The 60,948-nt window shown below is 42.3% G+C and overlaps 1 long non-coding RNA gene across 1 annotated transcript; it reads right to left on the minus strand.

Annotated features, from left to right (window-relative positions):
• Window positions 1-10,947: 10,947 nt before the first annotated feature.
• On the minus strand, window positions 10,948-58,057 carry LOC142861854 (uncharacterized). Its single transcript, XR_012912962.1, has 4 exons — window positions 57,914-58,057; window positions 32,464-32,686; window positions 23,601-23,772; window positions 10,948-11,242 (listed from the first exon to the last, which is right to left on the minus strand). It is a non-coding gene; the product is annotated as an uncharacterized LOC142861854 (long non-coding RNA).
• Window positions 58,058-60,948: the final 2,891 nt, after the last annotated feature.

Below are 60,948 nucleotides of genomic sequence, written 5' to 3' on the forward strand. Positions count from 1 at the left end.
GTCCAATGGCTGACTGTGATGTCTCAACCTACTGCAGAGTTCTTTCTTCCTCTTGGTCCAATCAAAACTGATGATCCTCTAAGTAACCTGACAAGTGGATCTGGGCAGTGGTCCCAAGTGTGGTGTATGTTGTCTCCAGCAGAAAAAGGTCCCATCAAGTGCTGTGATGCTTAGTGGTAGGAAGTGATAGGTGCAATGAATTTTTTTTTCTTTGGAGGAAACTATTGCACCGTGGTCCTATAGTAATGCTTCACAAACTTTAGTGGACAAAGGAATCATTTAAGTGTTTGTTAATTTCAGATTTCTGGGTCTCTCCCCCAGAGATTTTAGCTCAGTAGGTCTAGAGCGAAGCCTGTGAATTTGTATACCTAATGGGCTGCAACGTGATGCTGAAGCTTCCAGTTCACAGACCAGTATTGAGTAGCACAGTTGAGACCACCAGATTCTTGTAGCGATTACCAATGTGGCAGGTCCTTTGGTCTTTGTAGGTTTTATCTTCCACTCACTGGTATGTATGTATGTGACTAGTGTATCCAGAGTATTGGATATCACTAATACAGTTGATCATTGCAATGTTTCATGCATTGATAATCTCAAGAAAAACCAAAGTCCCTTGTAAAACATTGTGTCAGAGAAAATAAAAGTTAACATAGCCTTGGAATGAGACTATGAATGTATATTGCCATCCACCCCAGGTGAAGGAAAACTGCTGTTTATTCTTCTTTTTCAAGAGTATTGAAAATAACACATCTGCCACGTCAATAGCTACATACCAAGAGTTTGAGTCTATATGAATCTGTTACAGCAAATACAGTGTGTCACAAGAGTCTACATACAAAGAAAAAAAAATATAATATTTTGTAATGACTATTTTATAAATAAAGTTGCATTTAGCTACAATTTCCATTTTCCCTATGTATGGCAACTTTTGGGACACCCTATATATTGGAAAACTAACAAAGCAGCTGCAGCTGGGCCTACTGTTTGATTAGCTTTACACTTTGGTTAGATTTACCACTGCTATGGTGGCATGCCATGAATATTTGTCCCCTCCAAAATTCATGTTGAAATTTAATCCCCAATATGGCAGTATTGAGATAGGGCCTTTATGAGATGATTAGAATATGAGGGCATAACTCTTATTCATGAATTAATGGATAATAGTTTATCATGGAAAGGGAACTAATGGCTTTATAATAAAAGGAAGAGAGATCTGAGCTAACATATTAGCATGTTCAGCAGTTTCATTATGTGACACGCTGTGCCACCTTGGGACTCTGTAGAGAGTCCCCACGAGCAAGAAGGCTCTCACCAGATACAGCACCTCAACCTTGGACTTCTCATCCTCCAGAATCATAAGAAATAAATTATTTTTTCTTTATAAGGAACCCAGTTTCAGGTATTCTGTTATGAGCAACAGAAAACAGACTATGTCAGAAAATTGGTACTGTGAGTTGAGTATTGCTGATAATGAATACTTGAAAGTGTGGAAGCAGCTTTGGAACTGGGTAATGGGCACAGGCTGGAAGAATTTGGAAAAGCAGGCTAGAAAGAGCCTAGGTTCTGGTGAGGGCTTAGAAGATAAGAAGATTAAGGAAAGTTTGGAACTCCTTAGGCATTGGTCACATGGTTGTAACCAGAATGCTGATAGAAACATGGACAGTAATGGCCATTCTGACAATGTTTCAGATGGAAATGAGGACCCAGGTATTGGAAACTGAAGTAAAGACCATCCTTGAGAGTGATGCACTAGGGTATCTGGCAGAAGAAATTTCTAAGCGAAATATAGAAGGAGCTGCATGGCTACTTTTGGCTGCTTACACTGAGATTCAGGAGCAAAGAAATACTTTAAAGACAGAATTTATAATTAAAAGGGAAGCAGAGCAAAACACTCTCATCCTGGCCATGTAAAAAGTAAAAGGGCATGCTTGGGAGAGGGAACTAAGGTGTGGCCCAGCAACCTCTGCTAAAGAGATTATTACAAAGAGAAGGGGTTATCAAGAGAGTGGAAAAGAGACCCCAAGGCATTTCAGATAACTTCAGGGCTGCACTTCCATCACAAACCCAGAGGCCTAGGAGGACAGATGGTTTCAGGGAACAGACCAAGGTTGCCCTCCATGGTCTTGCTGCCCAGCCCCTCAGTTCTCTGCTCCCTGCATTCCAGCCCAGGGCTCCTCGGCCACTCCAGCTGCAGCTCAAGTAGGCCCAGGTGAGCCTTGACCTATGGTTCTAAAATGTACAAGTCATAAACCTTGGTGGCATCCACATGATGCTAATTCTGCAGACTTGTAGGAAGCAAAAGCTGTGGAGGCTCAACAGCCTGCACACAGGATTGAAACAATGTCACTGAAAGCCTGGGGGCCCAGAGAGAGACTTGTTGCTAGGGTGGAGCCATCACAGAGAGCCCCCACTAGAACAAGCCAAGCAGAAATGGGAGGTTGGAGCTGCTGCAGGGAGTTCCCACTAAGTCAATGCTTCACGTAGCTATGGGAGCAGTACTGCCACCAAGATCCCAGAACTGTAGAGCTACCAGTGTACAATGCCATCATGGTAGATCTGGGTAGACTGTGCCCAGCCAAGCCACAGGGGCAGGGATGCCCAGGGCCTTGGAGGTCTTACCTCCCACACCAGTATGCAAAGGATGCTGTATGTGGAGTCAAAAGAGATTGTGTCAGAGTTTTAATAACCAATGTCTGCTCTCTTGAGTTTTGGACTTGTTGGAAACCTATTATCCCTTTCTTCTTGCCTATTTCTTCCTTTTGGAATGGGGCTGTGTACCCTATTATGTAAGCAGATAACTTGTTTTGACTTCATAGGCTCACAGATGAGACTTTGGAGTTTGAACCTTTGCGTTGGTGTTGAAAGAGTCAATACTTTGGAGCTCTGGGGATGGAATTAATGCGTTTGTGTGTGAGAAGGACATGAGTTTTGGGGGCCCGGGGTCAAAATGCTATGACTACAACATCCCTTTGACAACTCACTTTAAATTTTAATCCCCAATGTGGTAGTATTGAGAGGTGAGGTCTTCAAGAGGTGACTGGTTCATGATAGTTTTGCCTTTATGAATAGATCAATCCATCATGAATGAATGGATTAATGGGTTGATGGATTAATGAGTTATCATGGGGGGAGAACTGATGGCTTTAGGAAAAGAGAAAGAGATAATGATCTAACACATTAGCATGCTTAGTTCCCTTGCCGTGTGATATCCTGTGCCACTTCTCTATAGAGTCTTCACTAGCAAGAAGGCTCTACCAGATGTGGCCCTGCAACCTTGGACTTCTCAGCCTCCAGAACTATAAGAAATAAATTTATATATTGAAATAAATATATAATGATATATTATGTTAATTTATAAAGATAATATATTGTTAATATAATATAAATTATACTAATTTATAAAAGTTATAAATTATAAGCTTATAATTTATAATATAAATTTCATGTATACCATTATAAGCAACATAAAACAGACTAAGACAACCGCCATCCTCTATGATCCATTGGGTTTTTGCAAGTGCCATATCAATTAATGAAATGAGTTACGGGATCCACTACCTCTGCCACCTTTAAGTCTTTGAGAATGTATCTAGTTTCTGCCATTTAACTGGGATGAGTTATTGCTTCTAATTTACTGTCTTGGCTGGGATGGTGATCAGTTTCAGAGGCTTCCTCTTGGCCTTCTGTGCTACAATAGCTCTCACTCTGCCTGTCAGGATCCAGTGTAAGGGGTCTTCCAGCTGCTAAGTGTATCCAACCCAATTAAGCACTCAGAGACCATGAAAATTATCACAGTGTGGGTTGGCAGACTCACTGGACATTTACGATATGAACTTGGGCCAAGACTCCATTAATCACCTGGCTTTCACACACCCACTCTAACTAGGGCATTATGGTGTTTTGGTTTCTCTGATATTCATGTCATGTCAAACTCTGGATCCACCAGCCCTTGAAATATTTGGGTACTTCCATCTCTGCAGTGCGCAGAGCAGTGTACACTTTACAGATATTTTCTTTTCCACAGTGTAAGATCCCTTTGGGGAAGGATTGAGGAAATTAGTAATGTGTATTCGTGCTGAGGCTTTGTAGATTTTTCTGTAAAAAGATCTACTATCTCTCTAAGTCATAGGATTTTGGATCTGAGAACTGGCTCATATCTGGAAATCAGATAAAGGATTACTATATTTCATTGGGCAGCCAACACCAGCATTCTAGTCATCTGTTCTTGGTCTACTTTGGTTACATAAGCCAAGTAATACCCTTGTTGGTTCCACAATGAGCTGCCCCTAGCAATGCCATGATCTAGTAGTCTTTGACACAAAGCCCTATTGTGCTAGACCTCTCATTTGCTACTCCAACATTGCTGTCCATTAAATAATTAATGGATAATGGAGAATTAAATCTACCTTGCCTGTAATGATTAAGAGCCACTATCTTGCATCTGCTTATTCTGGAATTCTATCATACTAGGGATCCTACTTTCATGGCAGCATCTCTAACGATCATCCCTGGACTATAGAGGGAGCTGCCACTGAGCTCCTCAAGGTCAGAGTCCCTGCCAACAGCACATTCTTTGTTTCTTTAGTTAAGGCATTCTCCTTTGGACCCTCCCAAGGAACACAGTCAGCTGGTGAGTTGTCTGGTCTTACCTAAAAATCCATTCTAACGTGTATTCTGAGCCCATTGACAGATTCCTCAAAATTTCACCAAGGCAATTCTAACATGTCTGTTCTACATTTTATAAGACTCTGTTTCCAATATTCAATAAAAAGCCATTCCAGCAGTAGATTTTTGTCTAGTTTTTAGTATCCTTGCCAGGATGTTAAATCTATAGTCGTTGGAGAGCATGCCTGTATCAATACACTTTCCAACTCTCACTCAGCCTTATGTTTCAGCTTCTTTGATCCAATACCCACTAGAGCCCTACTATATTCTCTCAAATCTTTCCAGTACCTATTAGCCAAGACGTGCAGTTCTTTTGTAAAACAATCACTTTCTTCTCATGGCAGGGATAACACTGTTATTCACCTTGTAACAGTGAGAGAAAGCAGAGGCACACCTTGAGAAGGACAAACTTACTCTTTTAAGGCGTGATCCTTGGGAGTCCCCTTTGCATGATACCCAGGCAATAAGGCTGATCTCCTCTAGCAAGGGAAGGACGGCCACAGCGTTGGATCACAGAGTTCAGAGGAATATGCTGATTTACAGTTCTCAATAACCAGCATAGGAGACCTACTGGGTTGTTCATTCAGTCTCCTTTATAATTCTGCCATTCTACAATGACGCCTTGGGTCTGATCTTCAGCACAGGCTGACGGTATGAGTGAGGGTCTCTTTAAATGCCACAATAGGTACTTTCTGGCATTCACACCATGCCCTGAGTTGATACGTGGTTGACCTGTGTCTGTTATTTTCTTGCAGCAGAGCTTCTATGGCAGTAAACACCATACAGCTCCATAATCCTTAAAATTACTATTGTACTAATATCTTTTCAGGTATTGGATCTATTGTATAACCATGAACACCCCTTTCCATCTGTTATTCAATCCAAATCAACCAGAAGGGAGAATCTTAGTAAATGTGATTCTATAGCATGATAACACCTCTACTTAACATCTGAAATGGAAACAGGGTCGTTGTCATCTGGGTACGGAGGAATCCAATTTCAGAAACCCACCCTAAGGGTCTATGTCATAGTATCATTTCTTTTGCCAACTGTCATGGGCTGGGTTGCCCCCAGATCATGAGACAAAAGTTTGAATTCAAATGGTTTATTAAAGGGAGGAGAACCCAGGAAGCTTGCTAGGGGAGTGAGGAAGGAAACAAGGAGGAGAAAAAAGCCAACAGAGTTTCTGTCAATGAGCAAGGTACCGTTGCCAACAAGTCAGACTCAGGCCTGATAGGAATCTCAAAGTTTCATTCCCCTGCATCATTGGATGATGGTTGTCCTGGTAGTGATAACTGCCTGGCACTTTTGGCCTGCCCTATATGTGGCCTGAAATAAAGTTTCATTGAACTCTGCAGCAGAGTTCAATGAACTTTAGCCTATAGGTTAAATCCAGCCCACCATTTGTTTTTGTAAATAAAGTTTTATTGAGACGCAGCTGTGCCCATTCGTTTTCTTTCTGTCTATGGTTTATTTCATACTACAAGGGCAGAGTAGAGTAACTGAGAGAGAGAGTATCTGTCCAAAAAAAGCCTAAAATATCCACTATTTGGCCCTGTACAGAAAATTTTTTGCTGATCCCTACTTTAGAGGGTCACAAATATTTGCAAGTAGATGGCACTAGTGTACACCCAAAGAGTGTGGCTGAGGTAGCATGTGTGGGCAACAGTATGCATATACTGCCATTTCCTTAACTATCCATTATTGATAGTCACTTTGATTATTTCCTGTTTTTCACTTTTGTAGAAAATCCTGCAAAAAACAATCATATATGCATATCTTTGCACATTTTTGTGCATATTTCTTTGGTGCTTTTTGTTAGTTTTTTAAAGGTATAATTGCTAAACAAAAATGTAATGAACCCAATGTGATAAATTTGGGCATATGCATACACCTGTGATACCATTTGCACAATTGTGGTAATAAAAATATCCATGACTTCCAAAAATTTTCTTTGCCCTTTTGTTTTGTTTTGTTTTTGTGATAAGAGCACTCAACATGGGATCTACCTTCTTAACAAAATTTGAAGTGTACAATGCCACATTGTTACCTATAGACACTATGTTGTACAGCAGATCTCTAGGACTTATTTACCTTGTATAACTGAAACTTTATACCCACTGAAAAACTCTCTATTTCCCCCTCCCTCCAGCCCCTGGCAACCACTATTCTATTTTCTGATTCTATACATTTTATTATTTTAGATACCTACTATAAATGGAATATTTTATCGGATAGAGTCTTAAAAGTAGAAGGTTAGCTTCAAGGACTACACATAATTTTAGATTTGGTAGTGTGGTAAAATTAACCTCCAAAATTATGCATTTTCACACTCTCTGTGTACGAGAATTCCTGTGTCATCACTAATGCTGGGCATAAGTTTGGCTCGCAGGGAAGAAATTTGGATATATGAGTCTTTGGTTCAGAAGAGAAGGCTGAACTAGAGACAGAGATTTGAAAGAGGTCAGCTTACAGATGACAATTAAAGTCACAGGAGTATCTGAGAGGGCTCAGAAAACAAATATGTAAATTGAGAAGTGAACCATGCAGAGAACATAAGAAAAGAACCCATTAGGGACACTCTCTTTTTAGGCATGGATGCTGAAAAGGAAAGACAATGAGGAGTGCCAAAGAAGTGCTCAAGGAGAGCACCAAAAAGCCAAGGGAAGAAAGTGTTTTGAAAAGGAAAATGCTGTGAATTTCTGGCAAAGGGTAAAGAAAATAGAGTGCCCATGGATTTAGCCACAGTGAGGGAGAGCAATGGCAACCTCGGTGAGAACAGTGCTCATGGAGCAGTGGAAAAGGAAGTGACACCATTGTGGAGTGAATATACATGAAGGAAGGAAAGGTGGTGAGAACCTGGTGAGGACCACAGCTTTTCCAAGACCTCTGTGACCGAGTGGAGGAGAAAGTTAAGGTGGTGGCTGAGGAGGATGTCAAGTCAATGACAGGACAGAGTAGTCCTTTCCATCCTAGACCACTGACTTATTTCAGTAACTTTGAACATCCATGAGAAGGGTTTGGGGTTGAGGATCTATCACTTCCCTCCCAGAAAAGACCTTTTATTTTAAGAGCAAAATGGACCCAACCTAAAGCCAGACTCCAGGTCCTAATTCAGTCAAAGTGCACATGCACACTGTCCCCCGCCACCTGCCCCTGCAGGATAGGTGGATGCAGGCTTGACTTTTGTGCGGCTAAACCTCATTCTGATAGTTTTAGAAAAGCAAGGAAGTCATCTGAGTAAGAAGGTGTCTTCCTGCGCCTACTGGAAGACCTATTCCGACTTCAGCTCTGTTCTTACGATGGGTCCACCATGTTTATCAGAGAAGGTGAGTGCTGACTCCCTGTAAACAGCAGGGCAAGCAGGGCCCGGCCTGAGCAGCACTCATGCGTCTACATCCCTCCTCTGATGGTTGTCCTGGAGGCCCCACTGCCCCCCTCCTGGATGTTTGGTCTGCAAGGCAAGGAAGCATCTGGCCTAATGTCTCCAGGTGACTCTTCTTGCAGCCAACTTCCCCCCTGCCTGATTTTCTAGCATTCCCTACCCTATCCAAGCAAGCTTTGCCTTCCCCATCACCAAAGTCTGATTTTAGACTTCAAGGAAACAAGAAGCATCATCCTAATAGCAACTAAGGAGTGTGTGGTAGTTCATTTTCCAGTTTTCTTTAGCAGTTTCCCCCAAAGCAGTTATATTTGGAAATTGAGTTGTGCTTCTTTTAATCACAGGAGCCTTTGAGGTGCCCACAGGGGCAAAGTTGTAAGTAAGTTGTAAGTAGTGCAGTCATTGACTAGCCCACGCTGAACTCCCCTTCCTCCAGGAAGCCTTCCTCAGCACCCTCCCTCCTCTGGGCTTTTGGGATCCCTTGTGTATACCTGAATGGGTAGTGTTATGAAATTATGTTATAATTACTCATGAACTTTTCTGTGTTTATTACATTTTTAATTCCTTGGAAATAGAAGCCTTATTTATAAGAATGATTCACAACCTTGGGGCCTAGAATTTGCCTGCATAGATAAACAGATGGGGGAGGTGAATGGATGGAAATTTTGCACAGAAATGAAAAGTCTCAGTGCCCTGTGAGTATTTCCACCTATCATGCCTACACTTTCTCAGCCATGGAGCTAAGTCAGGGTAATACACATTACATAATACTTTTCAACATTAATTTTACCGTGCATCCATTGCTTTATGGTTTGAAATTGTACAGAAGTGTATACAATAAATAGTATACCCCCCCCTTCTGGCCTTGTCTCCAAGTTCCCTAATTCTCTTTTTGAGATGAAACCACCACTAACCCCTTTCTTACAGATCTTTTCTGAGCTGCTCGATGCATGTAGCAGCAGGTGTTAATTCCATAGCCCTTTGTTCCTCTGCAGGACCCGTCTCTCGGATCCCTGGGACTCCCGGCATGCCTTTGGCTAGCTGAAGTCTCCTGAAAGCGAGGAGAATTGGGGTGGCACACTCTCAGTTGCAGGTCTGGAAATGGGGGGTCTGGAGAGGCACTGACCAGGAGATGGAAGAAAAACTCACCTGCTGCCTTGATCAGGTGAGACTGAAGTCTGTGTGAACTGCTCTGGAAGATGGAGCTTGAAACAGATACTCTAAACTCCCCACCTGCACCCCACCTTTCGACTCACTCATCTTTTATTCACACTCCCCTTCTACCACCAACCTTTGCTTTTCCTATAGTGACTACAGCAGGGACCCAGTTCTGTGCTGAAGCAGCCAGTCTCTGTGGCTTCCCCCTGTACATCACCACCCCTCTGTTCACCCCAGAAGCCCTCCTGGGCAGCCCCAAGGAGACCCTCACCCACACCAATCTCCTTCCCAATTCTGGCACCAGACGGAAGCCTTGATTTGTCTGAGCTCCAGTGCGAGTCCCAAAAGGCTGTGATTTTATAGGAGTCGAGGCTGAGAGGCGGCCATTGTTTAGCGGATTAGAGCCTTGGCATTCCTAATCACGCCCAGCCTCGGGCTTCAGGAGCATGAAGAAACCCTATTTACTAGCATTCAGTGGGCCTCTGGCTGTTATTTCAGATGCAGAATAATTAGCAGTATGCCCAAGAAGCAACAAAGCCTTGAATGGTATTTAGTGACAATTATTCAGCCAAACCATTGCTTACTATTATAGGGGCTTATTAGCACCAAATTGTTTCGATAGGAAGTGGCATCAGCAATAAAAATAATGGCTGCAGCTTGCTGTGCAATCCCAGAGTCAGCAGAAAGGGGCTGGAATGCGTGCACGTCTCTTTTACATACCCCAGGAATTCGGGGGACCCGCTGAGATGTGTTGGCAGCAGCAGGAACTGACTCAGGTGGCTGAGGGTAGAGAGCAGGCAGGGCTGCTCCTGCCAAATCTCTCTCTCCTTCCTCTTAGCGTTTATTTATGCAGGAGAAGAGGGTGTGTGGAGCAGGCTCCCATACACACCTTTGCTCAGCTCCCCTTTGGGGTGAGCTACAGGACACCAAGGGACATGCCCACATCCTCTGCCCTATCTATCTTTACAGCTATACTCCTGAAATCTAGAATGCAAGGGTTGAAAGAGATTTCAGAGGAAAAGCCTACATTTTTTACAGACCAAAATAATCTATGCTCAGAGATGTCATTTAATTTACATACGATCACACAGCAGGACTGAAATGAGAATCTGGGTAGAATTAGGTACATCCTTTTTCTATAGTTTTCATGCAGCCTGAATCACATGTTTACAATCTCCTTTACCATAGTAGAGAATGTATAGTCAGGTCCACAAGTCAGCTCTTCAGGCTGAAAAGGACAAACCATGTGAAAGATTTGTGACGGAATTTCAGTGGGGAAGCACACGTAGAACCAGGGACTTAGCAGGATGCACACCATTCAGTGGACTTGGCTCAGATCCAACTACTTCTGTCTTCCCCAATCTGCATTTCATCCCCTGTATGTGAACTGCTAGACGAACTTGAATTTCCATGTCCCATCTAAGGATGTGTGCTTCTTTTTAGGATTACTGGGAAACCTGGATCCCTCCCTCAGCTCTGTAACTTACAGGACTCATCTTGGAGGCAATGAAAAAATATTGCAAAATTTACAATAAAATTTTTAAGATTGTATAAAAAGACTTACTAAGCAGATGAAATGTAATGGGGGTAAATGTAAATTTTCACATTTTGGTCTAAAAAGAATCAGTGCAAACATGAGAAGGGAAGCTATGTGCTGATATCTGGGAGTTTGGGCAATGAGCGCTATGCGAGTCAGTGTCTTAGTCTGCTCGGGCTGCTATAACAAGGTACCATAGGCTGGGTGGCTTAAACAGAAAGAGTTTATTTCTCACAGTTCTGGAGACTGGATGTTACAGATTAGGGTGCCAGTATGGTGGGGCCCTGGTGAGGGCTTCTCTTCCCAGTTTACGGACTGCCACCTTCTCACCATGTGGTCTTTCCTTGGTTCATGCATACAGACATCTCTCTGTCTTCCTCTTTTTATAACGGTACTGATCCCGCCGTGAGATCAGGGCCTCATGGCCTCATCTAAACGTAGTTACCTCCCCAAAGCCTCTTCTCCAAATACCATCATATGAGCAGAAAGGGCTCCAACATCTGAATTTTAAGGAGATACAACATTCAGTCCATAACAGTCAGCCTTGCTAAACAAAGTGACATTTTAAAAGGCCAGATATCAACTTTTGTTAAATATTTAAAATATGGTACAAGAAAGAAAGGAGGCAATAGGCCACTTTAACGTTTATGATTCAGTTTATACCTGGAGTAAATGGCTCCTTCACTTTACCAGCCTTTGCTAAAATAATATTTGTGGGGAAGATCAGGCCCCAAAATCTTAGTTACCTGGGCAAACTTATGCAGACTATAAAGAGTTTTAGGGAAAAAAATCATTTTTTAGAAGAGGAAAAAATGTGAATTAGAAAGTGAATACTAAAGGAGATTTAAAATTTTATCCCAAACTAGCAATTTATCTACTGCTAATTAAACTACTACAGAGAAGGAGTAGTTTACCTCTGGAAGCTGTACCACACTGAAAGTCAGTTAGCACAGGCACCCTAAGAAGTCCTGCTGTGCCTTTCCACAGAAGGGTACGTGGCTGACCTTGGGATTCAGACGTCATGGGCAAGCTGAGCCCCAATCCTGGAGACAGCTCAGGGAAGACTGAGATCGTCTCCCTGGAACTGATGGCCGTGTTTCAATCAAGCAATGGCTTTAAACTACTGAACATCCTGAGACAATTGCCATCTTGAACCAGTTCAAGTTCTTTTTCTGCTAACTTTGCCTTAGTCTTCAGTTTTCTTACTTTTTTAATTTGTCGAAAGAGGAAGCATTTTGATGTTTCAACAAATTAATTTGGTAAAGAGTAACTTTATAGGCAAAAAGTGTTTTTCTTGCACAGGAGGAATACAACTGACTGATACACAAGCTAAACAGGCAACATAAACCCCAGGTGTCAGCTACCATCACCACAGGCCCAGTGCAAGGAGGACACAATAGACCTGGAGCACTATCCATCAAATTGACTCCACTATTTCTTTCAAAGGACATTTATTCTCTTCCAGTATAAAAGAGGAAATTTATGGGGAATCATAAATTTACCCCCACCAAGCTTATTATAATGGATGAAAAATTAAAATTAAAAAATACTTCTACCAATAATAAAAGGAAACATGACAATTTCGAGCCATAACCTTTGAAAAGTATCAGACAGAGAAAGAGAGAGACAAAAGAGCCCTAGAATCTGCACAGCTTATTGCATTATGATTGGACTGGAGTCCCCTCCACTCACTTCCCTTTCACCAGAAATACTACCTGAGTTGGAGAGTGGGTGAAAGGGAACCGTAGTGAAAGAAATACTGTTAAGTGCCCTGCTATGGTTTAAATGTTTGTGTCCCTTCCACAATTCATGTTGAGACTTAATCCCTAATGCAATGGCATTGGGAGGTGTGGCCTTTGGGGGGTGCGATTGAGTCATGAAGTTTCACCCACATAAATTAGGTATAAAAGGGATTAGTGAAGGGAGTTGGCTCCTCTTGCCTTTCCACTTTCCTCCAGGTCAGGACACAGCATTCCTGTTCTCCAGAGGATGCTGCAACAATGTGTCATCTTGGAAAGAGACAGCAGCCCTCCTCAGACAGCCAGACCTGCCAAGCCGACCTTGGACTTCCCAGCCTCTAGAACTGTGAGAAATAAGTTTCGGTTCTTAATAAATTACCCAATCTATGGTATTTTTTATAGGCACACAAAATGTACTAAGCTCTCAACTTGGGGGGGATGGAAATTGAGAACTGTGCAGTCACCCCATCGGTGCATAAATCTGGAGGGAAGAACTCCTGCCATCACCTTGGTTCCACCAGAGACAGGATAGAACAGACAGGAAACGTGGGATGACTGTAACCAGTGGGAGCTAATTATCCCCAGGAATAAAAAGGATTTAGAAAAACAGAAGACAAAAAGAAAATACATAACACAAGGTCCTCTGATAAAACTGGAGGATGAAAGGGAAGGACAGGCACACGCAGAGACTATAGAAGTACTAACAGCAGACCATATGCCCCCTAAAACCAGGACAACACACACACGGTAACACAGAGACACCCCAAAATCAAGAACACAGAGATTATATAGAAAAACAGAAAAAGGGAAAGACACTAAAGAATGACAATGTAACAAGATAGAATCAAGATGAAATACATCTTTTATGTAAATAAAAGCTAATGGTATGCATTTATCTATTAAAATAATGGTTGGGTTGGGGGAATCCAAGACCCCCAACATCATGCAAGAAACTCAACTAGAAGGAAGTGAATGTTGAATGAAGACCCAGTAGTAGCGAGGGAGTGAGTGCATGGGGGAAAGAGCAAGTGTGGGGACCTTGTGGCTGGAGGTGCTGGGGTGTTCCAGCCCAGAGGCTGGTGTCACTGGAGTGGAGTAAATAAAGGGGAGCAGGTGGGAAATGAGCTCACAGAGGTGAGGAAAAGTCAAATCATCATAGATCACAGTGAAAGTTTTGACCTTTGTATGACATGACAAGTGTCCAGAGGGTTTTTTAGCAGTGATGTGCCATTGCTATAACTCAATTTTAACAGCACAACTTTTGCTGCTGCATTGAACATAGGCTCTAGGAAGTAAGGGAGGAACCATAAAATAAACCATTGTGATGTCTTGGGCCAGGAAGGTGGCAATAATGCAGGTGGTGCCAAGTAGTCATTCTAAATACATATTGAAGTTAGGGCCAACAGCATGTTCACATGTGGCAGAGTTGGCCTTAGACTCCTCTATGATAAGCAGAGACAAGGGGTAAGTTGTGGGCACAGAGGCCCAGAGGCATATAAAGAGTACGTAGGTAGGACTATGTGGAAGTTCCACTCTGAGTTCTGGGGTGTCCTCAGTGAAATAGGAAACAAGAATGAGGAAGGAAGTGTTAGATGCTCAATAAAAGGGCAGAATGTTTGAAATAGCCATTAAGACAATGAGGAGATTGGCCTACCAAAAGATCATGTGGTGGCTGGTCAGAAATAGAGGCCCAATGGGTCTAGTGATAATTAATTTAAAATGAGAATCATCGATATTGTTGCGTGCCTTATCCTAACCACATTCAGCTCAATAGATTCAGGCATGGACTGGGTGGGGAGTTGAAGGCAACTAAGTCCACAGATTAGCCGAGACAGCATGAAGTACAGAGGAGTAAGGGAGCTGGAGTGATTATCATGACCAGCCTTGAACTGAAGCTGCATGAGGATTATAGTGGGAACCTAAGAGGGTGGGAGATAATGAAAATAAAAGGAGTAGATGGACAGATTGGCAGTCTCAGTGGAGAAAGTATTTTTGAGTGGGGTGATAGAAGAATCTAGAAAGATAAGAAGCAGTGGTTGTTGAGTGGAATTATGAAAACTTAGTTAATGGACATCTTACTTTATACCCATCAGATTGACAAAATCTAGAATCTCCGTGTGATATTGTGATTTCTAATAAGTAGATATATTAGTCTTTGTCTCTGGTTCCTGGCCAGAACTCCTAAAATCCTTGCAGTTTCTCTTAAATGATAAGAGATATAAAGGTAATAACTCCCTTTCAACCACACCCGAGTTTATGTTAATGAAGTGACTTTTGGAAAGCACCTAAAGATGGGGACAGGTTGACTGTAGAACTGACCATGTGATTAGAGGGCTGGACCTTTCAGCCCCACCCCTGACCTCTGGGGATGAGAGTGGGGCTGGAGATCTATTTAATCACCAGTGGCCAATGATTAATCAATCATGGCTATATAATGAAGCCTTCATAAAACCCCAAAAGAATGGGGTTCAGAGAGCTTCTGGGCTGATGCACACATAAAGGTGCTGGCAGGGTGGAGTTCCCAGAAAGGGAATGGGAGCCCTGCATCCCTGTCCCATGGCTTTCCCTGTGCATCTCTTCCATCTGGCTGTTGGTGAGTTATATCCTTTGTGACAAACTTGTCCTGGGAACCTCTGATTTATAGCCAATCAGAAGCATGGTAACAACCTGGATTTGCAATTAGCATCTGAAGTAGAGGGGACAGTTTGTGAAACTGAGCCCTTAACCTGTGAGGCCTATGCTAACTCCAGTTAGTGTCAGAATTGAGCTGAATTGTAGGACACCCAGCTGGTGTCAGAGAATTTCTTGACGTGGAGAAAAACAACGCATATACATTTCAGTAACCAGCCATGAAACATTGGAGTATTTGTGTGAGTATAGAAGGAAAAACTATTTTTTTCCTATTTTTATACTCAGATAATGCTAAATGTTAGTAAGGATACGGATAAATAGGAATCTTCATGCTCTACTGGTGGAAGTGTATCAATTCTTCAAAGCAAACTGGTAGTACTTAGTGAACTTAAAGAAGCTTATATCCCAGGATCCAGTATCCTGGCCTTTCCCACGAGAAACTTCCACGGAGTTCCCTAGAGGGACCCGTACGGCAGGATTCACTGCAGCACTGCGTGCAGGAGAACAGCGTTGGAGGCAAGCCAGGTGCCCATTAAGTGAATAAAACGAAATGTGCAACTTGTATAAAAAGTGACATATTGCAATTGTAAAAAATAATAAGTGAGATTTACAAACAGCAACAATGATAGCTCTTAAAAAATACAGAGCTTAACAAAAACAAAGGCAAGAAAAGAAGACAAATATTTTTAAAGCTACTTGGGTATGTAAGGACACATGTTAGAAACACCGGAGTCCTTGTCTGAGAGTGGATTGGTGGGTATTAAGGGAAGAAAAGAAGGAATCACAAAAGGATGAAAGAGAGAGGTCATGCCCACACTGATCATGAGTATGAGTTTGTTGTTGTTGTTTTTAGGAGTAAGATGAATTCTGCTTTATGAAACGTGGTCCATAAAAGAGGATAAAAAGCTTAAAAAGCAAATCCGTGCTCAGAGGAAAATCTAAAGATACAAATTCTCCCATTACTAAATAAAAATAAGTAAATTAAAGTGTTCAACAAGTTTAAAATTCAAATTAATCTATAGAAGGAAGGAATTAGTAAAGATAAAAGCAAAAACAGATGATTTTTTAAAGTAGAAAAAAGAGTAGACTTGTTAAAAAAAAATCAAGAGCTATGGGATCTTTTTAAAGTACTTTAAGAAATATATATCTCACTGACTAGCCTGGTTAAGAAAAAAAAGTAACAAAGTACCTATGTGCAATGTTAGCAATGAATAAGGTGAAATAGACTCATACTTTTCAAAACTCACTGTAAAGAACCTTACATTTATGCCAATAAATAAGAAAAAACTGTAAAAACTGGATTAAATGAATAATTATTTAGAAAAATATAAATGGCTCAAACTATTTCTGGAAGACATATAAATTCTAAGTAATAGAAGAAACTGAAGAAAATAGCAGCAACAAGCTACAAGGCTAACATTTTCACAGGCATCATTCCAACCTTTAAGAAGCATATAATTTCAATACGATTTGTTCCTATCTAAGTATTCGGATTAAAGAGAAATTTGCAAATTAGTTAAATAGAATCATGGTAACACTAATACTAATATCATAATCAAAATTTTATTCTGAGATTTAAATAGAAGGAGCATACCAAAAATAATAAAGGCCATATATGTCAAACCCACAGCTCACATCATACTGAATGGGGTAAAGCTGAGAGTCTTTCCTCTGAGATCTGTAACAAGACAAAGATGCCCATTTTCACCATTCCTATTCAACACAGTACTAGAAATCCTAGGCAGAATCATCAGGCAAGAGAAATAAACAAAGAGCATCCAAATTGGAAAAAAGGAAGTCAAATTGTCTCTCCTTGCTGATGACAGGATCTTATATGTAGCAAAACCTAAAGACTCCACCAAAAAAACTCCTAGAAATGATAAACAAACTCAGTAAAGTTGCAGGATACAAAATCAACACACAAAAATCAGTAGCGTTTCTATACACCAGTAATGAACTACAAAACAATGATGAAAGAAATTGAAGAGGACCCAAGCAAATAGAAATATATCCCATGTTCATGGATCAGAAGAATTAACATCATTAAAATGACCACACTGCTCAAAGCAATCTATCAATGAAAGCAATCCTTGTCAAGACACCAATGTCATTCTTCACAGATTAGAAAAACACAATCCTAAAAAGAGTCTGAATAGCCAAAGTAATCCTGAGCAAAAATAAATTAATAAATGAAGTAAAAAGCAAAGCTGGAGACATCATACTGCCTGACTTCAATATATTACAATATATTATAATTATTACAATATGTAAATATTGTAATATATTACAATATATTACAAGGCTATAGTAAACCAAATAAACCAAATGGTATCAGTATGAAAACAGACAAATAGACCAATGGAACAAAACAGAGAGTCCAGAAATAATCTTAGTATTTACAGACAACTGATTTTCTATAAAGATGCCTAAGAAAGTACATTGGGGAAAGGACACCCTCTTCCATAAATGATGCTGGGGAAATTGGATCTCTGCATACAGACGAATGAAATGGACCTCTATGTCTTCCGCATACAAAAATCAACTCAAGATGAATGAAAGAGTTAAATGTAAGAGGCAAGACTGTAAAAAATACTAGGAAAAAAATAGGGGAAATACTTCAAGATATCTATCTAGGCAAAGATTTCATGGTCAAGACCTCAAAAGCACATACAACTGTAACAAAAGCTGACAAACGGAACTATATTAAACCAAAAGGGTTCTGTGTCAAAGGAAACGATCAACAGAGTGAAAACAACAATCTGTTGAATGGGAGAAAATACTTACAATCTATTCATCCAACAAGGGACTAAAATCCAGGATATATAAGAAACTCAAACAACTCAACAATTAATAAAACCCAAATAATTCCATTAAGAAGTGGGCTAAGGACATGAATAGGCATTTCTCAAATGAAGACATGCAAATGGCTAAGAGCTGTATGAAAAAAATGTTCAACATCACTAATCATCAGGGAAGTGCAAATCAAAACCACAAGGAGATATCACCTTACTCTAGTTACAATGGCTATTATTAAAAAGACAAAAAATAACAGACGCTGGTGAAGGTGAAGAGAAAACTCACATATACTGTTACAGAGAATATAAATTGCTACAACCACTATGGAAAACAGTATGCAGATTCCTCAAAAAACTAAAAATAGAACTACAGTGTGATCCATCAATCCCACTGCAAGATATTTGTCTAAAGGAAAAGAAATCAGTGTATGAAAGGAATATCTGCATCCCCATGTTCATTGTGGCACTATTCACAATAGCAAAGATATGGAATCAACCTAAGTGCCCACAAACAGACAAAGATAAAGAGAACATGGTGTATACACACAGCGGAATTCTATTTGGCCATTAAAAAATAATGAAATCACATCATTTGCAGCAACACGGATGGAGGTGAGGTCATTATGTTGAGTGAAACAAGCCAGGCATAGGAAGACAAATATTGCACGTTCTCGCTCATAGGTGCAAGCTAAAAAGTTGGTTTCATGGAAATAGAGAACAGAATGCTAGATACCAGGGGCTCGGAAGGGCATGTGGGTGGGAGGGGCAATAAAGAGAGGTTGGTTAGTGGGCACAAACATAGTTAGAGAGAAGAAATAAGCTCCAATATTTGATAGCAGAGTAGGGTGACTATAATTAGCAACAACGTATTGTATATTTCCAAGTAGCCAGAAGAGAGGGCTTGAAATGTTACCAACGTATAGAATTGGTAGATACTCAAGATGATGGATACGCCAAATACCCTGACTTGATACCACACATTCTACCTGTGTAACAAATGCTCACATGTACCTCATAAATATGTAAAATATTTTGTATCAATAAAAAATATCCTAAGATCTAATAAAAACAGCACAAATAAATGGTTTACTTATGATTATCAATGGAGAAAATATTCCCTAAAATATTATCAAAAATAAATTAGCAAAATACCAAATGTGTGGAATACCATTACCCATTTTTTCTCCCAGTGAGTGCAATGATGATGTTATTGGTTGAATTTTGTCCCCAAAAAGGTGTTCCAGTGTCTGTGAATGTGACCTTATTTGGAAGCAATGTCTTTGCAGACGACTGAGTTAAGGTGAGGTCATTAGGGTGGGCCCTAATCCAATGGGACTGGTGCCCTTACGAAGAGGGACATTTGGACAGAGACAGACGTGCACATGGGAAGAGCCCCACGTGAAGATGAAGGCAGAGATGGCCAAAGATTGCAACAAACCACCAGAAGTTAGGCTAGAGGCATAGAACTGATTCTCTCTCAGAGCTCTCAGAAGGAGCTAACAGTGCCAACACCTTGGTCCAAAATTTCTAGGCTCTAGAACTGTGAGATAGTAAATTTCTGCTGTTTAAGGCATTCAGATTGTGGTGCTTTGTTTTGGGAATCCTGGGAAACTAGTACAGATGGTTAAAAGAGACAAACAATGTGATATTCCTAGCAGATGCTGAAAGTCATTTGGAAACACTAAGTCTTACTTCTTAATAAAATGAAAAACAAACCCTTAAGAAAATTACATAATAAAAATATGTAGCTCAAACCAAAATCCAGCACCTTGCTTGCTGGGCAAATACTAAAATTCTCATTAAATTCAGGAACAAAAGACAATTATCCTAGCACCAATATTACTAACACTCTTCAGGAATTACTAAACAATGCAATTAGACATGAGAATTAAATTAGAGGAGGCAAAATTATCACTCTCAGCAGATACAATTGTATACCTTGTAAAATCAAAAGATTTAAAAGACAAATTATAATTATAAAATTGGAAAGTTCAGTACGCTAGCTGGTTAATTTATAAGCAGTAGAGGACTCGTCTTTAAAGAAATGGAATAAGATGCCTGAGAATGAGGACAGGTAACATGGAGGGCTGTGTATCAGAGTTGAGTCATCTCAAATTTGGGCAGGTGGGCCCCCACCAAGACCTTCTTGTCACTGCTCACCCTACAGCCCACCAGCCCACCTGGGAACATCTCCATTACATATTCCTAGCCAGCTTCCCTTTCATAGCACAGACCCAGCGGAAAATCTACCAACAATCAACACCACTAGACAAGGTCTATGAAAAAATCGACTGCATTCCTCCCTTATCAAACATATGATAAAACTAGCGGCATTAAAGAGAAAGACCAAGATGAACAAATAGAATAACTGGTTCCAGAAACCAGAGAATTTAAAAACTAAAATACTTTTTTCAAATAAGAAGCTCTAACTAGTAACCACATAGTGATTTGGGAAGATATTGTATCCATGAAACAGCAAAAGGATGTTATATAAAAAGGTAGCAATTAAAAAAATAAGAATACTCTAGGAAAGTAAGCATATGATGGCTAAAATTAAAAACTCAGTAAAGGGCTGGAAGAAACCATTAAGGTTATCTCTTAGATCACGGAACAATAAATGAAAAATGTAGAAAATCTGAGTGAAAGATAAGGAGCATGGGAGATAAATTTAAAAGTCACATCTGGCTGAGTACGGTGGCTCATTCCTATAATCCCAGCACTTTGGGAGGCTGAAGCAGGAAGATTGGTTGAGGCCAGGAGTTTGAGACCAGCCTGGGTAACGTAGGAGACTCCCATCTCTACAAAAAATTAGCTGGTCCTGGTGGTCCAAGCCTGCAGTGTCAGCCTCTCAGGAGGCTGAGGCAGGAAGATCTCTTGAGCCCAGGAGTTTGAGGCTGCAGTGAGCTACGATCGGGCCACTGCACTCCCTGGCCACAGAGCAGGACCTTGTTTCTAAAAAATAAGAGAGAAAAAAGTTTCACTTCTAAAGTAGAGTCCCAGAGAGAGATTATAAACAAATGGAGGGGAGCAATAAGACGATTAACAAATAGAAGAATTTCTATTTGAAGAAGAATTTCCAAGAAGAATTTCCAAGCCTGAAAGAGAGGTGTTTGGGGATTTAAAGAGCATTCCTAGCACGGACTGGCTTTCAAGAAGAAAGATCCATACCAACACAGCTCACACAAAATCCCAGACACATAACGCACCAACACGCATCATGTGAAATTCCAGTAGACTAAGGGTGAAGAGATAATCCTCAAAGACTTCAGAGAAAAAAAAACTGAACAATACACAAAGAAGCCAAAATTATCTAGGAAGCAAACTTTTCATTAGCAACACTAACTTCTAGAAAGCACAGTTCTGAGAAAAATTTATTCCGAACCTAAATTCTATGATCAATTATATTATCAGTTAAGCAGAGACAGGGAACAATAAGGCTTTCTGATTCACAAGAACTTAAGATTTACCTCCTATGATCTCTTTCGGAGGAGGCTGAGCACAGCCCTCCCTTGGTATCCTTGGGGGATTGGTTTCAGGAGCCCCCTTGGATACCAAAATCCATGGATGCTTCCGCCCCTGAGATAAGCTGTGCAGTATTTGCATATGACCTATGCACAAATCATCTCTGTACGCTTCAAATCATCTCTGGCTTCCTCACAATACCTCATACGGTGTAAATGCCACGTAAATAGCTCTTATACTGTATTGTCTAGGGAATATTGACAGGAAAAGGCATATTCTGTACAGATGCAGTATTTTTTTCCCCAAATATTTTTGATTGATGGTTGGTTGAATCATGGGTGGGAACCCACGAATATGGAGGGCCTATTGGACTTACTCCAGAGAAACATGGGTGGAAACCAAGAAAGAGGAAGAGGTAACGAGAACAAGAACATGGGCGGAAACCAAGAAAGAGAAAAAGGTAACAAGCAACAAGAAATGGAGAAAGCTAAAGGAATATATAATATGTATATTATAGGCTCCTATCTACCCCTACCCGCCCCCATGGACACTCTAAAAGCCCTTATTTGACAGCAACACAATCTATGCATGTAACAAAATGGTACTCATACCCCATACATTTACATAAATTTTTTATAAAGATGTGGATATAGACACAAAAGAACATTAAGCTACTTAGAGAAGGATAGTTATTGTAGAAGTAGCTAAGGGGTTAAAACTGCAAACAACCTCAATAATCAATAGTTGGAGACTGGTTAAATAAATTATGGAATATTTATATAATGGAATACTACGCTATGCATAGGTTAAAAATATGATGTAACTCTCTACTCTGATATGAGAATTTCAAATTTTACTATTAATTGAAAAAGTAAAATGCAGATCAGTGTGTTTAGTGTGAAATCTATGTGTATATAAAAATTGTTTCTAGAATATACATATAATAAGAATACACATATACATATATATGTAGGTATGTATGAATGTATAAAAATGTATATGTATATATAAGTTTTTAAGAAACATACCAAGGAAAGGAACTTTTTTTTTAGTTGAACACTTTTATAGAAAGGAATTTTGGATAGAGGGAGGAAGAGAAATTTGTATTTTTCATTTTTTGTACCATTTGGATTTCTTTTAACAATGTATATATAATACATTTAATATTATTTAAGGTTAACAGTGTTATCTGGGTGGTGGGATGAAAAGCCACTGAATTTTCTTTATATTTTCCAGGGTAAAACCTAGCCAAACATCTAACCTAACAAATGTTAATTAAAGATGTTTACTGACATCTAAGATACACTAGGCAGTATGCCAGACTTGGTCACGCAAAGGTACCTAAGACAGCTTCTGCCTGAAGGAGTTCCAACTCACGTGGGAGATACGTGTGTTCGAACAGAATGTGAGAAAAGATTGTGGTGCAATAATAGAAACGAGCACAGGGAGGTAAGAGGGCACCACAGCACCAGCCTGTGCAAAGCCCCAGGTACGCCCCTCAAAACCAGGAAAGTGGTCAGGTGAGAGGTGGTAGCGCATGGCCGGGAGAACGAAGGACGGGTCAGGTGATAAGACTCTGAACTTGGCTTTCTCTTTTATCAAAAAGTGACTAAACTTTTAAACTTATCTCACAGGGTACATACAGATTAAATAAAATCATGTCTATAAAAAGCCTGGCACACAATGGCATTTAAATTTGGGTGCTTTTCACCTTCTTCCGATGCATACCCAAAGTCTGGAAATTGTGTCAAGTAGATGTTTCTATTTTTTTCTAGGTTAAGAAACAACCACCACAAACAAAACAAAACAAAACAAAAAAAAACACACAGGTAAATGACTGGCTAAGTAGAGACAGAGCTGAGAGAACGCACAGGTGTTCTGACGCATTGGTTGATGTTCCTTGCATGGTGCCTGGAAGGACAGTGCCATTTAATCATGTCTGTTTTCTACGTGTTGTGACAAGAGGCAGCAAGAGGTGGCATGGAGGCAGGTGGGTCATGGGGCCCCAGAACATGGGCTGTGTGATGGATGCTTCTTAAAGAAATGCCAGGTCCAGGTCTCAAGGAGCAGGCCACCACCGGGACCCTTGTTCCATCTCTTCCACCCTGCCACCTCCTCCCTAGCATCAGCCGGTCAATGGCGAGCGGAGGCCTCTGACCTTCTGCTCTGGAGGAGCTATCAATGCACGTGTATTATCATTACGATACCAAACCAAACCGGGGTCTGCTCACCTGGTGCAGCAAAGCCAGACACTGACGCTGAGAGTGACAGTGGGAGGGAGAGGCGTCCTTATCACAGGGCACCACGCAAGGACAACGAGCAGCTCAGGCTGGAGCCCCAGACTCCCTGATGGTTTCCAAGCCAGGGTTCCTAGAGGCAGGGGTCCATCATGGACAGGTGAAGCTGTAAATCAACACAGGGAGGTTATACATTGGCCAGGCCCCAAAAGGTGGGCTATCCTGAAGTGGGGGATGGGGTACAGGTGGATGCAGAGATTCATGGATTCCCAGAAAGGGATGTTAAGATGGGTGTGACAGGCCCCTCAGGGGAAATTCAGAACAAAAATGGCAGTCAGAGTCCAATTCCTCAGTTCCCCCATATCTTCGTTTTCATCCCCTGGGGATTTCTGGAAAACAACTCATGAACACATGTTAAGATGCCATCTTCTAGTTTGCACAGGGAGCCACGTTACCTCCAGACCCTGGCTCACCTGGAGGCCCCTGTTCTCACCAGGTGGCCCACCCACTTTTCAAGGCTAGCCAGGTGCCTGGAACCTCCCCTGAGAAGCTAAGATTTTCTTTTATTTCCTTTCTGGGAGATGGGGGGTGGGCAGCAGGCCCCAAAGAGGGGGCCCTGTCCCTATCAATTATAGATAGCAACATGTTCATAACAACAAGTGTGTTCAAATTGTGTGTGGGTTTTAAGAAGTTAAAGTTTTATGGGGGGAATGCATTTGAGAAATGAGGAGGGATCCTCAGTTTGTAATACAGATGAGTGTGACAAGTCCATCTCTCCATTTTGTGGCACTTGTCCACACCAAGTGGGAGAGGTGGGAGTTTCAACAGCTAGAGATATCGTAAGAGCTCTTAAATCCTCAAGGAATTCTAAGGATCGGAGCCAATGAAATAATTAGCACTGCACTTCTGAAGGGCAGACGCAGACAAACTGCACCTAGGAGCCAGCTGGGTGTCTGCACAAGCTAAGTTGACAGAAAGGGCTCTTCAAACACTTCTTGCTAATCAGCTCAATTACAGATTACCCTGTAGAGAGGTTCCAAATCAATACAACTAAATGTTTTTGTGCTTTGCTATTGCTCTGCATAAAATGCTAGGGCTAAATTTTTACTTGTGCTCATTATTAAACAAAAAGACTGTCTTTTTTATTAAAAAACTAAGTGAAAACTATGGTCTATTTCTGCTCTCTACAGTTCTTTAAGCCTGAAGAGGATTTAGCACCAAGGTGATGCTGTCCCAGGTTTTCAGCTGGCAGACTGCTGGGGACTAATCCACCACCACAGGGCTTTGATTTAAGGAATTGTAGAGAGCAGAAATACCCTACAGTCTTCACTCATTTTTTTTTTTTTAATAAAAAGGACAGGCTTTATGTTTGATAATGGGCACAGCTAAAATTTAACCCTAGCTTTTCATAGAAAGCAATAAGCAGGGTACCAACAATACTGGTACTTTAACAAGTCAAAAAAATTGAGCATTTTGCCTCTTAAACCACATCTTCCTAGAGTTCCTTGGTCCGAGAGGCCTCTGGTCCTTAGAGACCAGATTATTCCTGAACCAGGCAGTGGCACATCCTTTGTGATTCACGCTCCTTTTTTAATAGAAATAATTTGTTGTAAACAGGAGGTCAGCTTCTTAATGTCCTTCAGGAGACCATGCTATATGCACAATAGAATCAGGAAATCTCAATCCCCAATAACAGTATTACTACATGCTGAGCATTTCCCATGAGCAAGGAACTTCTACAATTGCTAGACATGCATTAGCTCATTGCCTCCTCTTTACAACACCTTGGAGTAAGCGCCATTATTACTTTCATTTTGCATATAAGGAAATTAAGGCTTATAAGTAGCTCCCCTATACTACCCACATAGTGAGGACTAAACTCAGATATTTTTCTTTTGCCCAAATTCCTTTTAAAGGGGGCCTGGTGAGTCACTCCTACAAATGATAATATCTCAGTAAGTAGCTTTTTATGATGTGGTTTACTTTCCAACCTGATTCTGGTTTAGCATCACACAAAAGATACAAGACCCTTTTCTTAACTCAGGCATTCCTTTCCGCTGACTCCTGGACAAAGCCTAACTCTTTCAGCCAATTGTCAACTAAAGGATCCCTAAATCCACAAAGCTTAAGCTTTGGTGTGTCCCCTTAACACTGGTGCTCTGGAGGTAGGGGAGGCCACCAGCTGTGGGACCCCCAGACACTGGGACGTACAGTGATGGGGCAACACCCCTCCTCCAGCCCAGAGACTTTCATGCTGGCAGGGTGGGCTCCACCCTTGGAGACAGGAGAAAAGAGAAAAGCCGTTTTCTCTGTGTGACTGGCGTGAATCTGCAGGATTTTGGTATAAAAAGTAGTCCACAAACTGTTGATTTGGCTAGAGTCAGGCCAGAGTCAGTGGGCAAAGCTTGAGTGTGTCCCCCCAACACTGGTGCTCTTGGTGGGGGAGGCCACCATGGTGGGATCCCTAGACACTGGGGAGCACTGTGGTCTTGGGCAACAGCCCTCCCCCAGCCTGGCAACTTTTGCATGGGCACAATAGGCTCTGTCCTTGGAGGTGGGGAGAAATGAGAAAAGCCACTTTCTCTGTGTGACTGGCATGAAACTGCAGGGCCTTGCTACTAAGCAATAAGGGGTACCCTGTTGATTCGGTCCAGTGGACCAGCTTTGATCATCTGATAAGAACATAAATCTAGGGCTCACTCTCCGAGTCCAGGAGGCTGCCAGCTTCAAGGTTTGTAGAATGGGAAGGAAAATCCTGGCCAGAGTCCTCAGCAATTGCACCAACTGATGCTCCCATAAAGAGCTGCCTCACAAGTGTAGTGAAAGAGCCCTAAATAAAATATTAGTGGCTCACCCCTAGCAGCAGAGCAAGCAACCATGAAAGTATATACACTCAGGCTTGCAGACACCAGTTTCCCTTACCCTACCTAAAGGGGGCACAGGGTTTAAATAACCCTTGGGAGTGACAAGGCATTTCCCAAAGATCAGGGCATTTGTATTCCCCATTAGGGGGATCAGAGCCAATGCAGATTGGCTTACTTTTATTATCGGATTACTTTGATAATTGGCTTTTCCATGCAAACTACAATCAACAACAAAGAGGGCAGCTCTATAGCTCAACACAGTGTTTTTCATCTTAAACTATTAGAGGGCAGTGGAGGCATACACACAAGTGTGACTCATCACCTGGGAGCTTAAGCTGGGGGACCAAACTCACTAATCTCCATTGGCAAGGGATGAATATAACAGGTCAGAGGTAATCTAACTTGCTAAATCACTTCTAAGGCAATACAAGATCAGTGCGCCTCTTCCCACAACTGTCAAAGAATGTCCCTTTGAGGACTTGGAGATAAGGCCATAAACCAGTCCTAGAATCCCCCGTTCTCAACAAAGTAGCCTGATGAGAAAGAATCAGCAAAAGAATGCAGGAAACATCAGAGAGAAAAGTCACCAACAAAATAAATCATTCAGTCTTCAATAATGGATATCAACTTATGATATGATTAAAATGACAGAGGAAGAATTCTGAATATGGATTGTAAGAAAACTCAATGGAATTGAAGAGAAAATAGAAACCCAATGCAAAGAAACCACAAGAACAATACAAGAAATGAATGGAAAATTCTCTAAAGAAACTGAAATATTACAAAAAAATAAAAATAAACAAACAGAAATTCTGGAAATGAAAGAGACACTTAAGGAACTACAAGACACAGTGGAAAGCCTTAAGAATCGTGTGGATCACACAGGGGAAAGAATCTCAGAGCTTGAAGATAATGCCTATGTGCTAAACACATCAGATGAAAAAAAAAAAGAACACAGAAGCCAGAGACAAGAACAAAATATACAAGAAATGTGGGATCATGTAAAGAAACCAAATATAAGAATCATAGGCATCCCAAAAATACACAAGGGCTGGAAAATTTTTTCATGGAATACTGGAGGAAAATATGCCTAGCCTTACCAGAAAATAGATATCCAGATACAAGAAGCACACAGAACTCCTGGGAGACTCAATATGAAGAGGCAATCACCACATCATGTAGTTATTAGGCTGACCAAAGTAAACACGAAAGAAGCAATCCTTCAAGCAGTAAGACAAAAACAACAGATAACCTACAAATGAAAACCTATAGACTAACTGAAGATTTCTCAACTGAAATGTTACAAACCAGAAGGGACTGGGCACCTATCCTTAATCTCTAAAACAGAATAATGGCCAACCTAGAATTCTCTACACAGCAAAACTAAGTTTCATCTATGAGGGAGAAATAAAGACCTTCTCAGACAAGCAATCACTGATGGAATTTGTGAAGACCAGACCTGCCCTACAGGAAGTACTCAGGCCTGCATTATGCACTGAACAGCATAATAGACACTCTCCAAAGTAAAGTCACTCAAGAGTTAAAGTCTAGAACCTGGATTTCACAATAGCTCCAGAGGTAAAACAAAACAATAAGAATTTACTCAACAATATGAACAGAAATCTATCCAAAGTATCAATCCTCTCAATAAATGTGAATGGCTTGAATTGTCCTCTAAAGAGACAGAAACTGAAAGAGTGTATAAAATTTCATAAGCCAAGTATCTGCTGTCTACAGGAAATGCATATAACCCACAAAGATGATTTCAGACTCAAGGTCGAGAGATGGAAAACAAACTTCCAGGTAAATGGAAGCCAGAAGAAAGTGGGAGTAGCTATACTTATTTCAGATAACATAAGCTTTAAAATACCAAAAGTAAGGAAGGATAAAGATGGTCACTATATAATGGTAAAAGGAAAAATACAACAAGAAGACTTAAAAATTCTTAATATTTATGCACACAACTTAGGAGCACCCAGATACATAAAGTAAACCCTGCTTGATCTAAATAGCATGATAAACAGTACTGTCATAATAGCTGGGAATTTTAACACTCCACTGACTGAACAGAACAGATCTTTCAAGCAGAAAATAAACAAATAAATAATGAACTTCAACAAAGTTCCAGAACAAAAGGATCTAACAGACATCTACAGAACATGCCACCCAAATAAAGCTGAATATACATTATTCTCATCAGCCCATGGAATTTTCTCCAAAATGGATCACATCCTAGCCCACAAGTCAGACCTTAACAAATTTTTAAAAATAGAAATCATACCATGTATCTTCTTAGACCACAGTGGCACAAAATTAGAGTTCAATTCCAACAGAAACACACACCACTACACAAAGTCATGGAAATTAAACAATCTATTGCTGAATGACTATTGGGTCAAAGAGTAGATAGAGATGAAAATCAAAAGATTCTTTGAACTAAATTATAATGGGGACACAAGTTATCAAAACCTGTGGGGTACAGCAAAAGCATTCCTGAGAGGAAAACTAATGGCATTAAATGCTCATATCCAAAAACCAGAAAGCTCAAAAATCAACAAACTAATAAACTATCTCAAGGAACTGAAAAAGGAAGAGCAAATTAATTCTAACCCTAGCAGAAGAAAGGAAATAACTAAGATCAGAGCAGAACTAAATGAAATTGAGAACAAAAGAACTAAACAGAAGATCAATAAAACCAAAAGCTGTTTTTTCAAAAAGATAAGCAAAATTGACTGCCCCCTTGCTGGATTGACAAGAACTAGAAAGGAAAGGACTCTAATAAACTCAATTAGAAATGGAAACGGGGAGGTCACCACAGACATCATGGAAATACAAAATGTTATCTTTAAATACTATAAAAACCTAAATGCTCCAAAACTACATAATGTGGAGGAAATAGACAAATTCCTAGAAACATACAACCTCCCTAAATTCAACCAGGAGGAACTAGAATTTCTGAAGAGACCAATATCAAGCACAGAAATTGGAGCAGCAATTAAAAACTTTCCCACAAGGAAAAGTCCCAGACTAGATGGGTTCACACCCGAATTTTACCAAACCTGCAAAGAAGAACTCATACCTATACTGCAGAAATTACTCCACAACATTGAAAAAGATGGTATCCTCCCCAACTCATTGTACAAAGCCAATATCACCTTGATATCAAAGCCAGGAAAAGAGACAACGAGAAAGAAAACTACAGACCAATATCCTTCATGAATATAGATGCAAAAGTCCTCAACAAAATCTTAGCAAATCGAATCTAACAGCACATCAAAAAATAATTCATCATGACCCAGGTGGGCTTTATCCCAGAGATCCAAGGCTGGTCCAACATACACAAATCTATAAATGAAATTCACCACATAAATAAAAGCAATAACAAAGACCATATGACTTTCTCAATGGATGCAGAAAAAGCATTTGACAAAATCCAGCACACCTTTATAATAAAAACTCTTTAAAAAATAGGCATAGATGGTACATATCTTAAATTTATTAAGGCCATATAGATAAACCCACAGCCAATATCATATTGAATGGGGATAAATTGAAACCATTCCCACTTAGAATTGGAACCAGACAAGGTTGCCCACTATCTCCACTTCTATTCAACATAGTGCTAGAAGTCTTTGCCATAGCAATTAGATAAGAGAGGGGAATTAAGGGCATCCAAATGGGGGCAGAAGAGATCAAACTCTCACTCTTTGCTGATGATATGATATTATATCTAGGAAACCCCAAGGATTCAACCAAGAGACTCCTGGACTTGATAAATGAATTTAGTAAAGTCTTAGGATACAAAATCAGTGCCCACAAATCAGTGGCATTCATATATGCCAATAACAGTCAAGCTGAAAAATCAAATAAAAAACACAGACCTTTCACAATAGTTTCAAAGAAAATTAATATCTAGCAATATATTTAATGAAAGAGGTGAGAGACATATATAGGGAGAACTATGAAACACTGAGAAAAGAAAATTTAGAAAATGTAAACAGATAGAAAAATCTACCATTCTCATGGATTGGCAGAATCAATATCGTTAAAATGTCCATACTACCCAAAGTGATCTACAGAATTAATGCAATCCCTACCAAAGTCCTATCACCATTCTTTACAGATCTAGAAAAAATAATTCCGTGCTTTGTAAAGACCTCGTACAGCCAAAGCAATCTTAAGCAAAAAGGACAAACTGGAAGATATCAGTCTATCAGACTTCAAGCTTTACTACAAGACCAAAATAGCATGGTACTGGCACAAGAATAGAGACATAGACCTTTGGAACAGGACTTAGAACACAGATATGAAACCATCCACATGTTGTCATCTAATCTATGACAAAGCAAACAAAAATACACACTGGGGAAAAGAATTTCTATTCAATAAGTGCTGGTGGAAAAACTGGATGACCACATGCAGAAGATTGAAACTGGATCCCCACCTCTCACCTCTCACAAAAATTAACTCCCAATGGATAACAGACTTATACCTAAGGTGTGAAACCATGAGAATTCTAGAATAAAATGCTAGGGAGACTCTTGTACACATCAGCCTAGGCAAAGAATTTATGAAGAAGAGCCCCAAAGTAATCACAGCAGTGACAAAAATAAATAAATAGGACCTGATCAAATTAAAAAGCTTCTACACAGCCAAGGAAACTATAATTAGAGTGAATAGACAACCTACAGAATGGGAGACAATATTTGCATGTTACACATCCAATAAAAGGCTGATAACAAGAATCTATATAGAACTTAAGAAATCAACAAGAAAAAAAATCAAACAACCCCATCAGTAAATGGACAAAGGACATTAAAAGGAAACTTTTCAAAAGAAGATGGAATAATCGCCAGCAAACATATTAAAAATGCTCAACATCTCTAATCATTAGGGAAATGCAAATGAAAATCACAATGAGATATCGCCTAACTCCAGTGAGAATGGGCTTTATCAAAAAATCCCCAAACAACAAATGCTGGCAAGGATGTGAAGAGATAGGAACACTCTTACACTGCTGGTGGGACTGCAAATTAGTACAGCCCCTGTGGAAAATAATTTAGAGATACCTCAAAGAGCTAAAAATAGAAATACCATTTGATCCAACAATCCCGCTACTAGGCATCTACCCAAAGGAACAAAAGACATTCTATAACAAAGCCATCTGCATTTGAATGTTTATGGCAGCACAATTCACTATTGCAAGGCTGTGGAAACAACCCCAGTGCCCTTCAACCCATGAGTAGATTAATAAAATGTGGTATATGTGTGCTATGGAATACTACTCAATTACAAAAAACAGTGGTGATCTAGCACCTCTTGTATTACCCTGGATAGAGCTCATTCTTCAAAATGAGATATCACAAGAATGGAAAAATAAGCACCACATGTACTCGCCATCAAATTGGTACTAACTGATCAACACTAATATGCTCACATGGTAGTAATATTCATGGGGTGTCAGTCTGGTTGGGGTGGGGGGTGGGTAAACTCACAACTAATGGATGTGATGCACACTGTATGGGGGAAGGGCACACCTCTGCCCCTGGCTTGGGCGAGGCAAAGTCATTACTTGTAACCAAAATGTTTGTACCTCCATAATATCTGTAAATGGGGGAAAAAAAGAATTCTTAAATCCACCTATGAATTGTAAGCCCCACTTTGAGACTTCCCACCTTTTCAGGCCAAACTAATGTAGGCCAAACTGATGTGTGCCTTCCATGTATTGATTTATGACTTTATCTGTAAACCCTGTCTCCTTAAAATGTATAAAACCAAACTGTAACCCAGCCATGGCGTCTCCTTGCTCAAGGCTTCTTGGGTGTGGCTCTGGGCCATGGGCCTCAAATTTGGCTCAGAATAAACCTCTTTAAACTATTTTACAGATTTTGGCTTCTTTTCCATTGACACGGTGTAGTATATTAGCTATCTATTATTCCATAACAAATTACCCCATAACTTAAAGGCTTAAAACAATAATAGACATTTATCACCTCATATAATTTCTAGGTCAGAAATTCAGGAGTAGCTTTATTGGGTTCTTCTGGGTCAGGACTCCTCCAGTCAAGATGTCATTTGGGGCTGCATCATCTGAAGGCTTGATGAAAGCCGGAAGACCTGCTGCCAGGATGATCCACTCATATGGCTGGCAGGCTAGGGCTAGCTTTGGGAAGGCGGCCTCAGTTGCTCATCACATGAGCCTTCAGAGTGGGTAATCTAAGAGAGAGAGCAGGGTAGAGACGTCAATGTCTTTATAACCCAGCCCCAAAAGTCACACGCTGGCACTCTGCCACCTTTTGTTGGGCACGTAGGACTGTCATGATCCAGTAGGAGACGTTCCTACACTAGGGTGTGACTACGGGGAGACAGTCATTGGGGACATCTCAGGGGCTGGCAGAATTTGGAATTGAGCTTGAGTCTACTCTCCCTAAAGCCATACTCGTGACCACTGTATGGTATGGCCTCCATGATAAAAATTCTCCCTGAACTGTTCCAGTTATTTGGATAGTCGTGAAAGAGTAAGCAATGATAAAGTGAGAAAAAATAGCATACACTGAGTGCTTACTATGTCCCAGGCAATATACTACGTTATCAGCATCATTCTCCCCTCATACCTGCTGGTGAGGCTCCGAGAAGCTAAATGACTTGCCCAGCCCCCAGAAGTGAAATAACATGATCTTTCTGAACGTGTAGACTTTGTGAGACAGATAAACAGGTATGAATGGAGGCTACTTATGTGAAGAAGACAACGAAGGCAGGGAGCATGAGTCTGTGGTTGAGAAAAGACTAGAGCTGGAATTGAAAATCAGGGTGATGCAGTGAGAAGAATATCACCGCTCAATTGCTATTCAGCTAACCTTGAGGGTTAAACCCAAGAAACAGGTAAAGTGTGGCTGGGTGCGGTGGCTTACGCCTGTAATTCTAGCACTCTGGGAGGCCGAGGTGGGTGGATTGTTTCAGCTCAGGAATTCGAGATCAGCCTGAGCAAGAGCGAGACCCTGTCTCTACTAAAAATAGAAAGAAATTAATTAGCCAACTAAAAATATATAGAAAAAATTAGCCAGGCATGGTGACGCATGCCTGTAGTCCCAGCTACTCGGGAGGCTGAGGCAGGAGGATCACTTGAGCCCAGGAGTTTGAGGTTGCTGAGCTAGGCTGATGCCACAGCACTCTAGCCCAGGCAACAGAGTGAGACTCTGTCTCAAAAAAAAGAAAAGAAAGAAACAGGTAAGGTGAAAGAATTCTCAGTGCACAAATTATATAGGGCAGTTAGTCAAATATCACAATGACCTTAGAATGTAGTTCTTCTAAGCTGAGTGGATTTCTCTTATTCGGAGAAGTAGAGAAATCATTTTGTTTTCTTAAAGACAAAGAAATAAAAGAGACATAAAAGACAGAGAAAACTTGATTTCTGAGCATCTCTCTAGACTAGCTATATCCACTTGAATAAGTAGGAAATTCTTTAAAACCAATGCATTTTTCAACTCAAATGAGATCCATTTCCTCTTTTTTCCCATGATTATCCATGGCCTAATTGATACATAACTTCAAAATTCAAGCTGTGAACTAATCACAGAGAGTCAGCGGCATCTGCTCCACACTATGGTAGGTGGTAGAAGATATGTAGAAGTACAGTATGAGGCATCGTCCATATCCTAGAGAGGCCTAGATTTGTTTGGAGCCCTCTGCAAGCAACTATGCACAGTGATTGTTTGGAGGCCAATTGTTCACCAACAGTAAGCGCAGAGGGAAAATAGAAGGATGCTATCTGAGAAGGCAAAGACAGCAGGGCAAGAATGCATGGGTGCAGGAAACGAGATTTGAGTCTCTTCTTCTGCTTTTATGGTGGCCAAGTCTGGATTGGTCTCTTTGTGTCCTTATTTGGGTTTCTGCAAAAGCGAATCCTGAGACGAAAACTTGGGTGAAAGCAGTTTATTTGGGAGATGATCTCAGGACATGAGTAAGGGAGAGGATAGTAAGAGTGAGACAGGGAAGGAGGAGGAGGCAGTAAAGAAAGGAAGCATTCCCACAACCTTGCTGTAGAGGAGCTCAGCTCCTCGGGATCTTGGAGAAGCACATGGAATTCTTTCTAGAATCCTCTTTCGGAAGAACAGAAAGCTAGAGCATCAATCTACTGGCTGTCACACTCATTGGTTGAGGTTTATCCCCAGCGGCATTAACACCCCTGCCCTTCCCAATGTGCCAGGATGTGAGCTGAGTGGACTTCCGTGGCTTCGAAGACAGCCCCAAGGCAGAAAAACACAGAAATGCCATAGCATGCGCTTGAGGTGGGGGCACTGGCAGGAAGTCTGGAACTGCCTAGCACAGGCTGAAATCAGAGGAGGGTGGATGGGACATGGAAAAAGGCACTAAAATTGTCTGCTACAATCATGGAAGTAAAAACCACTTCCTCCTGTACCCTCAACGTAGTTGTCCTTGGCCAGAAATACGTCACATGGCCACCCCTAGCTGGAAAGGAACCTGGGGGGTAGAGCAGTTTTGGGGGGCTGTTTGTAAGTAAGAGAATAGTTTGCAAGGGTCACACTGGACAAAGTCGGAGCGCAGTCTGTAAGGAAGAAAGAGAATGGGTAGCAGGCAGGTCTGTTCAACCTCACGTCTGAGAGTGGCCCTCCCTCCCCACACCCCCTCTCCCCCAAATCTCCATAAATCATGCAGTGTGGGGACAGAGTTATATTAGAAGCCACCAGCTCTCCCTTCCCACCAGGAGCTTGTCAAGGTTTCACTGTGGCGATTCCTACACCCTCATGCCCCCCGCAGTGCGCAGAAGAGGGGGCCGCCGGACAGTTTCCCACGGAAGCAGCTGCCATCGGTCCCCCTCCACAAGCGTGGCTTTACGTGGCTGTCTGTGAGCAGGGCGCGAGGTAAACGCGGGGCCGCCATCACACCGGAAGCCCTGGCAGAGCAGACTGGACAAGAGTGAGCGCTTGTCACTCACATCTGTGACTCGACTGTGTAACACGTGGCAACGCTCCTGGGCCCATTGCCCCAGGAAGGTAAGAAGAGCCTGTTAGGTGTGGTCTTGGGACAAGTGAAACCGGAGGACAGACATGGCCTCTCTCCTTTTTCTCCCACTCTCTGGCCGCCTTTCTCTCAGGAAGGGATCAGCAAAGACTCTTGCAACTTGATTTACTCCTTTCCCCAACCTCCAACACGGGAAAAGGAAATAAAATGGGGAATTGGGTCCCGTCTCTCGTCCCTCTCCTCCTGTTCCATCTCTGTGGGGCGACGGTGGTGTGGAGGCTGTCACCACCGGTGGCCATGGTAACAGAATAACTGACATACAGTCTGAAAGTCATAAACTTAATGAAACTATAGTTTTTATTGCACTTCACCCTCATCTCTGATTAAATCAGATCTGCATAATGCGAGGATATTAAATTTCCATGTTTCTCATTTTCTCTCCCCTGCCAATAGGAAGGCTGTGTTATGAGGCAACCGAGCCAGTGGGCTGAGAACATCATTGCTCTAGATTTTGCTGAAAAATGTTTTTTAATAATTGGTGCTGGGTGGCCCGCAAAGCAAAGCAAACTGGTGAGAAACGGTTGGATTCTGGCTCCTCAGAGACGCAGCTGCTTCTGTCTGGCAGGTGGAGAATTTATGGAGGTCCAGGGCGGGAAAGGAGCAGGAAAGAGATGTCGGCGGGCCCGTGCATCCCAGAGACTCGTGCATTCGAGAAGTAGCTGCAGAGGGGTTTTACTTCTTGGCCTCTACCCTTGACCTGCCGAAGCAAAACGGAGAGGAGCGGAGGCGGGGGACACTTCTGGGCCAGGCCTGTGGGAGAGCAGGGGACACAGACGTGAATGGCACGGAGCACCCGAGTGCAAGGTGCTCACTGTCTAAACGAGATGCTCACCGGGATCGCTGCCCCCCAGCAGCCTGCTCCCAACTACGCCGACAGGACCGGGCCTCGCGGTGGAGTCTGTTCTGGCCCCAACCACGGGACCCGTGGTGTGACTGTGTTTCAGATAGAAAGACCAACGACACGGATGCTCATGCTCTAAGAGCTTTCGTCTCTACAGAGAGGTAAGGGGATGAGAGAGACACAGGGGCAGAAAAGCTTTCAGGAAGAAGTACCTGCTTCTAACAGGGGCTTCAAAAAGGTGCCATAGAGGAGTCGCTCTTAGCTCACACTTACGTATGTCAGAGATGCCACAAAATGCTTTTACTGGAAGGAGACTTCATTGTCTTGTATTGTAATGGAACTTCATCTCAGAAGAAAATTGCCAGAACAACAACAACAAAAAAATGAGAGGCAGTGGTTCCCAACTGGGGATGATTTTGGCCCAAACCCCCAGAGGATATCTGACAATATCTGGGGACATTTTTGGTTGTCACGACTTGGGAGGTGCTACTGGCATCTAGTGGGTAGAGGCTGGGGTGCTGCTAAACATCCTACAGTGCACAAGATAGTCCCCCGTGACAAAAAGCCATCTGGCACAAATGTCAATAGTGAGGAGCTCAAGAAATCCTGCTACGGGGGAATGCAGTTGCAGTAACATACCACTGCCCGGAGGCCAGGAGAGGGGCAGGTCATGGCGGATTCTGAAGCTAAATTCTGCCCCTGCAGGGCAGGTGAGGGATGGTCATGGCTGTGGCAGGTGAAGGGGGTGGACTCTTAGGTCAAGGGATGTCATCCATGAGCATCGAGCAGGAGGGGCCACTGGGGCTGAGAGGCAGGCTGTGCGCCCGGAATTCCCAGGCCCTCCCCATATCCACACCTTTCCTCTCCTTCTCCTCTTCCTTTCTTGAGTTGTTTATTCCTGTCCTCTGCTTTCCTAAAGCTTAAGCACCAGGTGGGTAAGAATGGTGTGCTCAAGGTCAGAATAAAGAGGTGATAGCAGGGAAGGAGTTCAATTTCAGGGCCTTGTTCTTCCCATTTTAAGACTTTCCAGCAAAGGAGCAGCTACTGTTTCACTTTCCTAAGTGAAAAGAAAATGCCCGCAAAAAAGAAGAAAGAAAAAAGGAAAGAAAAACAGCATGAAAATACTTGAAATTCTTGGGCATGGCTCTTTGATTTTAAGTTTCCACAAATATTCACAGTAGTTGCCACCATTTAACCTAGGCCGAGCCCCCCTTCTGATCCCCCACCTTCCTCCCTCCCCTTCTGAATGGGGCCCTGCTGCGCCCACCCAGGGCCTCTGGACAGCCCACCCCAGGGACGTCCGTGCTCAGACTGCCCTGTCCGAGCACCACCCAGTGCGGCTTCTTCCTTGACCCCTGCACATTCCAAGTCGGATCTTCAGCCCGGCGACTTTTCCCACACTACCCCAAGATTCCACCTTAGTTTTGGACTTTTTCACCAAATAGGACGAAACAAAGAGATACAGCCTCTAAGCAAGGCTCCCTTAGGAAGGGCTAGGAGTTGATCTGAAAATATAGTTGGCTCAGTTGCCCAAACCTGGGAACAACCAGCATCATTTGGAGAGAGCAGAAAGTTCTTGAAGAGACACGTTATTACTATTACTATTATTGCTACAATTTCCACATTCGTCTTCTGGACCAGATAGGGACAGAGAATAGACCCTGGAGACTTGAGAATGCCACATTACTGAGAACTTCCATTCACTGAGCATCCACTCTGCACCAGGCACTCACTCTGTTATGTCACCAAGAGCTACAGAATCATTCAGCAGCGACGGCTCGTCTTCCAGTTCTCAGGACGTGGCGATACTGGTGTGGCGGGCAGGGACTCCCTCTCCTCCCTGGTGTCCACATGCATCCTGTCCATTTATCATCTCCCTCAAATTTCCTGAGAAACATGATGCAAGCGACTCATCACAGAAAAGCACAACGCCACCCCTGACTCGAGCTTCCCTCCTGGTTCATGAGCTGCTTCCTCCTTTACGGGACCAACCCGGCTGCTTGCTTGGCTGAGAGGCATCCCCGTGGGGAAAGGAAACAATACTATTTAGTGGGAAAAAAATGCAGGCAGAAACACAGGCAATAAAACCCCCAGTGGACCCTGGGGTTCCTGGGTACCAGGACAGCTGTTGTTTTCCAAATTTCATCTCTAACACACCTATTTGTTATGTCTTCCTGACAAATTGCTGGCTTCAGGAAACTCCATGAGAAAAACAGTGGTCGTAAATATTGCAGGTCTCATGGTCCACCACTATTGGGGTCGTCAAAGCACGCCTACCTCCTAAGGCAGAGCCCACTGGAAGGGACCCAATGAAATGCCCCCCTTTCCAATCGTGGGTGAGACATATTGAAGCCAATTTCAGGCAGAGAGGTGCAGTTTTGGGGGCTGAGGAGAAACTGAAGTCTAGGGTGTGCCTGAGGGTCGGTCCCTGTTTCCTTGCTTTCTCTCCCAGACCCCATTATTCTGCCCAGCCAACTAGAAGCTGTCCAAGCTTACCAACTACGCCCTGTATGAAACTTCTAGAGAGATGCTAGAAAAATGAATTGAGTCCTGTGATGGTTATTTGGCACATTGATGGCTTGGGGTTTACAAGGTCAGCCCTTCAAAGTTGTGCTCTTGACTTCTGCTGAGGAGCCTAAGTACAGTAACTACCAAAAGGTAACATGCAAACGGGAATCATTATAGCCAGGTGCTCACGGAATGCCAGACCTTGTTTTAAGTGCCTTACATGTATTATTAGCTCTTTTAATCCTCACAACGATCCTAGGGAGTAAGGCTTGTTATAATCCCCATTTTGTGTTTTAGATATAGGGAAATTGAACAGAGATTAAGCAATCTGCCTACAGGTCTAGAAGCAGGTAAGTGGGAAGCAGGCTGCTGGCTTCAGAGTTTGTGGTCTTTTTCTCATGCAACCACAAGTTTTGACCTCATGGGATACTTCTCTGGCCTTTCACATATATTAATACCTAATTAAAAATGTATATATATGTTACATATATATATATATATAAGACATACAGAATGTAATACGATCTATTGTCATTATTCCCAAAACAAAAAAATCTCTGATGAAATGAAAATAATATGCAAAGTGTAATCAACCATAACTTTTTTTTAAAAATTCAAAAAAATAAAACTCAGGAAAATATTATAATTATTTTTTAAGAGATGGGGTCTCACTACTGTTTCCTAGGCTGGCATGGTACTCTCAAGCTCAAGCCATCCTCCAGCCCCAGCCTTCTGAGTAGCTGGGACTACAGGCACATGCCACTGCACCCGGCTCCAGGAGAAGATTTATATGCAAAAACAAACATATTGATCTAAGACCTTCCTTGCTAATTTTTAAGTGTAACTTTTCTTTGCTAACCTACTCTTGGGTTTTCCCACCATGATTTGTAGCTAACTAGTTTGAGCCCCATTAGAAGACAAGACACGGCAACATTCGAAGCTCTCTAGTTTGGTGGTGGCATTTCATGGAATTATAATAAGTTTGGGCTCAGTCCTCCCAGATAATGTTTACTAAAGATTGCTTTGCTTATTGTTTCAAATCATTTCGAGAGCTAGTTAAAAACACTGACTCCAGAGTTTACTCTAGGTCTAATGAATCAGAATCTTTAAGAAAGAGAAAGGCTAACTCAATAGCCCTTAGCCATGGCTGCACCTCGAGCTGCTCACTACTGCCCTGGAAGGGGACTGAGGCACATGTAAGGTGCTAAGCATCTGGGTGGCAACAGTGAGCAGCCAGGGTTGGTAACAGTGGGCTGAACCTCTCTGTGTCAGTCAGTGGCATCCTCTAGGTAGGGGTCTTGTTTCAGCATATGCCTGTCACACTTTTTTTCTGTCCCCAGAAAGGACAACTGAGTACAAGACACCTAGCTGCCTACAGAATAAGGATCAATAATCAGAAATTTATTGGATAAGGATCAAAAGTGAGACCTTCCTGGGAAGGCAGGAACCAGCTTTGTGTTAGAGCATGGAAGGGGGCAAGTCCAGAGGCTGGGCGCCACACTGCAGGGACACGAAGGAGAATGCAGGTCTTAGCCTGCGAGATCAGTGTCAAAGTGGGTGGGGCGAGAACTGGGACAGGTCGCAGGTGCCCTTAACCAAAAGTCTGAGCTCAGCCTCAGAGCCAGGGTCTATGTGTGTAGACAGGGCAGAGGGCTGGCTGGGGGCCAGGATGCAGTGGGGGTGCTCTGGCTGCAGGGAACAAAACCCCAGCCATGAACAACGGGGGGCTCAACTGTAGGAAATTCAGCCCCTCAGCGGGGTGGGAGAACAATCAGAAACTCCAGCACAGGGAAAGAGGCAGGGCCCAGAGGAACAGTGAAATAAAGTGGATGGGACTGAAAGAAATGAAATGCTGGTCAAGGAATTCCTCAATCCCCTGTCTTTAGAGAGAAGGTTGAATCCAGAGTTCAGGGAGTGAAAGAAAGGACTTGCACAGCAGGTCACAAGGTGAAGGAGATTCCATTTGGAAGTTTGGAGACCCCTAAAGAAGCATGCCAAATGGGATATTTTATGGTCTGTCTGTTAATTTCAAGATGCTGTCCCCAGCTTCCCTGCCAAAGGTGACTCACCAAATCTTCTTTTCTGTTGACCTTGGAAGGCCACATGTGGGGAAGCCATGTGTTCATGGCCTGCATGCCGCCTGCATGTGCTCCGGCATGTGTACGCGTGAGTGCCCATGTGCCCCCCACCTGCCCTTATCTGATCTCCTGCACCCTGTCTGCTCTGGGTCATGCCACGGTTCTAGCTTAATGCCAGCTCCGGCGCCAGTTGAGGACAACACTCTAAACGCCAGCGTCTTCATTTACCTGAGCCCTCTTCACATGGTTCTGTTTCCCAAGGTGAGCCTCTGCATCAGGGAATTTGCACCCTGCGTGGAAGACACCACACCCAGCCTATGGTTGTCACCCAGCATAATGACACAAGCAGGCACTTTTCTCACGTGCTAAGGCGAAGCCATTTGGGGAGAAAGGATCTTCCCGAAGCATATTCGAGAGTACCAGCAGGACAGACTGCAGTTCCCTGAGCCCCAGCCCCTCCCGCATCTGCCTCTTTCCGGTTGCTTTGGTCTTGTTCCGTGTGATACATCTCAGCGAGAACCTTCTGGCCTCCTCCGTGTGCTGAAACACCCCCGCCCCCACCCCAGGAAGCCCCACCGCTCGCTCTCGGAGCCACAGGAGGGTTCCGGCGAGTGTTCGGGCACTAATGAAGTCTCCTTGTGCAGAACTGAGCACGAGTACAGATTGTACGTGGGAGTAGATGTTCTCTCGCTGTCTGCTCTAAATGCTGTCTCTGAGTTATCGTTCCAAGAGAGGGAGATGAAAGGGGATTGCCTGAGCCACCCTTGGGCTGAGACGAACCGGTTAGCAGCATCATGGGACTCTGCAGGGAGAGTCTTTCTTCTGCTCTTTTCATCCCTAAGATCCATGGTTGGTCACTGGGCCAGTCGATTGCTGTTTGCTGACAGTTCCCTCTCTGTCCTTCCCCTACTGCGGTCCCACTGGGCGGTCCCCACTGTGGCCTTGGCTTCTGAGCTCTGGAACTATCTCTTCCTGTGGTCCCTGCTCCTAAGCTTACTGTGACTTCCGGCTGCTGCTCATCACAGCTTCTCAGCTCTTCTGTCCCCCATAACAAATTCCCGGCATAAAACCCCCTCTGTCTTAAAACTCCTTCTGTTTCTCTGGTTCTTCCTCTTTCTTGGCTGATTAAGTTCCTAAATAATAGCTAACACCTTGTATAGCACTAGGAAATGCCTTACATTACTGACTCATTGAATTTTTATCACTTCCCCGTGAAGTGCGTGCTGCTACTGTGTCCATTTTACAGATGTGGAGACTAAGCAGCAGTGAGGTCACATGGTCAATTCATGGTGGAGCTGGGATTCAAGCAGAGCTCCAAAGTCCATGCTTTGAACCAAGAATAAAAATGCAGCAAACAAAACATGCAAACACACAAATCTATCTTGATTCACAGAATTTTTGAAGCAAAGCACTTAGGATAATTGTTTTCAGAATGTGGCTCTTGGACTGGAAGCATTAGTAGCCCCTAGGAACTTGCTAGAAATACAAAGCGTAGATTTCACCCCTCACCTACTGAAGGCAAATGAATGGGGGAGGGGAGAAATACTCTGTTTTAACACACCCTCCAGCTAATTCAGATCCTCAGTAAATTCTGAAAACCACTGTGGTAGATCATGTTTCCATCTTCGGATGTTGAGGTCCTGGAACAGTTTTGGGACCAGTGTGGTTCTCTCCTTGGAAACCAGGCAGTATCTTACTTACTTGCCATTCCACTCACCTGCCTGCCCCATCACCTCCTGTTCTACCTGGCATGGCTCTTTCAGAACCAGAGTGATGGATGGTTTTGAAGGTAGAGGAAGGGGATGCTAGCCAAGGAATACAGGCAGTCTGTAGAAGTTTGAAAAGTCAAAGAAACATTCTCCCTTAGAGCCTCCCAAAGGAACACACCCCTGCTGACTCCTTGCTTTTAGTCCAGTGGGACCCACCTTGGACTTCTGACATCCAGAACTGTAAGAGAATAATTTGGTATTGTCTTAAGACACTGAGTTTGTGGTAACTTGTTACAGCAGCAATAGGAAACTAATACATGCTCCATAAAAGACACTCCACGGCATGTTTGACCCTCACAGCTGTGGTTCTCACCACCCTTTTCAGCTCATTTCTGCCATTCCTTCCTCTCCCAATCTTATCCTACCTTTTTGCACTTCCAAATCTGAGTCAGTTTTGCACCTCTCCTCTTTACCTAAATCCTGTTCCTGTGTCCTCTGGAACTCCAACTCCATGATCAGCTACACCCCCCTTCCCACCCCACCCTCCACCTGCCACCACTTCAGTTGTTTGTCAGAACTTTTCTTATCTAGCACTGGACACCCTCCAAAGGCCCTGGTGTCTCAGACGGCCACTCATGCCAAGGCCACGTTTTCTCCTGCAGCCTAGAAATCTCAGTATCAGAAAGTATTTTCCAAGTCCTCTTAATTCACCATTGTCACCTCCAGACCATGCATCCCTCTCCCTTTAACAAAACTCTTTATTTAAAGCTCATGTCCAGAGACGGGGAAAAGAAAAGAGAAGAAAAGAAAAGCTCATGCTACTCAGCTCTGTGAGTCCCCCTCCCTTGTCCTCACTGCCTTCTACTAGCCTGCCAGTCCCTCCGTTTCCTTGCCCACCCCTCACTGAAGGTGCTACGTTTTATAGGTTTCCTGTCTACTCTCCCCCCATGTGGACGACCCAGACATCATCCTGGCCTCTCAGTTCCCTGATTCATCTTTTCCAAAGAGACTCTCCGCACCATCTGCCTTCTTCCATGGTCACCCCTGTTCCTTATCATCTCCAGTAACCAGGTCTCCCTCAAGACCCTAACTTTAAAGATTCAACCCTATCACCACCAGTAGGTCTCTTACTTCAGAATTACCAACGCTACAGTCTTCATTTCACTGAGACTCCCAAACCTTCATCCTCACTCCTCTAATTGCCCAGCTACAAATCCATGGCTCGTTAGTTCAATCACTTCCTTGCAAATATGACTTTCAGTCCCTTGACCCACCTGCTCCCATCCCACCGTCTTGCTCACCAGGCAAACCTCAGCCCGGGCTGAACCCCCATGTCTGCCTTCTCCACTGCCTGCGCGTGGGCAGCCGAGCTCTGTGGCTTTGCGGAGACGTCGCAGATCCAGGTTAACTGCTTTGCTTTAAAAGTCACAGCCACTTCCCTCATGCAAGCACTTCTCGCTGCCTGATGCTCCATCTCGGAATTCCCTGCTCCAGACCCTGACATGGCTGTTTCATGAAGTTTCCTTCCTGCTCACACCCTTCCCCAACTGCTCGCCCACGCACTCAGTTGGTGATCTCGCCTCAGGCTTCCCGAGAACACGAAAACCCTCAGACAGGCACGTGCCCAGCTTCCGGTCGGCAGACTTGTCGTTCGTTTTGATCCATCTTCTCCCTTTTCCCTCCTTTTGTAGAGAAGAGGGTGTTTCACTCTCCTAAACTTGATCTTTTCACTGCTGTCCCGGTGCCATTCCCTCTTGCTCACCCAAGAACTTTGCTACTTTGCTTTTTTTTCTCTCTCTCCCTTGTCACAGTTCTCTCTGCATGGAAATCTATAGATTCAGATGCTTGTATGTATTAGAAAATGAAGACAGGTCCAAAACAATTATTTAAATGGCCACTTTCAGAATATAGATAAAGGCTAGGAGAAAGCAAGTATAAAGAAATAAATAATTGAGACAGGAGTAGAAATCAATGGAATAAAAAATAATCGATGAAGTCAAAAGTTAGTTCTTTGAAAAAATCAACAAAACTGATAAACGTCAAGCAAGGCTGATTAAGGAATAAAAGGCACAAAATTTACCAGTATCAGAAATGAAAGAGGGATTATCATTACAGACTGTCAGATGATTATCAAAACAATTGAAAGAATATACTATGGTTAACTTTCTTACAACAAATTTAAGAATGTAGATGAAGTAGGCCAATTCTTTAAAAAACTTCAAATTATCAAAACTGACATATGCTACAATCTTTTGACTTCACTGAGGCCAAATAGCCTTACATCAACCAAAGAACTATACTTATTATCAAAAACCTCACCATATTTTGGGGCTTAAGTGGTTTCATCAGCGAATTTCATTAAATATTCAAGTAAGAAAAAATTTTCAACTAATATAATCTATTTCAGAAAGTAGTAGAATGGACTACTGATACAGGCAACAACCTGGATGAATCTTGTTGACTTTATGCTGAGCAAAATAAGGCAGACAGAAAAAAGTATGCACCTTATGATTCTATTTAAGTTCTAGAATAATTAAAACTAATTTATTGTGGAAAGCTTCAAAACAGTGGTTGCCTCTGTTGGCATTGGGGATTGGCTGGAAAAAGATACTGGGGAACTTTCTAGAATAAAAGGAAAAGGTTACATGGATGTCAAAATTAACCATTTAAGATTTTCGAATATCAAAATGTGTAAATTTAACAGATGAACATTCCAGAAGGGTGGAGAGTAGGTAGAGGCAGAGATGGAACACAAGTGACAGGACCTTTATTGTTGCTGGAGTTGGGTGATGAACATGTGGGAGTTTATTGCCATACTTTGTGTTGTACCAGCTTTAAATTCTCCATCATAAAGAATTAAAAAACGGAATGAGGCTGGACACAGTAGCTCACGCCTGTAATGCTAGCACTCTGGGAGGCTGAGGCGGGAGGATCCCTTGAGCTCAGGAGTTTGAGACCAGCCTGAGAAAGAGCAAGACCCTGTCTCTACCAAAAATAGGAAAAATTACCTGTTATTCTGTCTTCTTTGGAAAAGTTTATCCCAAAACAACAAATGCTGCCAAGGATGTGGAGAGACAGGAACACTCTTACACTGCTGGTGGGACTGCAAATTAGTACAACCTTTGTGGAAAAGAATTTGGAGATACCTCAAAAAGATAAAAATAGAAATACCATTTGATCCAGCAATAGCATTATTAGGCATCTACCCAAAAGAGCGTAAGACATTATATAATAAAGACATCTGCACCCAAATGTTTATGGGAGCACAATTCACTATTGCAAGGACGTGGAAACAACCCAAGTGTCCGTCAATTCATGAGTGGATTATTAAAATATGGTATATGTTTACAATGGAATATTACTCAATTCTAAGAAACAACAGTGAGCTAGCACCGTTCACATTATCCTAGATTGAGCTTAAGCCCGTTATCCAAAGTGAGGTGACACAAGATCGAAAGAATGGGCTCCACATGTTCTCGCCATCAAATTGGCACTGACTGATTAACACTACAGTGCTCAAATAGTGGTGGTGTTCACCAGGGATTCGGGGATTGGGGGGTTAGACCCCCAGCTGAGGGATGTGGTGAGCATTGTGGAGGGTAAGGGCATACCACTAACCCTAGCTAGAGAGAGGCAAAGATATAAAATGCAACCAAAATGTTTGTACTTTCATATTTCCTTGAAATAAATAAATAAAATAGAAAAAATTAGCCGGGCATGGAGGCGCATGCCTGTAGTCCCAGCTACTCGGGAGGCTGAGGCAGGAGGATTGCTTGAGCCCAGGAGTTTGAGGTTGCTGCGAGCAAGGGTGACGCCACGGCACTCTAGCCTGGGCAACAGAGTGAGACTCTGACTCAAAAAAAAAAAGGTGGAATAAACATGAAGTTTGATTTATAAAGTGAGGAACTGCATTTATATATCACAATATTTCCAATTTGCCTAGGTCCTATTTGCACAAAATGGAGTACATTTGTATTTCCTTGCTTGTGGATTTGTAAATGACTCTAACAGGTACTGAATATGTAAGGTTTCCCCAGCTTTCCCACACACATTATCCCGTAGCATTGTTGGGGTTTCAGTCTTTGTGATCGTCACTTTTAATGGCTACCCTCTGGCTTCTTACTGCTGGAACTCAAATTTTATCTCATTATTTTACCCACATTGAATGTTAGTGCTAGTCAGAATAATGCATCTCAAGAGCATCCCTCAGGTATTCTCCTTTAATTATTTATGTTATTTATGCTCACTTTATACTAGGGAGGATTTAAGGTGGGCTGAAATGACACATAAAATGCAACAAGATAGAATAAATTTAAACCAAAATATAAAAGAGAAAGAGAAATAAGATTAAAGACAGAGTTGTATCAAGGATGTTCAAGGCAGGAAAAATCAGACACCCTTCTTAGCAAAACACACAGCCTGAGGGCATCTACCTCTGGGCAATTATATTTAGCATTTGCATTGGTGGGGGTGGGAGGGCTAGGTAACCTCAAAGATTAACCAGACGGGTGACCAAATGGAGTAGCCTTTTAAAGAAATAGTTATTTTTGAACCAGTAAAAAGTTAGGCAATATTTAGGTGGGAGGGCTAGGTAACCTCAAAGATTAACCAGACGGGTGACCAAATGGAGTAGCCTTTTATAAGAAATAGTAATTTTTGAACCAGTAAAAAGTTAGGCAATATTTATCATGTGGATAACTTTAGTTTTAGAATAATCGAATAACTTCAGCTGTAGTTTAGAATGGCTTTTCATCTTGGCTGAGAGGCAGGACAGAGAAAAGGGGCCGCCTCCCATCTCTGCTGCTCCCCAGCTTAACTTCTGGAGAAATTGACCTCATCTTTTTGATTCTCCATTTCCTCCTCTGTGAGATTTCAGGGCCGTCAACGTCCGCCTTAGAGTATTGTTGTGAAGATTGATCACAGATTCATTCATTCGACAAATATTTATTGAGACACATGAGGTGCAGGACCTGTCCCAGCGATGGGTGGCTACTAAGTCTCTCTCCTTAGGATGCTCACCTGCTAGTGGGGCTGGAGACAGGAGACAAGGAAACGAGGTCATATTTCAGACAGTGACACTTTCTATCAAGGGAATAATGCATGCTATGGGGCTAAAGTCAACGATGTGTGTGTGAGTGCGTGTGCACTTTGAGGATATGTTTCATCAGGGAATCCCTCTCTGAAAAAGTCCTATTTCAAAAGAGATTTGAAAGATGAAAAGAAAGATATTAGGGAAGAGCCATCTGAGCAAAGGGAACAACAACAACAAAGAGCCTCGTGTGTTAAGTAGCAGCCAGAAGAGGGGGTGGGTGATAATGGAAAGGCAGGAGATGTGAGAAGAACACAGGGACCAGTGCTCATGGCGCCGGGTCAGGACCTGAGATTTTATTCCGTGCATGAAGGGAGGCCATGGGGGGATTGCTCAGTGGAGTCCCATGATCTGATGGTGTTTTAGCCACTCTGTGCCGGGTGGACTGTAGAGGGACAAGGGGGGTGTAGGGAGGCCAGCTAGGAGGTTAGTACATATTAAGTGTTTAGTCTGATGCCCGGCACCTAAAGAGCATGCACTAAATATTAGCTATTTTGAACTGCTAGTCTGCAGCCCTTGTTTTTAGAGAAAAATAAAATAGCTAGGAGGGACAATGATCCATTTAGGGCATTCTTTATTTGACAAAATTGGTTCTTTCTGTCCTCTGTGATGGAGATGTGTTCTTCTGGCTCGCTAAGTGTGGAGCCTTTGCGACATGCCACCTTGACTAGCCTGGATCACGTTTTCCAGAATTCCTTTTCCTGAATGTTTCCTGTTAGGGGGGTGTCCCAGAGGGATTGGGGGGGGGTGGAGATTTGAGAGGCGAAGAGAAGTGGCAGCCCTCTCACAGCTGACAGATGCTGTCGCTGCTCTGCTGAGTCACCTCATTGGTGGGTGTGAGGTGGCTGACCCGTCTGAACCCGCCCTGCCCTCCCCTGGCCAGGCGTGAGTGTGTTCGGTAATATGATGAAGAGTCTGGCTTCTGCAGGCCACCCACACCGAGGTCAGAGGCAGCAAGAACTGATGTGGATTTCAGCCCATCCTCGTGGCCCAGCTCATGTTTGTGGGTTATGCACTCTTACTTTTCTCTGTTTTATGTCCATCTTTTTTTCTCAAATGCCTTCCCTTTGGACTGCAAGCTCCTGCACTAAATAGGAAGATGCATCCTTGCGGTGACAGGTTAACCAGCATCCACAGTTGGATAAGGTCAAATTCTGGCTGTATATATCTCATGAATATGAATCTCTCTATATACATATATAACTACACTTATCTATCTTATGTATATGTATCTATATATATACACACATATATGTAATTATATCCATCTGAGTGGTTCTGTTTCTCCAATTGATCCCTGATTGATACACCAAGAGTGGTATCAGATCAAAGAGAAATAAATTCAAAAGAAGTAAGACCAAATATATCCCCAATTTACACCTGAAAATCTCCAAGTGTACGTCAAAAGACTTCACCACTATCACGGTCCTGTGCACACACACAACAAGGCATTCAATCGGTATTCATGAAAGGGTGTATGATTCAGTCTTAGATAAAAGAAAATGTGGTATATACGTTCAATGGAATACTACTCAGCCTTAAAAAGGCTGACATCTTGTCATTTGCAATAACATGAGTGAAGCTGGCGGCCATTATGCTAAGTGAAATAAGCCAAGCCCAGAAAGACAAATGCTACCCATTCTCACTCATGCACGGAATCTGCAAAAGTTGAAATCATGAAAACAGAGAGTAGAATGGCAGTTACCAAGGACTCGGGGCAAGGTTGGGGGCAAGGGGAGATGTTGGTCAAAGAGTAGGAAGTTTCAGCCAGACAGAAGGAACACATTCGGGAGATCTAGTGTACAACATAGTAACTACAGTTAATAATAAATGGATACAAGGGAGCAGATTTTAAGTGTTCTCATCACAAAAATGATAAATATATGGGTGATGGAGATTTTAATTAGCTTGATTTAAACATTTCACAATGTATACTCCATCAAAACATCACATTGTACACTATGAACTTGTATACAATTTTCCTTTGTCAATTAGACAAGCAACAAAAGAATGCATGGGTCAGCTCTAATTCCCTTGGCAGGTTACAACTGAGGTTCTCTGTCAACTTCACCAGAGTCTATCCAAGGGCTCTTCCCGTGGCTTATCCTAACCAGAAACATGCCGGAAAACTAGTGCTGGGGAATGTGGTTCAGCCTAATTGAGAAGATACAACTTGTTCCTCTTCTTAGAGCAAAGGTGAAGAGCAATTGAAGTTATTAATCATCTGCTAGTTTCCTGGTTGTTCATTCTAGGAGGTGGTGGATCATAACAACTGGCCATGAGAGATCAGCCATGTCTTAAGCCCAACCACAGCTCTTGTAAAACTTTGAACTCAGAAACCCACATTTGCAATTTGTTAAGCAAGTCACGAGAGCACAATGTTGATGGATTGCACAGCAAACTAATAGATCTACAATTTAAGGAGCATAGAGTTTTGCTTCTTTTGAAAATAGAATAAACTGTACTCTGATTCCAGTCAGAAGGGGCCATATTTGAAAAACCAATAAAGGTTAACAAGTCTGCAAACACTGAAATTCATTATTCTGTGAGGTTCTTAAATAGCTTTGTTGACAAAAATATCATTGGTTGTTTTATTCACCGTAGGTTTCAAAATCAACTCAAGAAGGTTATTGCCGTTCCCTAGTCAGAAAGTAACCTGAGCTATACAATGCTTAAGGCAATTTATTTAGTTTATAGCCCAAAAGTGAGGATCCTAGGCACCAATATGAAAAACCATCTTCATTGCCAATTTCACAGCTCTTCTTCCACGCTCATTTTTTGGTGAAAGAGCCTGAATGTTCTTGGGGTTGTGAGGTACCAAGCCCAGGCTTGAATCTTGAATCAAGCCTGTTTGGAAGGTTCTGGAAAAGTTATTCCTCTGGTTGTTCAAAAAAGAAAGCCATTGGAGGAAAAGATCTTTTTTTGTTTCTCCTATATTACCTCTTTCAATCTCTGCCAGCCCCTGCATCATGATGCTCATAGCTGCATCAATCATCTTGGAGCCATGAAAATGGCAGCTGCCATATTGGGGTTGGCAGAGCAGAGGAGTGGAAAGAGTTTTAGCCTTGTTGAGATGGTTGGACAGCTGACCTAGTCATGGGATGCTCACCTACAGACTCTGTGCTCTGTGAGATACCTAAATGTCTTTATGTTTAAGCCTCTGCAAACTGGGCTTTCTGTTACTTGCCAACCAAAGCTATTCCTAACTGATAGAATCCCTTTCACCTCACTTTCTGGATTTATGCCCTGGACAACTGCATTGCAGAATTTGACCTCACCAGGTCTGAAAGCTGGGCTCAGATCTTTCTAGAGTTTGCTTCTTTATCTGCTTTTTTGTTTTTCATAATAAAGTTATATCAAGTTCTATATTTGATACACAATATACTTGACGTATATGGAAATCATATTTGTCATATAGGGAAGCAATCACTCCATTCTTTAGTGATGCCAAGATACTTATCATCGGACTTGCCACTTAACCTATCAGTTCCCAACAAATAATAACTTCTTCCATGGAATAACTATGACAAATAAAGCTTAAATGGTCATGAGACAAGACATAAGATATAAGATATAGCCATGCCAAATTTGCATTAGCAAGGGAATGACCTTAGAAAGATAAGTTACATCAAGTTTTTCAGGAATTATAATAAATTAAAACCAATAAAACAAGAAAAAATATCATATGAACCAGGCAAATTCCCAAGGTTGAAAAAGATAAGACTTGCCAATTTATCCCAATCTTTGTAAGAATTTCACAGTTCATTTTCTGACAGCTGGCACAATAAAAATTTAAAATTCTGAATAGGAAGGAGAAGGTTGTTGCCATCTGTGGCCATTACCTGATCGCTTTGATTTCAACTGTCAGAGATAAAGGCATGGGGCATATATTTTTTGTTTTTAATTTTTAAAAAGTGGTTTATTATAGGGCATTTCAAACACACAGAAGAGTGCACAAAACAATATAACATACATCCATGTACTCATTGCTGATAGTTGACAAACGTTAAAATTTTGCCATTGGCTTTAGATGTTTTGCAAATAAAAATTTATAGATATTCGAAAGCCCAACATCATCCTGTCTGATTATTGTTTTCATTTGCTTTTTGTGGGGCATGTCTCTGCAAAATTAGACCACCTGTGCCTCTAAAACTTTATCCATATTTGGGACTGCCGTGTAGAAGTCTGTCTTCAAAACATATTTTGGTTAGTAGAGTTAACCAGTGATGCTGCTTGGTCTATGTAATTCTCATTGCTCCCTTCTAAGCTTAATAATCCACATTATGCATGGCCACTCAAATCTTTGAGACCATACCTTTCTCCCTATGTCCTAGCAACCTTTTGATTAACTGTGGATCTTGTAAGTCTCAGAGATATATTCAGTGTCTTGAAGCAGTGCTTAAGACAACCCTCAGGGCTAGTCTCTTTGGAAGGATATGGTTTTAAATATCAATATGGCAACCTGCTTCCCAGACCCAGGCTGCTGCCTTGCACCATCAAGCCTTCTCCTCAGCCCTCTTCATCCTACTTCACTCAAGAAAGGGGATCTGGGTGAGTGATGATGTCAGGACCCACTCATGACCTTGAAGATCACCTTGTCCACACCTCATACACCCACCTGCCAGGAGCTCCTTCCACACCCTGTCTCCTTCCTGAGTCCTCTTGGCTGATGTCCCTAGGGCTGTCCTCTGCCTCCTTCCTGCCTTGTGCCTACAGTGGACTCACATTTCACTACATCTCTTTGATTCTCAACTTGAATTTTACTTTCTCAGCTCTCTTTTCTACTCCCAGTCCCAGCTCTCGTAACTCCTGTCCTTGGTACAGTCCTAATATATAATATAACTTTACCAGAAGGAGAACTTGAACTTTACAAGCTTACCAGGGGATAAGGACTATAGTTTTCCCATGATAGAAGCTGCCGGTGAGGAATATTCTGCTACTGCCTTTATGAGATTCTATTCTAATGAGTCCTGATATGTAAGAACTGACTTCCGCTTAGAAACTCAAAATCAGTGCTTTCCACATTCTGAATCTACTAATCCAACTGGACATCTTTAAATTGAAATTCTTTTAGACCAGCCTGGCAAAAGAGCAGGATCTACCCTGAATCTCCACCTCCATTATTTGGTATCATTGATAGGTGTCTTTCACTGTAACTCAACCCAACAGCACATACTTAGATTTAACAGAGGAAGGGACACCTTGTTTCAGGACACTTTACACTGGAGGCAAATTATAGACTACAGTCTATGGTGTATCAAAAGCTGCCCCTGCCGGGCGTGGTGGCTCACGCCTGTAATCCTAGCACTTTGGGAGGCCGAGGCGGGCGGATTGCTCAAGGTCAGGAGTTCGAAACCAGCCTGAGCGAGACCCTGTCTCTACCAAAAATAGAAATAAGTTAATTGACCAACTAAAGATATATATACAAAAAATTAGCCGGGCATGGTGGTGCATGCCTGTAGTCCCAGCTACTCGGGAGGCTGAGGCAGTAGGATCGCTGAGCCCCGGAGATTGAGGTTGCTGTGAGCCAGGCTGACGCCACGGCACTCACTCTAGCCTGGGCAACAAAGTGAGACTCTGTCTCAAAAAAAAAAAAAAAAAAAAAAAAAGCTGCCCCTGGTGGCAAGTGGTACTTCTTCTGCCCAGCTGTCTTGGCGCTGAGCTTGCTCAGTCCAAATAGGAAGGAGACAGGCAAAGTTTGGGGGCCAGTGAGGAAGGAGACAGCCATTCTTCATATTAGGGTAACAAATTTGTCCCAATTCACCCAGGACTTTCCTGGTTTTAGTGCTGAACATTTGTCTCTTATCCTGGGAAATCCATCAATTCTGAGCAGATCAGAGCAGTTGATCATCCCACTTTGTATAAAAGAGGAATTTTTAAGATATCACTGAAGGTATCTTATAAAGAAAAGGAATCTTCAAAATTGGAAAAGGTTTGCAAGGCCCATGTTCTCCAGACATTGCATAATGTAATGAAAGCATATAGACAGGGGGCATAAGCAATTGTGGGAGGGGCATAGTAAGAGAATGAATATTTACACTGAGAACTAAAGGATGGCTCAAAGTTATGAAGGCCAGGGCCAAGAGTGGGGAGTTGGGGGGTGGGCACCCAAATTTATGGGGAGAGGGTAAAAAACAGAACCCTCCCTCTAAATATATACAACTATTTTGTACCCATAAAAATTAAATATAATTTTAACAAAAACAGAGCCTTGTGGCAGGTTACTGGAGACTTCTATTCTGACATTAACTATTACATTCTGCTCCGTTAACTAAAGTGAACTTGGTTAAGGTTATTAGCACCAAAAGAACACAATAAAATCTATGCTACATCTCCTGTTGGGATAACAGATACTTGATCTTTCAGTTCCTTGATTTTCCAGACCAGCGATCCTATGCAGAGGAAACTGACATTTGTTTTGCATGATTCTAGGTGATCCTATTCTAATTCCCAGTGACTGCCAATTTCTCTACAAAAGCTTATGAAGAATTTTTATGCAATGAATGGATTACTTTTAATTAACTCATTCTGGAATTTTGCCAGGGAGCAAATTTCTATTTTGAAGAATCCACATTTCTCCCACTTAAAAAAATCAGGCCAGTGTCTTCCCATTCTTCCCATCTTCATAACTTCCCAGGGAAGAAACCGAGTCTTCAGTTACATCTGCACCTGACATTAGCTTTGGAGGCTTCGCTCTATCAGGCTCAGGCCCCTTAAATTCGTTAACTCCAGCAAGGAGCTCTCTAACTAGATTTCTTCCTACCTGGGGCTCTACATATTTCATATGCATGCTTAGTCTAGCCTTCCTTATTTGAAGATAATTTTCCTAATGGAGAAGAAAGGATCAAAAAGAAGTTGAATAGCATTTTCCTGTCATCTGTTAATATAATAGCATTCTTCCCCATAAGTAGTCTGATGAAACGTGATTAAAACAAACTTTGAATTCATTTGAATGACTTTTATATTTTTGGGTATATGTTTTCACTTTTCAGCTCTTTTTTAAATCTGGGCTTAGATTTGCCCCAGAAATTGAACAAAGAAAAATGAAAATGTGTTATTAAGGAAATAAAAGAAATTACTCATAAATTTTATGGAAATTAATTCTTTGTGGATTGCTATTTATTGTGTACATATATATCAAACCAAAACAAATGGCTTAAAGATGAAGAATTAAGTTAATCAACAGAATGCTTTTTTCTCCTACATTTTGCCTGTTGCCGAGTTGCATGGTTTGGCTACACAGGGCAGGCTGCCTGTAGTTAGTCTCCTGACCATTGCTCAGACAGCTTACAGACAACAGATCAAACTGCTGAAAAAGGTACTACTTCAGAAGCAACTTTCTAATTTTCCCTGCTTCCAGATAGTTCTCTAGCCAATGCCAGTGTGCATTTATTTCTCAATTAAGTGAACTCGACTTGATTCATTGGAGCAATGACTATAAATAAGGCCATGTTTTCAGTATTATGTGTAAATAGCATGAAGTAGATCAGGCTTCCTACCTTGAGATTCTTACCCTTCTACAAGGGAACTGCAACATGTACACAGACAGCTTGCAGTGTGGTAGAATATGAGTAGTTCCATAAGACAAGGGTAAAGTGAGAGGAACGATTATTTAGCCTGACAGAGCAAGCACAATTTGAGCAGTCCTTGCCTTAGGTGGCCTGGTAGAGTGTTGACAGTGAGGGTTGGGGGCAGGGCATTCCTGATAGGAGGTGCAGGGTGGCTAAAGGCATAGAGGTAGAAAGCTGCAAGAGTGTTTGAGTATGCTGAGAAGTCTAGTGTGTTGGAAGCTTCTATGAACAGGGTTTGCAGAACTTAGGGGTGTGTGGTCCCACTGCTGTCTTCTCGTTCTTCTACAAGGGAGGCTGTAGGCCAACAGCAGCAGCATCACCTGGGAGCTAGTTAGAAATGCAGAGTCTCAGGCTCCACTCCACATCGAGTAAATTCAAATCTGCAATTTAACAAGCCCCCGGGTGATTTGCATGTACAGTATGGATTGAAAAGCACTTCCTAGATGTCATCTGCATGGTCTTTCATTTAATGTTCCTGGAGTCATGTTGAAAGCACACTATTTTAGTTCTACTGGTAGTCACTTCTAAGTCTTTAAAGAACGTATTTAAAACACAAATTTCCTGAAGTTTCAACTTCAATAATGCAACAGTCACTATCAACTACTCCTTGTCGGAAGAATGGAGCCTCTTTCCTTTCTTTTACCTCCCCTAGCCTCCTGCCTCTGCTGTACCTATCAGGGTTTTAGAAATCTTGGTCTTGTTCTATTATTATAATTACTTTATTGTTTCTTTCAATAATTTTATCACTTGCATTGTTTTTGTAATCACATTTACTCCAATTATTTAGACATGATTTATATGTTATTAATTTAGTTCTACTATGGCCTGAATGTTTGTGTCCCCCCCAAAAAAATCCACATGCTGAAACTCTAATCCCCAATGTGATGATGGTTGTAGGAGGTGGGGCCTTTGGGAGTGACTAGGTCATGAAAGTGGGTCCCTTATGGATGTCCTTATGAGGGGCTGAAGAGTCCAGAGTTCTCCCCTTCCACCATGTGAGGACACACCAGGAAGGGGCCCTCACCACACACTGGCTGCTGTCACCTTGATCGTGAACTTCCCGACTTCCAGAACTGTGAGAAGTAAGTTTCTGCGGTTTATAAACCACCCAGCCTGGGGAATTTTGTTATAGTAGCCAGAATGGGCTAAGACAAGCTCCCCTAGGCAAGTTCTTTGCACCCTCACGACCCTATTTATCAGCCGTGCATGCTTCATCCCTCTCTCCCTGGCTCATTACCCACCTGAGGAGATTTGTAAGGACAAGTACATTGGTTATATACCCTCCATGTTGGTATGCGGCTGCATCCTTCCACCTGGAAATAGCAGCTTTGCACGCAGGAGCATTCTTGTGTCTCAACATTTTCCTCTCAAAATTTTCTAAACATTTCTTAGTATTTTCTGGCATTTAACATTAAAAAAAAACATTTGAAGTTGGACCCATTGCTTTTTCTTTGGAGGTGACGTGTTCATTCTATCTAGATGACAGTAGGGTTTTTTGTTCTTGAAATAATATTGTCACCATGATATGACAAGTATCTAGAATATGCTAACATATGAATATAGTACATGACTGGAATATCACTAGTCTGTTTCTTTTGGTTAATTTTGCCCAACAATTGGTGAATTCTTTTAATTCAGACCTTTCCTAAACTCTAGAAATTTTTCTTGTCATATATCTTTGAAAATGTTTTTGTTTCTTTTATTTTGTCCTCTTTTTCAAGAATGCTGATTATCCATATTATTGAATCTCCACTGCCTACCCTTCATCTAATAATATAATTTCCATTGTGTCCTTCTCTTTATTCTCTTTCTCTGGATTATGGATGATTTTTATCAAAATAATCTATATCATATAATTCAATTTTGGCAGCTCTGATTATTTTTATTTTTGCTCCTAATTCCTGCTATAAATGCTGAAGTGAAACTGTATCTATATTACCTTTTCTTTAAACGTTCCATAACACTTTTATTCTTAACCTACTATCTTGTCATCTTGTTTCCACTTTTAAAAAAATCCTAAGTAGGCAAAGTGTAAACATTTTGCGGTTCCTTACGGTAAATGTTTCAGTGATTCCTCCTTTGTTGTTTGCGTAGCTTGTTCATTTCTTTCTTTAATGTTTTATATACAAGCAGCCCTCGGGTTACTGACTTATGACCTGACTTATGGGTTCTGTACTTATGAATGGGCCCCCAAGGCTCCCAATAAGGATAATTTATAATTAAATAATTACATCATTAATTTGGGAACTAGTTTGTTCCTTGGATGTAAACAAATTCACATGGCATAAGTGGGCTCCTCGGCCCAGCATCTTTATGCTCACTGCTAGTGTCATAGCTAGATAGAGAAGCAGCTGACAGAAACACAAGCACACGAAGAATCGAAAGGTCCAGAGCCAAGAAAGCTCATCACCAAAGAATGATCTGAAGCCTTTCGTCTCACTGAAGCAGGATTTGTTAAGCTTCAGGACCAAGATCCTAACATTGAGCAGTTTACAAAGATTTACTGCCCAGTTGGTGAGAATATCAGCTGCCACAAGGCCATTTATGATGACAAAAAAAAAAAAAAAGAAAGAAAGAAAAAGGCTGTGTAGACAACCCTCGATACCTCTTTCCAGAAATTGGCTTCAGCGGTCAGCTCCATCCTCTACAACAGAATCAAATCCTGATTCCCCGGCACCCACTTCATCCTCTCCAGCACCGTCTCCACCATCATCTTCCCATTAATGGCAGCTGCCTTCTTGCCTCAGAAATGCCCCTTTGCAGTGAGCAAGACATTGACACATCAGGTGTTAATCTTTAATATTCGTTTTTGAAATTTCTCCTATCCCCTATCTAAACTTCCTGCATAAGTTTGTTTTTATGTTCTGTTTGTTTGAATTAAAAGAAAGAGCACAATAGTTTCTGTGACTTATTATTACAGTACAGAGGTATTTTTACTATTATTACAGCATTGCATTGTATTATGACTACCACATATGAGCCATTATAGTATTATTGCTATTATTATTACTGTTACTGTATATGTGCTGTTCATCAGGGATCTGAGTTACACAAAAATTTAATGTAAAGATGTTCTCAAGAACGTTATCTCATCCGCAACCTGGGGACCACCTGTACTAAAGTAAGTTACATGTTGTTTTTGTTTGCCTGGCTATGTCCTGTTCCTTCACTTTGTTCAGATCAAGGCAGACAAATCATTTCCACTAAACTGAATGGTGGGACCCCCTATAAACCCTCTCTTATTTATCTGTCCTGTCCTGAGAGAGAGAGGGAAGGGACCTGAGGTCATGACATTTCCACCAAAAGAATTGACTTATATGATTTTTTTTCTTTGTGTTCATTGGAACTCCAGCCCCGTGAACAAGCTTTCTCCGTAAGCTTTTCTATTGGGATGAGCTCTGTCATGTGGACACCTGTGGTTTTGTCTCCTCTCTGCTCCTTGGGGGCTGGTGTTGTCCCTCTGATTCTGAAAGCACTCAGTTTGAAGTGAGCCCGTTACTTTAGCTAAAAGCTCTGCTTTCTGTAGTTGTTTTCACTAGTTCAAGGTGAAGACATGGCTGTCAATAGAGTGATCCCCAAAGGTCTCCTGCTTTGCTCTTTTATCAGGGCTCACCCAACATCTCTGTGAACTCCTGGCTCACTCAGCATCCATAGATACCAGAGAAGGTCTGGGCTGTGTCAGAGAAAACCTGGACCATGGGCTTCCTCGATAACCCTCCAGCACGGTCTGGGGGTGCTGTTGACACAGAAGGGCCACACAGACTTCTCCCACCACCTCTCTCTGGTCTGCACTGATGGGATCTCAGCTGGGCTTTTCTGACTCAGCGGGGCCTGCCCTCAATCCAGCAGTAACGATGAGCAGTAACTGGCTGGTACACGTGTGCTTAGTACCGTTCCCTGGTTTCTGCCCTAAGGGAATTTCAGAGCTTCCCTCCCCTTCATTGGTACCTCTCCCTGGTCACTTTGGTCAGTTTCTGCGACAGAGGCTTAGATGCTCATTTTTTATTCATTCACTCATTTCATAATTATTTGCTAAGTGCTTACTAGGTGCCAGTCACAGTGAACTGGAGTGTGCTGCGTTACGCTCACCTCTCAGCCCCACGCCCACCCTTTGCGACCCTGGGTCTTGGACCCTACAAGACACATCCTGGCAGCAGGCTCCCGCGAAGCTTTGACAACAGGGGGCGCTAGAGGGAGCCTGGATGGAGGGGAGGAAACCCATGTCTTCCATTGGGGCTGTTCCAGCAATGGTTCTACCAGATAGGGGCAGTTAGTTCCAGTTTTCCCACACTCCCAAATCAGCCTCATCACACTTCCCACCGCTGCCTCCAACACCCCCTGCCTCCCACCAGGAGGTAACAGCTCCAGCCAGCTGGCACCCCGGAGCCCCTGGGTCCCCTCGTCTAAACCCAATGGGCCCCCGTCCTAGGCACTGAGGCATCGGCACCAGCTGGGCAACGTCCTTTCCCTGGAGACCTGGGTCCCAGCGCTGCAGGACTCTGCATGCAGACTTTGGGGTTCCAGTACCCCAACTTCTTTCCTTCATTACACAGTTCTCGGTGTGGCAGTAGCTGCTTCCTGGGGTTGCTATACCTGTGCCACCTCAGCTCTGCCATCTTTGCCTTTTCGGTCCTCCAGTGCCTACTCGCCCAATTCCTTGTATTAGATTCCTTCTGCTAAAATCACTGGTGTTGGTTGTTTTCCCTACGAGACGATGGCTGATGCAAAGATACCTCAAGCCCTCACAGAGCTGCATCAGTCTAGCAAAGATTACAGACAAACAAACCAACGATCTAGCAAATGTTACGGACAAACAAACCAACGAACGCAGTGCAAGGCGGCAAGTGCTTTGGTAAAATACACAGAGTGTGCAATGGAGACACAGAAGAGGGAAACCTAACCTACACATTAGCAGAGCCAGGAACTACTTCACAGATGAAGTAGTATTTAGGACCTACCTGAGATGTGTAGGTAAGGTAGGAGTTTGTTAGGGAATGCAGGGGGAAGAAAGGGTGCTCTAGAAAAGTCCCAAGGCAAAACAGCAGGCATTTTAGTCCCAGGGGTCAGGAAAACAATGAGCAGTTGAGAGCCAGAGGTAAGAGAGCACATGGCGTGATGTGTTGTTGGTTTACACTGCGTGAGGTCGACAGGGTCAGCTGAAAAGTTTGGAAAGCTAAAAAATGCCAGGTCAGGAATGACCTCACTATAAGCCATTTTAAAAATTTAGAGGGCAATCTGGAGCCACTGAAGAGTTTTGAGCAAGGAAGTGACTTGATCAGATTTGCATTTTAAGAAGATGGATTCAATGGATTAGAAGGAGGAATGACTGGGGTCTGGGAGACCAAGTAGGAAGTTGCTCCATTTATCCAAGCAAGACAGGTTTGTAGCCTGAATTGTGGGGATAGAGGAAAGAAGATAGGTTTGGGAGACAAAAGAAGTTAGGAACAACAGGATTTAGGTATTGTTTGGGTGAGGTAGGTCAGGCAGAGAGAAGAATCAGGGATTCATTCATTCAGTAACTACACACACGTATCAGGAAGTGGCACATATACATCAATTAACAGAGGACACTCAGATTTTTAGTTTGGAGAATTTTTTGGTTGATACAGTGCTGTTCACTGAGAAAAGAGCATCTCTGAC

Source organism: Microcebus murinus, chromosome 18 (assembly GCF_040939455.1).
Source record: "Microcebus murinus isolate Inina chromosome 18, M.murinus_Inina_mat1.0, whole genome shotgun sequence".
Lineage (NCBI taxonomy): Eukaryota > Metazoa > Chordata > Mammalia > Primates > Cheirogaleidae > Microcebus > Microcebus murinus.